Source organism: Panthera pardus, unplaced genomic scaffold (assembly GCF_024362965.1).
Source record: "Panthera pardus isolate Hobbes unplaced genomic scaffold, ASM2436296v1 HiC_scaffold_27, whole genome shotgun sequence".
Classification (NCBI taxonomy): domain Eukaryota; kingdom Metazoa; phylum Chordata; class Mammalia; order Carnivora; family Felidae; genus Panthera; species Panthera pardus.
Window position 1 is genome coordinate 62,606,574 of NW_026526843.1, and position 60,948 is coordinate 62,667,521.

Sequence of the window (60,948 nt, forward strand, 5' to 3'; positions counted from 1 at the left end):
TGATTCCAAAACCAAAGATCCCAATAAAAAGGAGAATTACAAGCCGATATTGCTTGAACATGGATGCAAAAATTCTCAACAAGATATTACCAAATCGGATTCAACAGTACATTAAAAGAATTATTCACCACGAACAAGTGGGATTTGTTCTGGGACTGTAAGAGTGGTTCAATATTCACAAATCAATCAACGTGACACATCACATTAGTAAAAGAAAAGATAAGAACCATATGATCTTCTCAATAGGTGCAGAAAAATTATTTGACAAAATACAGCATCCATTCTTGACAAAAACTCTCAGTTGAGTAGTTATTAATGAAACATACTTCAACATCATAAAGTCCATATATGAAAGACCCACAGCTAGTATCATCCTCAATGGGGAAAACGTGAGAGCTTTTCCTCTATGGTCAAGAACAAGACAAGGATATCCACTCTCACCATTACTATTTAACATAGTAGTGGAAGTCTTAGCCTCAGCAACCAACAACAAAAATAAATAAAAAGCATCCAAATAGGCAGAGAAGAAGTTAAACTTTCACTATTTGCTGATGACATGATGCTATATGTATAAAACCTGAAAGACTCCATGAAAAAAATTGCTAAAACTAATACATGAGTTCAGCAAAGTTGCAGGATATAAAGCCAATGTACAGAAATCTGTTGCATTTCTATACACCAATAATGAAACAGCAGAAAAATCAAAGAATCAATCCCATTTACACTTTTAGCAAAAACATTAGATAACTAGGAATAAACCTAACCACAGAAGTAAAAGATCTGCACTCTGAAAACTAAAGAACACTTATGAAAGAAATTGAAAAAACACAAAGAATCATTCCATGTTTGGAATATTCATAGGCTGGAAGAACAAATATTTTTAAAATGTCTACAGTATCCAAAGCAATCTATAGATTTAATAATATCCCTATCAAAATAACACCATTTTTCACCGAGCTAGAACAAACAATCCTAAGATTTGTATGAAACCACAACAGACCCCAAATAACCAATGCAATCATGAAAAAAGAAAGCAAAGTGGGGACATCATAATTCCAGACTTCAAATTATATTACAAAGCTGTAGTCATCGAGACAGTATGGTACTGGTACAAAAGCAGACACATAGATCAATGAAACAGAATAGAAAACCCAGAAATGAACCCACAATTATATGGTTAACTAATCTTCAACAAAGCAGGAAAGAATATCCAATGGTATAAAAACACTCTGTTCAACAAATGGTGTTCGGAAAACTGGAGAGAAACATGCAAAAGAATGAAATTGGATCACTTTCTTACACCATACCCAAAAAATAAATTGAAAATGGACGAAAGATCTAAATGTGAGAAAGGAAACCATCAAAACCCTAGAGGAGAAAACAGACAGCAATCTCTTTGACCTTGGCCTAAGCAACTTCTTACTATACACATCACCAGAAGCATGGGAAACAAAAGCAAAAATGAACTATTGGGACCTCATCAAGATCAAAAGCTTCTGCACAGCAAAGTAAACAAGCAACAAAGCTACAAGACAGAATACAAAATGGAGGAAGATATTTTCAAATGACATATCTTATAAAGGGTTAGTATCCAAAATATATAAAGAACTTATCAAACTCAACACCCAAAAAACAAATAATACAGTTAAGAAATGGGAAGAAGACATGAATCAACATTTTCCCAAAATTGACATACGGATAGCCAACAGACACATGAAAGATGCTCAATATCACTAATCATCAGGGAAATATAAATCTAAACTGTGAAGAAATACCACCTCATACCTGTCAGAATGGCTAAAATTAACAACACAGTAAACAACAGATGTTGGCCCATATTCAGAGAAAGGGGAACCATCTTACACTGTTGGTGTGAATGCAAACTGGTGCAGCCACTCTTGAAAACAGTATGGAGGTTCCTCAAAAAAGTTAAAAATATACTTTAATAAAATACTAAAATTTAAAAAGGGAAATAGTTTTTTAAATAAAACAGAAGTCAAGAAGTGCTCACTTCACTTATTCCTAATTTTCTTCAGGGGTTATCCTATTGGACTGACAAGTTCTGACTTAATTTCACATGTGCAGTAGACAAAACATGGCCCCAAGAAAAATGTAGTATGAAGAGATTTTTAGGTTTCTAGCCTCTTTCTTCTGTGTTTAAAATGTTCTTCTGACTTGCTGCCCTGAGAACCTATTAAGTACAACTAAACTATCTGATACACTCTTAAAAGTCTGAAAGGAGGCACAGTTATGCAACATGGAGTGCTTATTTATATATAATGCTACCAGCACTTCCTGCTTAAAACAGGAAGGAAGAGAAGGACTGACAGTTATAAAATAAAAATGAGTAAATTATGAGTCCTCTTTATCTCAGGAACAAAGAGACAGACTTTTACAGGTACCATCTTGACTAATCCTGATGACTCCTCATTTGTTTAAATGATATTGGACTCAAGGCAGCCTAGAGATTGAATAGTCATCATATTCAAAAACAAAAAGTAGAATCAGACCTATAAATACAGAAAACAAGCTGATGTTTACCAGAGGGAAGTGTTGTGAGGGGATGGGCAAAATGGGTGAAGGAGAGTGAGAGATACAGGTTTCCAGTTATGGAATGAAAAAGTCCCAGGAATAAAAGGCACATCATAAGGAATATGGACAGTGATATTATAATAACATTGTATGGTGACAGATGGTAGCTATGCTTGTGGTGAGCATAGCATAACATTGAGAATTTGAATCAGTCTGTTGTACTCTTGAAACTAATGCAACATTTGTATCAACTATATTCAAATAAAAAGAAAATTTTAAGAAAAATCTTAAAAATAAGTCAGTAATTTTTAATCTATTTATAAATTGAGTTTGACCTAAATATAGTTACCATCTGATTATGTTCTGTATGTGGAAATTTTATTGGCAGTAAGAATAAACAAATAATATATGTGCAAATTCCAAAGAGAAAAAAAGTGCTTCATTTAGAAATAAAGTGGACATTAGAACCATTTCAGAGCAGGGAGCATACCAATAATATCTTTATGCAAATGAGAAATTTCAATATTCTCTAACAAGAGCATTTCTCCATCAACATTAAGCTAATAACAAATAATGATCTCAGAATTTTACAGTGAATTCCTATTTTTTAAAGTGCTTTCATAAACTTCATTTGATCAACAGTGAAGAATTGGAAGATAACAATTCACATTTCATGCTAAGAGATGTAATAGGGGCGCCTGGATGGTTCAGTCGGATGAGCATCCAACTCTTGATTTTGGCTCAGGTCATGATCCCAGGGTTGTGGGAGTGAGCCTATGTCCAACTTTGTGCTGAGCATGGAGCCTGCTTGAGATTCTCTCTCTCTCCCTCTGCCCCTCTCCCTGGATCACATTCTCTCTCTCTCTCTCTCTCTCTCTCTCTCTCTCTAAAAAAGAATAAAAGAAAGAAAATAGATGTAACAAAAGTGATCAGTTTATGTGCCTGAACACCAGATAAACCTTTACTCCTCATCCTATTAAGTGTATTTTCCTGCTATAAGGAAAATGTTCAACCAACCAGTAACCACATATTTGTCTCCTTCCTTTCCCATATTTCTTCTCTATGGGTGAGAAATAAATTGCCATGTACAACTTCATGGAAGAAAAGGTAATCTCTAAACTAACAAAATGAACTTGAGGTTGATCCATAGAAGTATGTTCAAAATCAAAAATCATGAAATTAAACAAACGAATCCCTTTTTTCCATAACCATATCTATTATACTTCTAGGGATTCAGCTTAGTCCCATGAGACAAATACTATATTCTGTGTGGTTTTTTTTAGAACAGTAAACAAAATCTTCACTTTTGTTAGTTTGTTTTAGTCAAGTTCAAAGCTTCAAGCAGCCAATCTAGGTACCAGGTACTAGGTACTAGTTATTTAGTAGTGAGGAGCCTTCTGGGCTAAATTGTGATGCACGTATTTATTAGGATATAATCAATACCAAGTAAAGCACTTTGATCACCTGAAAGCAAAAGTAAAAAAAAAAAATTACCAAAAAGTGTAAATTGGAAAAACTGTGGAAATAGAAATGAAAACAAAAAGTAAAGATACTACATTGTATTCAAATTTGTGCCTAATATTTCCTGAGGGTTGGCTCACTTGTACAAATCACCAAATCACCAAACCAGCAAGGCTACAATGTGGGAAAGTTCTTAACACTCCAAACCAGAAGTCATTCTTCAGGACAGTGTCTAATTCCTGGTTGGTAATTTTAAAATATAATAACTCTGAGTGAGCAAAACCATAGTGTGAATTAAAATAAAGCTATATTTATTGGAAACATTATGCCAGGCACTATTGCATTTAAGCCTTGTAACAACCCCATGAGGTAGTGTAATTATTGGTTCTATTTTACAGACCAGGAATTTAAGGAGCTAAGAGGTTGAATAACTTACCCAAGATCACAAATAGTAAATGGTGGAACCAAGATTGAACCCAGATCTGTCTGTCTCCAGAGCTTACACTATTAACTACTAGTGCATACAATGTCTCAGAATATAGTTACTTCTGCTACCAACTACTCCATCTAAAGGAGGGGTTCTGAAAGGAAAAATGAAAAAGGGGAGTCATTGAAAACACTTCCATTGAAGCACTTTCCCTTCTTGGCCAGAGAATTGATTGGTCCCTGCCTAAATAAAGGAAATGTATCAAAGACAGCTTCTAAACACGTCCCTGGGACATTTCCCAAGATACTAGGAAATAACAATTACGTTGTTTGTATAGCTACTGACAGTTCACAAGCATTTTCACATGCATTAGCTCACTCTTATTTCTAGTGAAGTGACATAGTGGCAATTATTAACCCTTTACTGTTATTAATTACAAATGGGAGAACTGACCCTCAGAAAATTCAAGTGACTTTCTCTCTTCCAGGTCACACCAAACGTGATGTAGCCACAATGAAACCAGGTTTTGGGATTTCATTTTCAAGTCAAATGAATGTTTTCACTTTACCTTCAGAAATCTCAGGTAGCTAAGGCAGTTTTACAAATTGCACTTCAGTAGCCCATACACACAGAAAACACATACAAGTAGACCTGTCAGATATTGTCTCTGTGCAAACTTACCTCCAGGTATAAAAATAGCCTTTTGCAACTAGATCCTCAATGGCATCAATTCTCTGCTCTTGGATTATAACACCCTACAGGGTCCCAAATTATCTCAAAGTTACCTAAATTTCCCTCAAAAAAATTTGCATGAGAACTCATGCAATATTTTAGGTGAGAAGTAGCACTGTGTAGAAGAGAATGGAGAAATAGTTAATGAAATAATTATATCTGAATATTTCCCTATAGCTTATAAAGCATTTTTATGGCTCTCATTTTATTTAATTTTTAAATGTTACAAAATAGGGATTGTTGATATTTTTTTCTAATAAGAACACTTAGATTCCGCATCCATAGTGGATGACCTCTCCTATGAGAATCAGTTCTTGGTTCACTTCTCCTTAGTGAACTTGATTTTAAAGGCATCTAAGAGAGGACTCTCAGTGTGCACTACATTTAATAGTATTTCAGGCTTATGCTAGCAAGTATGGAGTAGCAAGAGCTTTGAGGAACTGTGGATTTCTTAAATACTCCTAAAATAACTCTTAGTAGTTGCCAGTCTCAACAGGAATTTATACTACTGTGATTTCATAGAAAATTTTGTTTCCCTGAAGAAACCTGAACTAACACACTTTTAAGTTGTTGTAGATAATCACTCCAATTAAGGAAAGACCTACTTCTCACTAAAGATTTTGTCTAATCACTCCATTACTGGTCATCTCCTGGATCAAAAGCTGAGGTGGTGTCAAGTCCAACCAGCCCTAGTTCCTAGGTTTGCAGTCTATTTGCAGGTTCCCTGACCACACACATCCAGCATACTCTCTCTTATTTCAGTGGCCAAACTGACCTACCAGTCCAGCCAGTTTCCCCACAAACACCCATCTCTGCTGAACTCAGGGGCATTAAATGTAAGGAAGTAAAGCTGGAGTTGATCATCATTACTACACTTTCCATTTGTATACCTTTTTTTTCACTCCACTTTTATGTATACTATCGCTTTTTGTCCTGTCAGGGAAGACAGATAAGAACTGTACAAATCCATGTAAAGGAGGGCCCTCATTCATTCTAACTAGATGCTTTCCTCCCGAAACCTCAAACCTACAAATAAAGTCACATACAATCAGTGTACCTCAGTTATGCCCATAGATCTACAATGAGATAGAAATAACTGCAGGGTGTGGAAATAAATCTGTTTACTCTTTTTTTTAATGTTTATTTATTTTTGAGGGAGAGAGAGACAGAGCATGAGTGGAGGAGTTCAGAGAGAGACCGACACACACAGAATCTGAAGCAGGCTCCAGGCTCTGAACTGTCAGCACAGAGCCTGACAGGGGACTCGAACCCAGGAGCCATGATATCATGACCTGAACTTAAGTCAGATGTTTAACTGACTGAGCCACCCAGATGCCCCAAATTGCTCATTTTAGATTGGGAATTCCAAAACCTGATTCTTTTTTCCAATTTTGGCAGTTAATTATATGACCTTGCACTTGTGATATTTCTTACTCCAATCTAGATATTTATTTTAAAATCTGTTCTATTTTTGGGGCGCCTGAGTGGCACAGTCGGTTGGGCATCCGACTTCAGCTCAGGTCATGATCTCACAGTTCATGAGTTTCAGCCCCGCATTGGACTCTGTGCTAGCAGCTCAGAGCATGGATGGATCCCATTCTCTCTCTCTCTGCCCCTCCCCTGCTCATGCTGTTTGTCTCTCTCTCAGAAATAAATAAAAATTAATTTTTTTAAGTTCTAACTTGTCAATTATTTTAATGAAAGCTGTAAAGTTTTACTTACAGTGCTTTTGGAAAATGTCATATACTGTTGGAAGCAACATTTTTTTTAATTTAGATTCAAATTAGTTAGCATATAGTGCAACAATGATTTCAGGAGTAGGTTCCTTAGTTCCCCTTACCCATTTAGCCCACCCCCCTCCCTCTGTTCTCCATATTTGTGAGTCTCTTATGTTTTGTTCCACTCCCTGTTTTTATATTATTTTTGTTTCCCTTCCCTTATGTTCATCTGTTTTGTCTCTTGAAGTCTTCATATGAGCAAAATCATATCACTCATATGAGGACTTCAAGAGATAAAAAAAAATTTTAATAAAATCTATTCTATTTTTTTATTTTAATTCAAGTACAGTTAACATACAGTGTTATGTTAGTTTCAAGTGTACAAGATAAATGTACTCTCACTCCCATTCACTTATTTCACCATTCCCCCAACCACCTCCCCTCTAGTAACCATCACTTTCTTCTCTACAGTGAAGAGTTTTTTGGTTTGTCTCTCTTTTTCTTTCTTTGTTCATTTGTTTCTTAAATTCCACATACGACTAAAATCATGTAGTATTTCTCTTTCTCTGACTGACTTCTTTCACTTAGAATTATACTGTCTAGCTCTATCCATGTTGTCACAAATGGCAAGATTTCACTCTTTTTTTCTGGCTAATTATATAGCACCTTCTTTATCCATTCATCTGCCAGTCGACAACATGGGTTGCTTCCATAATTTGGCTACTGTAAATAATATTGCAATAAATATAGGGGTGCAAGTATCCCTTTGAATTAGTGTTTTTGTACTTTTTGAGTAAATACCAAGTAGTGTGATTCCTGGATCATAGGATATTTCTATTTTTAACCTTTTGAGGAACTTCCATACTGTTTTCCACAGTGGTTACACCAGTTTACATTCTCTCACCAACAGTGCAAGAGGGTTCCCCTTTTTCCACATACTTGCCAACACTTGTTATTCCTTGTGTTGTTGATTTCAGCCATTTTGACAGGTGTGAGGTTATATCTCATTGTAGTTTTGATTTATATCTCCCTGATTATGAGTGATGTTGAGCATCTTTTCATATGTCTGTTGGCCATTCTGAATGTCTTCTTTGCAAAAATGTCTATTCATATCTTCTGCCCATTTTTAACTGGATTATTAATTTTTGAGTGTTGAGTTCGATAAGTTATACTTTGCATACTAACCCTTTATCAGATATGTCATTTGAAAATATCTTCTCCCATTCCATAGGTTGTCTCTTAGTTTTGTTGGTTGTTTCATTTGCTGTGCAGAAGCTTTTTATTTTGATGTAGTCCCAATAGTTGTTTTGTTTTTGTTTTTTGAGAGAGAAAGAGAGAGAGAGAGAGTATGTTTGAGCAGGGGAGGGGCAGAAGGAGAGGGAGAGAGAGAATATTAAGTAGGCTACACGTCCAGCAAGGAGCCTGATGTGAGGCTTGATCTCACGACCATGAGACGATGACCTGAGCCAAAATCAAAAGTTGGACACTCTACCAACTGAGCTAACCAGACACACCAGTTTATTTTTGTTTTTTTTTTTTCTCTTGTCTGAGGAGACATATCTAGAAAAATGTTGCTATAGCATATGTCAGAGAAGTTACTGCCTGTGTTCTAGGATTTTTATGGTTTCAGGTCTCCATTTTGAGTTTATTTTTGTATATGATGAAAGAAAGTGGTCCACTTTCATTCTTTTGCAGGTGGCTGGCCAGTTTTCCCAATACCATTTGCTGAAGAGATTTTTCTTTTACGTTGCATATTCTTGCCTCCTATGTCAGAGATTAATTGACCATATAATTGTGGGTTTATTTCTGGGCTTTCTGCCATATTCCATTGACTTATGTAGTTTTTTTTTTCATTCCAGTAGCATACTGTTTTGATTACTACAGCTTTCTAGTATAACTTGAAATCTGGAATTGTGATACATCCAGCCTTGTTTTTATTTTTCAAGATTGCTTTGGCTATTTTGGGTTTTTTGTGGTTCCATAAAAATTTTCAAGATTGTTTTTTCTAGTTCTGTGAAAATGCTGTTGGAATTTTGATAAGGATTGAGTTAAATCTGTATATTTCTTTAGGGTGCATGGGAATTTTATCAATATTTCTTCTTCCAATCCATGAATATGGAATATCTTTCCATTTGTTTATATCATCTTCAATTTCTTTCATCAATGTTTTAGTTTTCAGAGTACAGATCTTTCTTCCTAGGTATGTTATTATTTTGGGTGCAATTATAAATTTGGTTATTTTCTTAATTTCTCTTTCTGTTGCTGCATTATTAGGGTATAGAAACAAAACAGATTTCTGTAAATTGATTTAGTATCCTGCAACTTTACTGAATTCATTTATCACTTCTGGTAATTTTTTGGTGGAGTCTTTAAAGTTTTCTACATATAATATCATGTATCTGAAAATAGTGAAATTTTTTGCTTCTTCCTTACTAATTTGGATGCTTTTTATTTCTTTTTGTTGTATGATTGCTGTGGCTAGGATTTCCAATACTATGCTGAATAAGAGTGGTGAAAGTGGACATCCTTATCTTGTTCCTGACTTTATGGGAGAAGCTCCCAGTTTTTCACCATTGATCATCACTAAAATCTATTTTAAATCTGTGGTTTTCAATGCAGTTGCCATTATCCACATTACATGTGCCTATGAGCATCTGGAAGATGGCTAGTTTTCTTGAAGGATTTTATTTTATTTTATTTTATTTTATTTTATTTTATTTTATTATTCTACATTTTAGTTTAAATAATCACTTTGACTAGTGGCTACCACATTGGACAGCACAGAATAACATAAGGATGTTGACTTTAATGATCTGTACAATCTTTCCTAGGTTATCTATGCTATTCTGTACAAGTTTTATTCAAACTCATCTAAAATTCTGTTAGTGTACCCTGACCTCACCAGAAGTGAAAATCCGGGGTTGCTTTACACTCATGCAGTGGACCCTGAGTCAGGAAGAAAGTGTTGAAAGCCATATTTCCACAGCTTAGACTGATATATTTTTATTGTCTCTGAGTTTCCATGAATTGAAATAAAAGGATGAATCACAGCTATCTCGGTCTCTGTGAATGAATGTACATGTGTGTATATCACTGTGCTATGAGTATAGTAATACTCTTTATCTTCCTTTCCAAAGTGCCATTAGTGTTTATTGTGGAACAATTTCAGTTCTTGGAGGGAAAAAAATGACTCCTCTTGATTTTATGGTAAAATGAATACATCTTAAGAAAGTCTCTCTCTGGTTTCAGTTTCCTCATCTCTAATATGACAGAGTTGGACTAGATTTATTTAGTTGACAAAACAAACAAGGCAGAAAGCTAACAGCTGGTGACACATGATAAATTAGACCTGTGATCAACTAGACCCTCAGGGACTCAATTGAATAAAAAAGTGTAAGCAAAATGATTTTAAGGCTCCTTTTTCAGCTCTATAAGCTCATGTAATCTATGAATCCTGTAGCTCATAATTAATGAGTAAACATTCTATGACTGAAAATCCTTTAACCTTGTACCAAAGTCCTAGTTAATTAAGACAGTGTCTCCATCCAACTATATGTTATTCCCCCTCTTCTTCACCATTCCCTACTTGGTCCTCTCCAACTCAGTAATAAAATAAGAACTGAAATAATCTGGAAAAATGAGAAAGAGTAGAGAGAAGGCAGCAAAGAGGTATCAGTTTTGGCATTTCATCATTTCCTGGAATGGTAAAAAAATGTTAGTTATTATATCAAACATGATATAAATTGATGCAGCTATACAGGTTAAAGACCCAATTGTGGATGGATGGAGCACTGCCCTTCCCATCACTCAGGAAGCAGAGAAGCAGCTAAAGAAGGAAATAAGTAGGGGAGCACACATGAGCATCACATGGCATCCCCTCTCTGTCATAGCTATTGTGGTGACATCTTGAAGCTCAAATATGTTAAAACCTTTCTCTTTTCTTCATTACCTGAGTATAAACTACTTTTCCACCATAGCTCAAGATGACTGTAATAGTCCAGACTAGAGAGGAAGTGATAACTCATATTCTGCCTCCCTTATTAACTTTCCCCTAGGCCTCTGGGGATGCAAACTCAGCTGAAAAAATTCTAGTTATGTCACTTTAGCTAGTAAATGCCCCAGGGGAGGATTGAAGAGTCTGGTCTTGGATCCAAATGTTATCTCTCCCTTTAATTTGCTTGGACAGCTTTCTCTCTCATCCACTACCATAACTAAGAATTCTATGAAAGAAAAAGTAGATTTCAGAATTTTTAGTGCCCTTGCCTCAAGTTTCCTGTCATATAATTCAGGTACCTACATATGCAAAGTTTGAGTAAATGGCTTTGCATCTACAGCAAGTAGTAAACAGAGGGCTGTTGCTGGGCTCATGTTTTACTGAGTACCAAATTAATTATTAATTATTAGTTATGGGAACATGTTTAAAAAGTGTTAAAATGAACATACTTGTACCCATCCCCATATATACCACTCTAATGTAGCTCAATATAATTGATGTAAACAACTCACACCTTGTTGTTCTCATCCATTTTGTTTATAATATCAAGGTGCCACCCCAAGCTCCAATCAAGGCATAGCAGACTGCCATATCCCTATTCTCCAGAAGACAGACAGAGCATCCCATTGTTCCAACACTCCAGAGCCTAACCAAAATCTAAGAGTATCTACCTGCCTTCCAGATTCCTAATACAGGACTACTGATGGCAAGTCTAGTCATTCCAGGTCATTCTCAGCGTGATGGAAACAAAACTACCTTTAATCCAATGGAGGCAATGTCTGTCATGGAGATTTTTGGAAATCAGACTCAAACTAAGACAATTATTTTCCAGAACATAAGTCACCAAAAAGAAAAAGAATTTTTTAGAGTATGGATAGAGCCACAAATACAATTAAGGAAAGAGAGACAGACACAGAGAAAGAGACAGAGAAAGAGAGAGATACAAGGAGGGTGAGGGAGACAGAGAAAAAAAGAGAGAAAGGTGAAATTTATCTTGCCTAAAATCAAGTTTCACATAATGGCAGTTAGATTAGCATATCCTGGTAGTACTATCTTTCTCCGCCTACAAATACTCTAACCACCCTTAACTCGTAAAAATTAGAACTAAGCCTCACAGAGTACATGCCTTCCTGCTTCTCATCTCAGAGCAGCTACAAGATTTCCCGAGGATTCTGTTGCTAGAGCTAGGCATAAAATCTCATTTATATACACAACAACCTGCATGTCTCCAGTTTCTATTCCTCCTCCTTCCCTCTGCTTTCCCCTCCCCCACTTTGCACCAGAGAAGCCAAATTTAGGCGTGCTCTACAGTATGAGGACTAATCTGAAAGAGGAAGAAGAATCTGTATACATTGGCTAGCATATGTGCCCTGCCCTCTCTCTTCTTGAAAATCGCAACTCATCTTTTCAAAGAAGTCTGCCTAAAGAACAGGCACCCTGTGAATGGAGTTTGCTTTTAGAACCTTCTAGGGTATTCAAATTCATTGTGGAGCTCACTAAGAAAGTTAGCTCTCCAAGGGACGATTTACAGAAGACTTGGAGCTTGCGTCTGAGAATGAATGCAAAAGGACCCTAAACTGTCAGTCTTGAAGGTAGCAGGTAAGAATTGATGTTTCAATGCTGTGACTAAAATAGTTTGTAGTAAAATTCTTCTTTTGGCTTTTTGGCTTTTGGCTTTTTGGGATTTTAGCAAATTCCCAGGAGTTTGAGGGTAGCTAATCTGCCTTGCCTGTTTTAAATTAGGCTGCTACTATGAATTCTTTACACTTTACTTATTGGCCAGAGATTTGATAATCTAATCAGTCTGTCAACAAGTGTTGCTCAGTGCTTCCGTTGGGGCTCAATATGGCAAAATACAGAGGGGACACTACCCAAGTCTCCAGCACATTTGCAATTAAGTTAGAAATACATGAGTGAAGTCATATGATTTTTGTCTTTCTCTGACTAATTTCACTTAGCATAATACCCTCCAGTCCCATCCACGTAGTTGCAAATGGCAAGATTTAATTCTTTTTGATTGCCGAGGGAAGAGAAACAAAAATAATACAAAAACAGGGAGGGGGACAAAACAGAAGAGACTCATAAATATGGAGAACAAACTGAGGGTTACGGGAGGGGTTGTGGGAGGGGGATGGGATAAATGGGTAAGGGGCACTAAGGAATGTACTCCTGAAATCACTGTTGCACTATATGCTAACTAATTTGGATGTAAATTTTAAAAAATAAAAAATAAAATAAAATAAAACAAATAAATAAAGTACCTCATAATAATTTTTAAAAAGAAAAAGAAATATAAGGCATACTTTAGAATCTTATTTCAAGGGCTCAGAGGAGTTTCTCTAATCTGTAGTGGCAGTTTCTTTCATTATGGAAAAAAAAACTATAAAGGGTTATCCTGAGTATACATGCAAACTCTCAAGTTTGGCCAAGCAGACAAGTTTCCACATTCCTGATAAAAGTAAAACAAATAATGAAGAATGACCTAGCTTATTCACAAAGTAGTTTCACATTCATTATCCCACTTGAACCTCTCATCATCATGCATTTTAGATAGGGTAAGTGTTACTATCCCTGTTTTGCAAATAAGGAAATAGACTCAGAGGCATTAATAAATTTTCTAACAGATTCTAACTAGCAACTGCAAACAGAAAGCTCTCACAACTATAAATCAATATAAGGAAATTACATGATCTGTTTAGTAATTTAGACATATCTGACATACACCAGGTTTCCACAGAGCCAACACTGTATACATTTCAGTGAAAATTTTTGACCAGGAGCATAACTCTACTTAGCAGCAAAGAAGCTGTTTTCAAGGGTAAACAAATGAGTTGGTGAGTTCCACCCCTAGATAAAAAGAAAAAAATCCTTGAATTTAGTGGTTCTGCCTTTCAGTACTCTGATTGTTTTGAAGACTAGAGAGAGGCCACAACATATAATTATCAGCTGATTATTCTAAAATAAAATGTAAGTAAACCAGGACTTCAGACTATACTATGTTTCAAATACATTAGTGAAATTTGCTTCTAGATAATTTTAAGTTTTGGTATCTATTGCAATCACTCAAAAATATTTTCTGTTGTTGTTTTGCTATTAATTTCCCAATTAGAACTAAAGGTGGTCTCTGTTTATATATCAAATTAATGACCTCAGGTACTACATTTACATCCTTAATACAACCTTAATAAAAACTGTTTCCCTGGTCCCCAAAATATTTAAATGTCTGCACTAGCTAATCAGTTCCTATAAATGACAGTGAACCCGAACAGAATAGGTGAAAGAAAGTTTCCAGATTGAGTCCAATCTGAATCCAGCATTTTTGTGTCTTCCTAGCCCAAAATCATCAATTTCATTTTCTACTACTTTTTCTTTCTTACTCTTAATCAAACTTTTGATGTGTTTAGGAAGTATTTATTTGGGAAAAAGCAAGATTCTACCATGGTGCAGGAAATTATAAATTTGCCTTTGTGAATCACTGACTGATAATAAGGCATTAAAGGATGGCACTGATCTTAAGGGACATATCTAATATTGTGGATTTGATGCCATGAAAGGTAACTATCATAATCTCTTAAATAACATGGCTCTGCATTGATCTACTTTGATCCATTTTGTTATTTCTTATGTTCTTATTAAAATATCTAGAATCTATTGTAATCCAGTTAAACAAATGTCAATTAACCTCAATACAGTATGTGACACAAAGGTAAGATGAAGTTCCTGCTCTTGGGGACCTTACAATGCTGGTGGGGATATAAGACCTACAGAACATAAAAATATGAGACAGTAAACCAATGTTATATTTTTAATGGCAAAGGGGTTTGGAGAAGAAAGATAGCAGTGGGTTTGGCTGAATCGAGATGGCTTCATAGAGGAGATAAAATGAGATAGGCTTAAATGAACGTCTACAATATGGGACCATGCTAAACAAACCTCCTGTGCACATAGTAAGTGTTCAATGTATGTTGTTTGCATTCAATTCTAGTCATAGAAATGATGACAGAAATACATTGTATCAAAAGTGAATTTGGTACCTGTAGTGTACACCAAAGAACCTGATTTGGCTAGAGTAAAGGGACTGAGTTGAGGAGTAACAGTAAATAAATTTGGATAGAAATGTAAGCCCAGATTATTAGACTTTGAATTCCAGGCACTTTTTAATGGGAAATCATATCAGTGAGCTTTGAATAAATGAGTATATGACGGAAAAACATTTTTAGTTGATGAATCTAGCAGAGTTTCATAGGCTTAAGTACATTTGAGAAAACTGGAGATGGAGAAGCCACTTAAAGAGTAGAAATTAATTAGACTATAGGATAGGTGGATGCCAGTGGAAATGGAATGGAGAAACACTCAAGGAGACATTTAAGAGGAATAATAGATGGAAATTGGTGAGTGATTAGATATAGGCAGCATAAGAAAGTCAGAACTGTCCCTAAAATTTTGAACCTGTGGGATCTGGGAAGTGGTGCTACATTATACACAGCAATAGGTAATTTGGGGATGGAAATTGGGAATGTAAGATGTGATGAGTTCTGTTTTTAACCTGTCAAGTTTGAGGAGATGGCAAAAATTCCAAGAAGCAGCGTCTTATGGATAGTTGGAAATAATGACCCTGACTGTGAGTGATGGTTAAGTGGTGGAAGCCAAAATTAAATCTGGGGCATGTAACAACCAAGGCCATAAGATTGGCCCATCTTAGAGAAAGCAAATCTAAGAGATGACCAAAGACTGAAACTTGTGCAGTGCATACATTTTTGGTCAAGAGAAAGAAGAGAGTCCTGAGAAATAAAAGCCACAGAAATATAGTTCTCAAAATATACCAAGAGTCTTGACAAAAGGTGTCAGGTTATATATTCTTTTAAACTTCCTCTCCCCAAGTATAACTAGCATAGTGCCTTATACATACCATGAGCACCCAAAAAATATTGTTATTCTACTATAAACAAGCATGGAGATATTTCGTTTCAAGTTATCTTTCAAAGTGGACTCTGTCATAAACTCTGCAACCTAACAATGGTATCTTTAAACTACCTTGCTGCATGTATTTCAATGGGAAGGAAACTTGGCCTGGGTAACTGGAAGTTTATCCTAGATTTGCCTTTTAATCAGCTGTGTGTCCTCTAGCAAATTGTTGAACATCAGTATTTCTTGGTTACCTCACATATCCAATGTAATAATGAGCTTATAAAGATATTTTTCAGATCTGCTAAAATGATAAAGTGAAAGGGACTTGAAAATACAAACCATAATCCAAAAGGATTTTGTTTAAATTCCATTCTAGGAGAATAAGACACATAACAAGACTGCATGTGGACTGAGTAGGACCAGATACTTTCTGCTCCCAATACTGTACCTCCAAACAGGGACCTCATTCTAAGTAAGCATCAGCAACTGCGATCAGCAATTCTAAGTAAGCATCCTATTTTTAGGATGCCAGTAGGAGCCAACTCTCTGGTTACTTTTAATTCTACCATACCTATGCAGTCCTCAATGTGCATGCCAATTTGTTGATTTGCATTGAGGAAATACAACTGCTAAGAGGTCTGCTGTACTCATAGCAGGTGGTGGCACATTCTCTTCCTTACAGAAAAGGCAACAAAGTAAGCCATTTAACTTGATTTGATAAATCCAGACATCTCAGATCCATTAATTCATGTTACAGTACTGGTGTTAGTTATAATTACTTTTGCTTTCAACTGATAATTCTTCATAGGTTGGTAGAAAAGACCACTGTTTAAACAAGTTGTGCATAGCAAAACTCTTCTATCTTGCTTCCTCATTCCATCCCATTTTACTACATCCTATCATAACTTCTCTTTTCTTTGTGCCCCACCAGTTTTTCTTCTGGATTTAGGAGAGAAAACAGAAACAAAAATCTTTAAATATTTGGGGCAAGTTACTTAGAGAGGGGCTCTGGTAGAAATAGGGGGAAAGACACAAAACAGAAAAGTAAACATAGACCCCTGAGCACTTAAACACAGAGGTGGTTTTCCTTTTGATGACTAAAATGTCATTATCATATTTACAGTGTTTGTAGAATCAATACAACCCAGACATTTGAGATCCTACTTAAATGTAGCTAATGGAAAAAGAAAAAGAGCTGATATCTAGACCTAGAGTCCCCTAGAACATTCAGGCTTTCTTTTATTATTTTTTTAATTCCCCCCTTAAAAAGGATAGAAAAATCCAATTTGGTATCACATTTTAAGATCTCTAACATGTAAGAATCCTAAAATTTCTCATCTATTTGAGATTAACAGTCTGTTTTTACATATGGCTGTATTTGTGTTGTCATGGATTTAAAATAAGTGGAATTAAGCTAACAATAACAACGCTCAAACCTCTCTGACACACCTTATATAAATATTCCAAAGTTCATAGGAAATTCAGGCCTCAGAAAATATAAAAAGTTTCTTTTCATCATAAATTGGTTACCTATTGGTTTAATCTGAATTTAAATTATTTGAAGACCTTATTTGGGCCTTCTATAAAAAACAGTCTCCTAGAAAACAGTTATCCTGCTTCTAAGATTCAGGCATCTAAATTCCAAGAAGTTAGAGGCAGAATTCAGAGTCATCTGTGATCAATGGTTTCAGAACGTAGGGGGATTCCAAGTTGCTGGTAATTAGGTAAAGACTTAACAGGTATCCCTGGAAGAAAGTAGGCCCTCTAGTTAGTGCTTTATAAAAAGTCCAAAAGTATGTAAGCTGTCTGTAACATATCTCTATCACCCAGACTAAAGTTAGAACTGTCTTCACACTATGCACTCCCACCATACCCATGCACTCCTCAATATCTCTATTGCTATTTTGTGACTTGTGTATCCCTTCAGGTATGTTCCTGATCACTTTATTCTGATTATACAGGATAAAACATTTGTGTCACAGTACTATGTAAAGGGACACACTGTGTCTTTAGCTCTGAATACCACATTCCAAGTTCGTTTGGGGCTTAACACTGTCCTGGGTTTGGAATCCAGCTGTCTGACAACAGAGTGGCCCAGTGTTATTAATGTAATGTTCTCCACTTAATGGTAAATAAGCTATTGGAGGGAAAAACTTCTTAGAAATGTCAACAATGTAGTGACTCCCATGTAGTTTCTAATACCAGTGAGAATGCCGCTAAGCATTTCCATGGAAATGCCAACTTAAAAAGCTACTTATTGTGATAATAAAGCTATAGTGATGACAGGAGGGTCTTTCTGTTCCCCTCACCAAAATTATTTATTGCCATGGGGAAAGCCATTGAAATCATTAATACAAGCCTTGTTGTTTATAGATTAAAACCTTATGGAGGATGTGTAGCTTTGCTCCAATTAATGACCAATCACTCAATAAGCACTTATTGCACATTTTTTCTTTTTTTTAATTCTATTTTTTAGAGAGAGAAAACACACCAGTGGGGGAGGGGTAGAGAAAGAGGGAGATAGGATCCAAAACAGGCTCTGCACTAACAGCAGAAAGTCCAATGTAGGTCTTGAACTCAGGAACCACGTCATGACCTGAGCAGAAATCAGATGCTTATCCGACTGAGCCACCCAGGTGCCTCTATTGCACATTTTTTCTATTTGCAAAACATTGTGACAGGCTAGGTTTGGGGTTCACAGAGCTTAAGAATAAAAAGGCTGGACTTTTTTTCTCCCACCCTATGGGAGTTCACAATCTACCTATGGAGACAAGATTTATTCTCATTAAAAGATACAAGATAATAGAATAATGACTGCCATATTATTGGTAAAGACAATAAACATAATACAAGTTGAAAGAAGAGAGATATTAGTGTAGAATGGGGTGGTCAAAGTAGGTGTCAGGAAATAGAACCTGAGCTGAGCCTAGTATGAGTATGAAAAAGAGTCATAAAAATTTACATTTGTGTAGTGTTCTACAGTTAACAAAACATTTATATTTGCTGATTCTCCTATTTATTATGCATCATTCAACAAACACCTGCTGTATTAAAAGATTAACTAAACTTTGTCCCCATTTATTAAGTTGATTGGGAGAATCCCTTCATAATGTATATGTACACTTTAAATATATTACAATTTTATTTGTCTATTATACTTTAATAAAGCTGGGGAAAAATTGTACCTCACCTCCTTGAGCTTATCTTTATAGGGTGAACAGCACAACTAACTTTTATCATTTGGCAATAATAGGATCATAAAGAAAGCCAAAAGGGCACTGCGGCATTGGCCAAATAAAAGTAGGGCCCCACTGAGCTGTACTTTCATGAAAATTAAGCTTCCTGCATCTTGCCGCTGCTCAGCAGAAGTATCTGCCTTAGAAGACTGAACCCTATGTCCTAACCTCCCCCACTTCCTCTTCTGCCTTGGCCCTGCCCTCCTTACCCTATCCCTGTTGGCAGTCGTCCAACACATGCACACACCATCCGGTGCATGCTAGCATTTATTAGAAAGGTAAAGGAAGCCTTGAGTGAGGCATTATGCTTAATGTAATCATAAACTACCCCCAAATATTGATTTAATCTTTAAGTCTCTCCTGGAGGCTGAATTAAAAATACTCATAAACCCCCAAACCCCAAACCTTGTATAGCCAGACACATCCTTGGGTCTTGGGATTCTCATCAATCTCTCACCTATACCACTTCTGATTTCTCCTTCAGTCCCACTAAACTACTTTTGATTTTTTGGTTTTATGTTCTTTGCCCTCTGTTCCTTCCTAAATATGTGGATTCTTCTGCCCCACCCCCTTTGCTTTCTTCTCCAGTGATTTGTAGTGTTCATCCACAGGTCATGGTCCCCTACACTTTTTTTTTCAGGTTTCTTTTTTAATAGACTCTACCCTGCTAGCGAAGTCCATATTTTACTTCCACTTTATGCCATTATCTAGATTCCTGAACAATAGCATCTGTGTTTCCACACTAAAAACTTGCTCCTTCCTCCACCCCTAGACACCCATCCTGAGGAATTAAATACTGTATTACTCAAAAGCGCCTAATACTGCACAGTTATTCTTCCAAAGTTGCTCAATTAGGAGAGGAAGAGAGCAAAACTGAATAAAGCAGACTCACTGTCATTAATAGGCTCACTGTCTAAATGGATATGACAGATATGTAATCAAAAAGAGTGATTACAGCACTCTAATAAATATGGTAATAGTACCACAAACAAGGGAACATTTACAAAGAATAAAAACTTCAACTTAAATCTTGAAGTATAAGTATACAGTTTCAAAGTTCACCTCTTTGTCTAGTGAAAGAGGGTACATAGTTTGAGTATCTTCAATTAGAGAAGATATGTTGATATAAGGATCCTGATCTAAGTTGGTGAGAGAAGGTCAGGAGAACTGCAAGATAAGCCTCAACAGAACTTTGAATTTACACATGAGAAATGAGGTCAGTAAAGATCAACTCTGACTACCAGCTTCTGTGCCAGAGTGACTGGAAGATGTTTAATGTCAATGAAAAAAAAAAGTCCTTTGGAAGAGTTGATTTGGGAGGGAAGATAATATATTTGTATTTAAGCATGTATAAATTGAGGGGGAAAAACATAAGATTCAAGAAGAGCAATATTCTAGGCAGTTGAAAATGAAAGACTAAAGTTCAGGTGAATAGTTTGTGGCTGAGACAGAGATTTGAGTCATCCACATGAAAGTGATCATTTTAAAACATGAGAGTTAAGTTATCCAAGGGAAAGATAGAACCAAAGAGATAAACACCAAACATTAGCATTTCACAGATCTTAGATATGCTAACAACCTCAATTGGCTATCTGAAAAAAACTGTCATTGATGAAAGGAGACCAAAGGGAAGAGTGGGTATTGGGGTATCAGTGTGGTAGTAGCAGATTTGGACTGAAGGTTATAATCCCTGGGTTCTAGTCCCAGCCCTGTCATTATCAATACACTCTTGAGCAAGTCATCACTACTTCAGTCCCATTCATAGGTTTCATTTTTAAACATGTAAAAGTCCATTGGAACAGGATCTCTAAAATCACTTCGACTCACTCTGGCACCTGTTCTTTGAATAGCAAAAAGCACATTCTACTGACATAGCTCAGTAATATAATTTTCTTTTAAAAGAATGGTATAGAGGGGTGCCTGGGTGACTCAGTCCATTGAGCATCCAACTCTTGAACTCAGCTCAGGTCATGATCTCACGGTTTGTGAGATGGAGCCCCACATGGAGCTCTGTGCTGACAGCACAGAGCCTGCTTGGGATTCTCTCTCTCTCTCTCTCCCAAAATAAATAAACTTTAAAAAAATAATGGCATAGAATTTCATTAGCCATTCATTGTGTTCCTGCTGTGTATGCAAATTACTATGGTAACCACTCTAGAAGAAAACTGGGGAAGTATAAAAGGAAGTAAAGTGGGAAAAGAAAACATGAAGATATCCCTGTTTCCAAGGAACTTGAAATCTAGTTGAAATTACTGGCCTCACATTCAGCTTATGCACAGTAAGTCATAATTCTGCTGCCAGACTTGTGTATCATTTTTTATATTGTTTTGTTTAAATGTTTATTTGTTTATTTTGAAAGAGAGAGAGAGAGAGCAGGGGAAAGGTAGAGAGGGAGGGAGACAAAGAATCCAAAGCAAGCTCTGCACTGCATAGGGCTTGAACTCACAAACCATGAGATCATGACCTGAGCCCAAATCAAGCATCAGACACTTAGCCGAATGAGTCACCAAGGTGTCCCCAGACTTGTGTATCACTGTAGTTTGATGAGAAACAAGCAGCTTAAATTTATCTCTTATACAAAGTTGTACCTATTTTTTGCTTTGATAAAATGCTCTGGAAAAAAATCCCTGCTTCTGTTTCAAAAGTTACAACAAAGGAAAAATAAGAAGTAATATAATAAAAGAACTATACATCTAGGGTGACTCAGTAAAACAATTCTGAAATGAGTTGGTCTGATTCAACATATTTACTGAGCAACAAGTGTAATGTTCCTTACTAGGTTCTACAGAAACTATTTTATTATAAATTATATCTTATCTTTATCCTCAAAAATGTCTAAAAGTTAGTAGTGGACATTATGTAAATATACAAATTACTATAAGAAAAAATAAAAACAGGTAGAAATACAAAATTGAATTCTGTAGTTGAACCATTGGCCACTGTGGTCAACTGCTCTCCAAGGTTCTGTTGTCCTGAGAATACCCTGTACTTCCTGATTCTTCCTTCCACATTTAACCTTTCTACAAACTCTCTCTTCACTGTGCCCTCTACAACACCATTTTCATTATAAGTTCTCCTACATCCTAAATAGCTTCAAATAATTCTCCCACCGCTTCATTGCCTTATGTAAAACTTGGTGCTCCCCATCAAAAGTAAGCTGCTTATTTTTCTACATCTCATCTACTGTGAAACCTAGAGAGTCTGTTCAATGTCTCCTGGCTTCCTAGTGCCATTTTAAATCATTACTTTTCTACTATAATGCAAACAGCCATTCACTTCTGCCACCCTTTAATCTTCCTTATTAATATCACCATCTATTGACCTCCTAGTTATTTTTCCCTAATTCACTGAATAATTTAGCATTTGGCTTGTGGTTTTCCTCTTTACCCCAAATCCTGCTATCACCTTTGTAACTTCATATTCCATATAAACAACCAACCTAGGAAACTGATTTTAACTTATTTGACCTCCTTATTTAGAACAATACGCATTCACATTCTACCTTACCTACTCATTCCATGGCCATACTTGGAACCTCAATTTATTATCACACAACTGAAATCTAAAACTCCATTGTACCACACTCTCACCACAAACTCCTAGACTTTCAGTTTTCTCACACCCTTATTGCTACTACACCACTTCTTAAATCTCAGTGAATCTTCCAGTCCCTTGGCCCCTCCCTTTTCTCCCAATCTGTTAAAACTTCTTCATAGTTTCATTGTTAACCACCCTTTTGGTAGCATTCTCAATCAGTCTCCTTACCTATTGTTCTTCCGTAAGTTTTCTCTGTTACTCCCAATCTTATATCAATTTAACCATTTGTATTTTTTCTTTCCTACATGCAGGCTATTGAACACCACTGGGATAAATCACATAATTGTGTAGACTGGGGCCACTAAAAATCTACACTATCCAATTTCTCTTGGGCCTTCAGAGTCTTGGTCATAATTCTCTTCCATTTCCCAGAGCTACCATTCAAAAATTTACCAATTGTCAGAAGACCTGAACCCAAGTGAAGCCATCTTTTTCTCAACAGACACCATCATTTCTTATTTTACCAAGAAAATTAAACCTCAGGGATGACCAACCTCTATTTTTTTCTGCTCCACTTCCACTTTCATTTACATGTCAGTATTTTCTCTCACTCTTCACCCTCTAATAGCTCCCTAATCCCTAGAGGATAAACCCAAATTCTCTAGAATTTCAAACCCCATAGTCCAATGACATACAGATACATACACCCAAATATGCACAGCTGCACACACCTTTATCTTATATTTCATCCTTATCACATTGTTACTTTTCCCTACACATATCAGGTTATTTCTTATCTCCAAGCCTTTGTTCATTCTACTTTCTAACCCTGCCTAAAATGCTCTTCCCCACCTGCCCTACTCTTCTATATTTTATGAAGCCTTTACTAACATACATGAACAATTTGTATTTCCATTCTGTGTCCTTTATATTCTTCTATTGCTACAGCTGTGATGGTGCAGTGAATTAATTTGTTAACACATCTGTGTCTCCCTTTAGTGGAGTGTAAACTTTTGATGGGCAGGGCTTGTGTCTTATTTTCCAAAGGGTCTAGGATAGAATTGACATATAGTGAGCAGCTAATACATCCTTTTTGATATGACTAACATATCACAATGGTACAGAAGACAAGGAAATTTTTTAAGAAGGATATGATGTAAGAGATAGTCATAAAGATGATTAGAATTACATATGATAGCAATGAGGAAAAGGAACATATCAGATGACAAAATGGCCTGAGCAAAGGAAAAGAGACCAAATAAGGATGGAGCTTGTCGTAAGTTCACATTTATATAATATACATATAATAAATGATGAAGAATGACACTATAATGTTAAGATAGAATATTATTGTGGTCTTAAATGCTGCATCAAGCTTAACTTAAGTCACTGGAGACCTTTGAAAGGGAAGTGATATGATTAAAACTGTGCTTTAAGATGAATAATCTGGCATAAGTGATAAGGATAGACTGAATAGAAGAGAAGCAAGAAAGTTAAAATGAAAATTGTAACTTCTAATATTCATTAAAAATAGTCCCATATTATAACCAAAAAGAGGATCAAGAAATAGATCGATCCTTGGCTTATGTGCAGTTGTCTTCACAACAGTTTGTTCAACTGCCATGATTTGTACCAGTATTTGAATTTGTCTTATGTCAGTGTTTAGTGCTAGAGCTTGTATTATCTGTAACGTAACAGTGTTGTGTGGTAAAAATAGCAATGGACAGTGAGTCAAGCATCCTGACTCTGCCACTAATTCTGTGTGTTACTTTTGCAATCATTTTATCTTTCTGGGTCATAAAGAGAGTTGAATTAAATGCATTCTAAGTTTTGTTCTACTTCTAAAATTCTATAAAACTACATCATTGAATCCTAATCAGAGATTTTTATTTCCCTTTAGGGAAGCTTCAGTCAATGGAGTATTTCTGTTTAAGAATTGTTTTCAGTATCCTGACATGTACTTCCTTTTTTATTGACTTGTTTACAGTGACCTGGTTTCACCTAACATTTGTGTGGGAACATAACTATTACCCCTTCTCATATGACTCAATCTGTGATCACGTTTGGTCTCAAATCCTCAGGAAAGCCTGAACACTAGGACACTGCTAAGTTACGTTTTTTTTTCCTGCCATTTCTTATTGTAAAGAGTGCCCAGGTATCACAGGTAAAATTTTTCAAATAATTGGATATGTCTTAGAGAAACAAATCTGATATTATGCTAACAGATTTACAGTAACAAAAGGGACTCTAAGAAGCAACTTAGTATAAATTAGTGGGAAAAAATTTATATTTGCTTTTATAGGCAATTAGAAGATTCTGAGGAGGGGGTCCCTGGGTGGCTCAGTCAGTTAAGCGTCCAACTTCACCTCAGGTGATGATCTCACAGCTGGGAAGTTTGAGCCCATATTGGGCTTTTTGCTGACAGCTGAGAGCCTGAAACCTGCTTTGGACTCTCTGCCTCCCTCTCTCTCTGCCCCTTCCCCGCTGGCTATCTCTCTCTCTCTCTCTTTCCCTCTCTCTCTCTCTCTCTCTTTCTCAAAAATAAATAAACATTAAAAAAATTAAAAATGTATGATCAAGATGGTGTTCAGTGAGAACTACCTCCTCACTGCTGATTTATGAACAAGTTAAAGCTTGCTTTTCACATGTATACCTAGCTTGTTCGTCATTCCTTCCTTCCTTCCTTCCTTCCTTCCTTCCTTCCTTCCTTCCTTCCTTCTTTCCTAGTTCTACTTGCAACAAAACACTACATTTCCTGACTGGTATTTAAGAAACTACACAAACTTGGGGGTGGGGAGGAGCTAAGATGGCAGAGGAGTAGGAGGACCCTAGGCTTGCCTCCTCACTCCAACACAGGTAGATAAATATCAAACCATTGTGAATATGCAAGAAATTAATCTGAGGATGTACAGAACAAACTTCACAACTAGAGGGAGAGAAGAGGCCACATTGTGGAAGGTAGGAGGTGTGGATATGTGATTTGGAGGAGAAATGGAACACAGGTGTTGTGGTGGGGAGGCATCTCTGGCCACAGGGAGAGATGAGACAGAGACAGAGACAGAGAGAGGAATGCACAGGAGATCACACAAAGAAAACACTACCTCAAAGCCATTGGCTGGTAAAATTAGAGGGGCTGATTTTCCTGAGATTTACAACAAGTGAGGTTCAAAGACTAGAGTTTTAGAGGTCCATAACATGTCCAGTATGGAGCCTGGCAGGTGCTGCAGTGTTCCTGTGGAGAAAGGGTGCAGATAGCCCAGTAACAGATGGCATGGTCTGAGGATCTCCTGTGACACACTGGGAGAGATGGTTCCCCCTTCTTGGAGCACAGAAGGTAAAGATGTCATTGCCTCTCTGGGGACAAGAACCATCAGGAGCCCCCACTCCTCAGCATAGGTGCAGAGGTACCTGCTGAGGGCAGTTAACCTAGGCACTGACTCTTTGCTGTGCTTTACTACAAACTCCAGGCTCTTGCACTTTGATGCAACTGCCCTTCTGGGACAAACCTATATCAGTCCCAGTGCAGCAAGACCCTCCCTCAGACAAGCATGAATCCCCACAATGCCAAGTCCTTAAAGTTTGGGAGAGTCTTAAAACAGCCTGCCTGCCTGCCTGGAATAAAACACATGTGCAATGCACTACTAGGAAGGCACACATCTCAGACACAAACAGGATGAATGCAGGGATCTAAGGGATGCCAAGACACAAGAATGGAGATTATTTGTTCATCTTGGAGGGTTTCCTGGACAGTGGTGGGTGTAAAATCCCCTCTACAGAATGAGGGAAGGGTCTGGTGCCATTTCTGTCCTCCACCCTTCAGCATAAACTAACTTCTGTAAGCAGAACAGACAGCACCAACACTAGCGGCCAAAACCGCTTACAATAAGGTCTGCCCCCTGCACTCTGCAGGTGCTGTTTTTCTGGGCAAGTGTGCCTGAGAACCAGAGCAGCAGGCCCTTCACACAGAAGACCAGCACACACACACACCCACACACACACCATGTCTACTGATCATAGAGTGCCACAAGGCTTCAGCTCTAGTGGAAATCACATCAGATCTCTTTTAACAAGCAGACAAGAGCTCGTCTAGAAGAAACCGACCACACTCTGGCCAAGGTCCAAACACTCCCCACTGCAGTCAAGGAGAAACATTGCACAAGACAGACATGGGGAAAAGAGCAGCCAAAACACAGCAACAGAGTGCACACAGGAAACACCACAGATACTTACTTCTTGCAGTGCCAGGCCCTGGACAATATATGACCTCTTTTATATAAAGTCATTACTCTCAGGAGCAGGAAACATAACAGGTTTTCCCAAACCTAAACACAGAGGAAGACAGAGACCTAGACAAAATGCCAAGATGGAGGAATTCATCCCAAAAGAAAGAACAAAAAAGGTTCTCACCAGGGATCTAATCAAAACAGATATCAGTAATATGCCAGATCCAGAATTTAAAGCAACAACCACAAGGGTACCAGCTCAGCTTGAGAAAAATATAGAAGACACCAGGGAGTTTGTAACCATAAGATAAACGATCTAAAAACTAATCAGGCTGAAACAAAAATGTTATAACCAAGATGTAAAATCAACTGGTGTAATGACCACACGGATGAAAGAAGCCAAGAATGAATAAGTGATATAGAAGATAAAATTATGGAAAATAATGAAGCTGAAAAGACACAAAGAAAAATATTGGACCATTATTGTAGATGTAGGGAACTCAGTGACTCCATCAAATGTACTAACATTCATATCATAGGAGTCCCAGAAGAAGAAGAGATGGTAAAGGAGGCAGAAGGTTTATCTGAGGAAATAATAGCTGTAAATTTCCCTAATCTAGGGATAGAAACAGACATCCACATCCAGGAAGCACAGAGAACTCCCATAAAAATCAACAAAAGCAGGCCAACACCAAGACATATCATAGTTAATTGTGCAAAATATAGAGATAAATAAAAAAAATCCTAACAGCAGCAAGAAAAAATAAGTCCCTAACTTACAAGGGAAGATACATAAGGTCAGCAACAGATCTGTCTACAGAAACTTGGCAGGCCAGAAAGGAGTGGCATAATATATTCAACATGCTGAATGGGAAACATATGCAGACAAGAATACTCTATCCAACAAGGCTGTCATTCAGAATAGAAAAAGAGATAAAGAGTTTCCCAAACAAACAAAAACTACAGGGATTCATGACTACTAAACCAACCCTATAAGAAATATTAAACGGGACTCTTGAATAGGAAATTAAGACTAAAAGTTAAGAAGACTATAAAGGAAAAGAGAAAACCTCCAGAAACAACAAAAATAATCATAAAATAGCACTAAATTAATATCTATCAATATGACTGTAAATGGACTAAATGTTCTAATCAAAAAACATAAAGTGCCAAAATGGATAAAAACACAAGACCAAATCTATATGCTGCCTACAAGAGACTAATGTTAAACCTGTAGACACCTGCAGATTGAAATTTAAGGGATGGGGAAATATTTATCTTGCAAATGGATGTCAGAAGAAAGCTAGAGTAGCTATATTATAGAAGACAAACTAGATTTTAAACAAAAGATTTTAACAAGAGATGAAGAAGGTATTATATCCTAACAAAGGGGTCTATCCAACAAGATCTAATAATTGTAAATATTTATGCCCCCCAACCTGAGCACCCAAACATGTAAAACAATTACTAGCAAACATAAAGGAATTCAATGATAATAAAATAATAGTAGGGGACTTTAACAACCCACCTACTTACAGCAATAGACAGATAATCTAAACAGAAAATCAACAAGGAAATTAGGACTTTGAATGACACACTGGGCCAGATGAACTTAACAGATTTATTTGGAACATTTCATCATAAAGCAGCAGAATACATATTCTTTACAAGTGCTCGTGGGACATTCATCAGAAATGATAACATACTAGTCATGAATCAGGCCTCAATCAGTAAAAAACGATTGAGATTATACCATGCATATTTTCCAACCACAATGCTATGAAACTTGAAGTCAACCACAAGAAAAAGTTTGGAAAGACCATAAATACATGGAGGTTAAAGAACACCCTACTAAAGAATAAATAGGTCAATCATAAAGTTAAAGATGAAATTTAAAAAATACATGGAAACTATGAAAGTGAAACCACTAAAGTACAAAATTTTGGGATGCAGGAAAAGCAGTCATAAGAGGGAAGTATATAGCAATATACACCTACCTTAAGAAGCAAGAAAAATCTCAAATACACAAACTAACTTTACACCTAAAAGAGCTAGAAAAAAAATAACAAATGAAGCCTAAAGCAAGCAGAAAAGGGAAAATAATAAATATTAGCATAGAAGTAAATGATACAGAAACAAAAAAAATAGAACAGATCAATGATACCAGAAGCTGATTCTTTGAAAGAATTTTTAAAAAATGATAAACCTCTACCAAGACTTACCAAAAAGAAAAGAGAAAGGACCCAAATAAATAAAATCATTAATAAGAAATGAGGGATCACAACCAGCACCAGAGAAATACAAACAATTATGAGAATATTATGAAAAATTACATGGTAACAAATTGGGCAATCTGGAAGAAATGGAGCAATTCCTAGAAACATATAAACTACCAAAAGTGAAACAGAAAGAAATAGAAAACTAGAACAGACTGAGAACCAGCAAAAAAAATCCAATAACTAATCAAAAAATCTCCCAACAAACAAAAGTAAAGGGCCAGATGGCTTCCCAGGGGAATTCTACCAAACATTTGAACCTATTCGTACCCATTCTTCTCAAAGTGTGCAAAAAATAGAAATGGAAGGAAATCTTCCAAACACATTCTATGAGGCCAACATTACCTTGATTCTGAAACTAGACAAAGACCTTACTAATAATGAGTATTACAGGCCAATATCCCTGATGAACGTGGATGCAAAAATTCTCAGCAATATACTAGCAAATCGAATCCAACAGTACATTAAAGAATCATTCGCTGCTATCATGTGCGATTTAATCCTGGGCTGCAAGAATAGTTCAATATTTGCAAATCAATCAACATGCAGTACTACGTTTTTTTTTAAAGGTTAAGAACCCTATGCTACTCTCAATTGATTCAGACAGAAAAAGCATTTGACAAAGTAGAGCATCCATTCATGATAAAATCCCTCAATAAAGTAGAGATAGAGACAACATACCTCAACATCATACAGGCCATATATGAAAGACACACAGCTAATATCATCCTTAATGGGGGGAAAATGAGAGCTTTTCTACTGTGATCAGGAAGAAGACAGGGATGTCCACTCTCAACGTTGTTATTCAACATAGTACTGAAAGTCGTGGCCTCAGAAATCAGACAACAAAAAGAAATGAAAGACCCCCAAATTGGGAATGAAAAAGTCAAACTTTTACTATTTGCAGATGACATGATACTCTACGTAGAAAACCAGAAACACTCCACAAAAAAATTTGGCTAGAATTGATATATGAATTCAGGTAAGTCGCAGGATACAAAATCAATGTACAGAAATCTGTTGCATTTCTATACACCAAAAATGAAGCAGCAGAGAGAGAAATCAAGGAATCTATCCCATTTACAATTCCACCAAAAAAACTATAAGATACCTAGGAATAAACCTAACCAAAGAGGCAAAAGTTCTGTACCCTGAAAACTATAGAACACTTATGAAAGAAATTGAAGATAATGCAAAAAAAATGGAAAAATGCTACATGCTCATGGATTGGAAGAACAAATATTGTTGAAATGTCTATAACTACCCAAATCAATCTACATATTTAATGCAATCTGCACCAAAACACCACCAGAATTTTTCACAGAGCTAGAACAAGCAATCCTAAAATTTGTATGAAACCACAAAAAAACAAAAATGAATAGCCAAAACAATTTTAAAAAGGAAAAGCAAAGCTGGAGGCATCATAATTCTGGACATCAAGTTTGTAATACAAAGCCATATGTAGTCATTAAGACTGTATGGTACTGGCACAAAAACAGATCCATAGGTCAATGGAACAGAATGGAAAACCCAGAAGTGGACCCACAACTATATGGTCAACTAATCTTCAACAAAGCAGGAAAGAATACACAATGGATAAAGGCAGTTTCTCAACAAATGGGAAAACTGGAGACAAACATACAAAAAATGAAACTAGACCACTGTCTTACACCATACACAAACATAAATGCAAAATCGATGAAAGACCTAAAGGTGGAACAGGAAACTATCAAAATCCTAGAGAAAGACACGGGCAGAAACCTCTTTGACATCTGTCATAGCAACTTCTTACTAGATATGTCTCCTGAGACAAGGGAAACAAAAGCAAAAATGAGCTATTGGGACTTCATTAAAATAAAAAGCTTCTGTACAGTTAAGGAAACAATCAACAAAACTAAAAGGCAACCTTCAGAATGGGAAAAGATATTTGCAAGTGACATATCTGATAAAGGGTTAGTATCCAAAATCTATAAAGAACTTATCAAACTCAGCACCCGAAAAAACAAATAATCCAGTGAAGAAAGGCAAAAGACATGAATAGACACTTTTCCAAAGAAGACATCCAGACAGCCAACAGACACATGAAAAGATGCTCATTACTCATCATCAGGGAAATACAAATCAAAACTGCCATGAGATATCACTTCAGACCTGTCAGAATGGCTAAAATTAACACAGGAAAAAACAGATGTTGATGAGGACACAGAGAAAGGGGAACCCTCCTACACTGTTGGTGGGAATGAAAACTGGTGTAACCATTCTGGAGAACAGTATGGAGTTTCCTTAAAAAGTTAAAAATAGAACTATCCTATGACCCAGCAATTGCATACTAGGGTATTCACTCAAAAGATACAAAAATACTGATTCAAAATGACACATGCACTCCAATATTTATAGCAGCATTACCAACGATAGCCAAATTATCAAGAGCCAAATGTCCATCAACTGATGAACAGATAAAGAATATGGATACATATATTTCATAAAATGGAGTATTACCCAGCCATCAGAAAGAATGAAATACTGCCATTACCAATGACATGGATGGAGCTAGTGCATCATGCTATGTGAAATAAACAATAAGTTAAGTGAAATTCACTGAGTGAAATAAAACAAATACCATATTGATTCCACTCATATGTGGAATTTAAGAAATGAAAGAGATGAAAAAAAGGGGGGAAATAAGAGAGAGACTAACCATAAAACAGACTCTTAACTGTAGAGAACAAACAAGTTTGCTGGATGGAGGTTGATGGCAGGAAGGGTTAAATATGTGATGGTTATTAAGGAAGGTACTTGTTGTGATGAGCACTGAGTATTATATGCAAGTGATGAATCACTAAATTCCACTCCTGAAACTAATATTACACTATATGTCAAATAACTGGAATAAAAAGAAAACTTGAAACAATAACAACAAAAAGGAAACTACACAAACTTACTAGGCGTTCACCCTAGTTACAACTCCTAACTCATTTTTCAAAATTATTCAGAGTTTTAACCTGTAGCTACCAACTGGTTACATCTGCATAAAGTAATGATTCTGTTTCCTTGCCTGTTATTAAGGATATCAGTAAAGAGTTCTTGGCCAAGGCCCACACTGTGTAATATGGCTTCTTCCAGTCTCAGACCAATGCAGATCAGTTATCATTCTCAAGAATATTCCTGCCAATTCAATACCAATCAGTAACACCTTTGAGGACTTACCATGTCCCAAGCCTGGACTAAGATTGTTGACAACACAAAGATGAGAAAGACATGGTACCTGCCCCAAAAGCTTCAGGTGAGAAGAGCTAAGCCAGGTACATAAATATAAATAACAGAGGCTTAGAAAATACTTTTAATAAATTGATATAATATTAGGCATAAAGAAATAAGTTCTATAGTTATACCACATTTTTTGCTTTATTATTGAGTGTATTATGAAGAATAAAAGTAAATTTTAAAACAGGCTAATTGGCTCTTCTGTTTACAAAGTCAGCTTAACTTCTTTTTTAAAAATTTTTTAATGTTTATTCATTTTTGAGAGACAGAAAGAGACATAGTGCAAGTGGGGGAGAGGCAGAGAGAGAGGGAGACACAGAATCCAAAGCAAGCTTCAGGCTCTGAGCTGTCAGCACAGAGCCTGACATGGGGCTTGAACTCATGAACCATGAGATCATGACCTGAGCCAAAGTCAGATGCTCAACTAACTGAGCCACCCAGGCACCCCTTAATTTCTTCTTAATACAACTAGCACTCTTACTATATTTTCTTATTTATTTTTTAAGCTTTTATTTAAGTTCCAGTTAGTTAACATACAGTATAATATTAGTTTTAGGTGTACCATATAGTGATTCAACACCTCCATACATCACCCAATGATAACACAAGTGCACTTCTTAATCTCCAGAACATATTTAATGCATTCCCCACCCAAATCCCCTCTGGTAACCATCAGTTTGTTCTCAATAGTTAAGAGTCTATTTCTTGGTTTGCATTTCTCTCACTTTTTTTTTTACCTTTGCTCATTTGTTTCATTTCTTAAATTCCACATATGAGTACAATCATTTGTCATTTGCCCTTCTCTGACTGACTTATTTTGCTTAGCATAATACTTTCTAGCTCTATCCATATTGTTGCAAATGGCAAGATTTAATTCTCTTTTATGACTAATATTCCATTGAGTATATATGTTACATCTCTTTCATCCATTCATGAATCAGTGGACATTCGAGCTCTTTCCATAATTGTTTTTTGTTTCCATACTTTGGCTATTATAAATAATGCTGCTATAAACATTGGGGTGCATGTTTTCCTTTGAATTAGTATTTTTGCATCCTTTGAGTAAATACCTAGTAGTAAGATTGCTGGATCATAGGGTAGTTCTATTTTTTAATGTTTATTTTTAAGAGAGAGAGAGAGAGAGAGAAAACTGGGGAGGGGCATAGAGAAAGCAAGACACAGAATCTGAAGCAGGCTCCTGGCTCTGGACTGTCATCACAGAGCCTGACGAAGGGCTCGAACTCATGAACAGTGAGATCATGACCTGAGCTGACATCTGATGCTTAAGGGACTGAGCCACCCAGGGGCCCCTGGGCAGTTCTATTTTTAGCTTTTTGAGGAACCTCTGCACTGGTCTCCACAGTGACTGAACAAGTTTGCATTCCCACCAGCAGTGCAAGTGGGTTGCCCACTTTCCCCATCCTCACCAACACCTGTTGTTTCTTGCGTTCTTCATTTTAGGCATTCTGACAGAGATGATATTTCATTGTAATTCTGATTTGCATTTCCTTGATGGTAAGTGATATTGAGCATCTTTTCATGTGATGTCTATTCATGCCCACTGCCCACTTGTTAATTGGATTATTCATTCCTGGAGTGTTGTTTTATAAGTTCTTTATATATTTTGAATACTAACCCTTTATTGGATATGTCATTTGCAAATATCTTCTCCCATTCCTCAGGTTGCCTTTTAGTTTTGTTGATTTTTTTCCTTCGATGTGCAGAAGATTTTTATTTTGATGTAGTCTCAATAGTTTATTTTTTATTTTGTTTCCCTTGCCTCAGGAGACATATCTAGAAAGAAGTTGCTATGATCTATGTCAAAGAAGCTACTGCCTATGTTCTCTTCTAGGATTTTGATGGTTTCTTGTCTTGCGTTTAGGTCTTTCAGCAATTTTGCATTTGTTTTTGTGTATGATGCAAGAAAGTAGACCAGTTTCATTCTTTTGCATGTTGCTGTCCAGTTTTCCCAGCATTGTTTGTTAAAGAGACTTTTCTCACTAGATATTCTTTATTGCTTTGTGGAAGATTAATTGACCATATAGTTGCGGGTTCATTTCTGGGTTTTCTGTTCTGTTCCATTGGTCTATGTGTTTCTTTTTCTGTCAGCACCATGTGGTTTTGATCGCTACAGCTTTGTAGTATAAATTGAAGTTTGGAATTGCCATGCCTGTGGCTTTGATTTTCTTTTTCAAGGTTGCTTTTTTTTGGAGGTCTTTTGTGGTTCAATACGAATTTTGAAATTGTTTTTTCTAGTTCTGTGAAAAATGCTGTTGGCATTTTGACAACAATTGCATTAAATGTGTAGATTGCTTTGGGTAATATAGACATTTTAAAAATATTTGTACTTCCAATCCATTAGCATGGAATGTCTTCTGTTTCTTTGTGTTATCTCCATTTTCTTTCACCATTGTTCTACAGTTTTCAGAGTACAGTTCTTTAACTTCTTTGGTTAAGTATATTCCTAAGTGTCTTATGGTTTTGTGTGCAATTGTAAATTGGATCAATTACTTGATTTCTCTTGCTGCTTTGTTATTGCTGTATAGAAATGAAACATATTTCCATACATTTCTTTACTTAATTCATTTATCATATCTAGCAGCTTCTTTGGTTGAGTCTTTCATGTTTTCTATATAGAGTAACATGTCATCTGCAAATAAAGTTTTACTTCTTTGCCAATTTGGATGCCTTTTATTTCTTTCTTCTGTCTGATTGATTTAGCTAGGACTTCCAGTACTGTGTTGAATAAAAGTGATGAGACAGGACATCCCTGTCTTGTTCTTGACCTTAGAGGGAAAACTCTCAGTTTCTCCCCATTGAGGATGATATAAACTGGAAGTTTTTCCTATATGGCCTTTATTATACTGATGCATGTTCCCTCTAAACCTACTTTGTTGAGAGTTTTTTTTTTTTATCATGAATGGATGCTGTATTTTGTCCAATGCTTTCTCTGCATCCACTGAAGTGATCATATGATTCTTATTTCTTTTTCTAAGGTGATGTATCATGTTGATAGATATACAAATATTAAACAACACTTCCATCCCAGGGATAAATCCCACTTGATCATGTTGAATGACTTATTTAATGTAATATTGGATTCAGTTTACTAGTATTTTTTTGAGGCAGAATTAGTGTCTGTAGTTCTTTTTTTAGTGGTGTCTTTTTCTGGTTTTGGTATCAGGGTAATGCTGGACTCATAGAATGGATTTAGAAACTTTCTTTTCTTTTCCATCTTTTGGAATAGTTTGAGAAGAATAGATATTAACTCTTCTTTAAATGTTTGGTAGAATTAGCCTGTGAAGCTATCTGCTCCCTTCAGTTTTGTTTCTTGGGAGTTGATTATCGATTCAATTTCTATCCTTATCATTGGTCTCTCCAAGTTTTCTATTTTTTCCTATTTCAGTTTTGGTAGTTTTTATGCTTCTAGGAATTTATTCATTTCTTCCAGGTTGTCCAATTTATTGACATATAGTTTTTCATAATATTCTAATTATCTGTATTTCTGTGGTGCTCATTGTTATTTCTCCTAATTTCTGATTTTACTTATTTGAGTCCTTTCTTTTTTTCTTGATAAGTCTGGGTAGAGCTTTTTCAATTTTATTAATTTTTTCAAAAAATCAGCTCCTGGTTACATTGATCTGCTGTATTATTTTTGGGGGGTTTTTAGTTTGGGGTTTTTTTTAGTTTCTGTATCATTTATTTCTGCTCTAATCTTTATTTTTTCTTTCTTCTGCTGGTTTACGTTTTGTTTGTTGTTTTTTTCTAGCTCATTTATGTGTAAGTTTATATCGTTTATTTGAGATTTATCTTGCTTCTGTCAGTAAGCCTATATTCCTATAAACTTCCCTTGTAGAACTGCTTTTGTTGCATCTGAAATGTCTTGGATCAGGGGCACCTGGGTGGCTCAGTCGGTTAAACATCCAACTTCAGCTCAGGTCATGATTTCACAGCTTGTGAGTTCGAACCCTGTGTCAGGTTCTGTGCTGACAGCCTGGAGCCTGCTTCTGATTCATTCTCTCTCTCTCTCTCTCTCTCTCCCTCTCTCAAAAATAAACATTTAAAAAATTGAAGCGTTTTTGGATCATTGTGTTTCAATTTTCTTTTGTTTCTATTTAGGTTTTTTTTAATTTCTTCTTTGATTTCCTGGTTGATCTATTCATTGTTTAGTAGCATGTTATTTAATCTCCATGTATTTGTGGTCTTTCCACATCTTTTCTTGTGGTTGACTTCTAGCTTCATAGCATAGTTGTCAGAAAAGATGCATGATATGAGGTTAATATTTTTTAATTTGTTGAGGCTTGTTTTTGAGCTAATATGTGATATATTGTGGAAAATGTTTCATGTGCACTGGAGAAGAATGTGCATTCTGCTGTTCTATGATGGAATGTTCTGAATATAGCTGTTTAGTCCATCTGGTCCAGTGTTTCATTCAAAGAAATTGTTTTCTTGTTGATTTCCTGCTTAGATGAGCTGTCCATTGATGTAAGTTAGGGTGTTAATGTCCCTTACTATTATTATGTTATTATCAATTCCTTTATGTTTATTATTGTTTTATATATTTGGATGCTCACACATTGTGTGCATATTTATAATTGTTTTATCTTCTTGTTGGATTGTCCCCTTTATTATTATATAGTATCCTTCTTTGTCTCTTGTTACAGTCTTTGTTTTGAAGTTTATTTTTTCTGATTATGAGTATTGCTAGTCCAGCTTTCTTTTTGACATCCATTTGCATGATAGTTTCTCCATTTCCTCACTTTCAATCTGCAGGTGTCTTTAAGTCTAAAATGAGTCTTGGAGGCAGGATACAGATGGGTCTTGATTTTTTTTAATATTTGAGAGACAGAGAAAGACACAGTATAAACAGGGGAGGGGCAGAGAAAGAGCGATAACACAGAATCTGAAGAAAGCTCCAGGCTCTGAGCTGTCATCACAGAGCCCGATGTGGGGCTCGAACCCATGAACTGTGAGATCATGACCTGAGCCAAAGTCGGATGCTCAACCAACTGAGCCACCCAGGCGCCTCAGATGGGTCTTGATTTTTTATCCATTATGACACCCTATGTATTTTCATTGGAGTGTTTAGTCCATTTACATCAAAATTATTTTTTATATGTATTTATTGCCATTTCATTACTTTTTTTGTGCTTGTTCCTAGACATTTACTCTGATCTTTTCTTTCTCTCATGTTTTGCTGATTTTTAGTGATATATTTGGATTTCTTTCTCCTTATTCTTTGCATATTTATTAGTGGCTTTTGATGGTTAACCTTAGGTTTGCATATAACCTCTTCTGAAAATAGCAGTGTATATTAGGTTGATGGTTGTTCAAGTTTGAACTCATTCCTTTCTCCTCTCCTTGTCACATTTTTGATATATGTTATTATATTTTATATCCCTTTTTTTGTGTGTGAATTCTTTGACTTATTTTTTTTTAGAAATATTTATTTTTACTGCTTTTGTGTTTCCTGAATTTATATTGTTTCCTTTGGTCTCTTCTTTTTACTCAAAGAGTCCCCTTTAATATTTCTTGCAAGGCTGGTTTAGTGGTCACAAACTCTTTTAGGTTGTTTCGGAAACCGTTTATCTCTCTTTCTATTCTGAATGATAGCCTTGCTGGATAGAGTATTCTTGGCTGTGGATTTTTCCCATTCAGCACTTTGAATATGTCATGCCACTCCCATCTGGTTTGCCAAGTTTCTGTTGATAAATCTCCAGCTAGCCTTATGGAGCTTTCCTTGTAAGTTAAGGACTTATTTTGTCTTGCTCCTCTTACGATTTTTCTTTATTATTTTTCAAAGTTAATAACAATTATGCCTCAGTGTTGACTTGCTTTTGTCGATTTTGATGGGACCTTTTCAAAATGATGTTGTTTTCCCAGTTTATGGAAGTTTTCAGTTATTATTTCTTTTTTTTAATATGAAATTTGTTGTCAAATTGGTTTCCATACAACACCCAGTGCTCATCACAACAGGTGACCTCCTCAATACCCATCACCCACTTTCCCCTCCCTCCCACCCCCAATCAACCCTCAGTTTATTCTTAGTTTTTAAGAGTCTCTTATGGTTTGGCTCCCTCCCTCTCTAACTTTTTTTTCTTTCCTTCCCCTCTTCCATGGTCTTCTGTTAAGTTTCTCAGAATCCACATAAGAGTGAAAACATATGGTATCTGTCTTTCTCTGTATGACTTATTTCAGTTAGCATAACACTCTCCAGCGTGGATGGAACTGGAGAGTGTTATGCAAAGCTATTATTTCTTCACATAAATTTTCTGCCCTTTTTCTCTCTCTTCTTCTAGGACTCATATAATATGAATATTACTATGTTTGATGGAGTCACTGAGTTCCTTAAGTTTGTTTTTGTGCTATATAATTCTTCTTTCTCTCTTTTGTTCAGCTTTATGCTTTCCATTATTTTGTCTTCTAGGTCATTAATTTGTTTCTCAGATTCTTCTAGTCAGCTATTCATTCCATCAAGCATGTTTCTGATCTCGTTCACTGCACTCTTCATCTCTGATTCTTTTTTAACTTTCTTATCTCTGTGGTAAAGGCCTCCCATATGTCTTCCATTCTTTCCTCAAGCCCACTGAGTATCCTTATGATCACTGTTTAAGTTCTCCATCAGATATGTTACTTATATCTGTTTCACTTAGATCTCTGGCTGTGACCTTATCTTGTTCTTTCATTTGGGACAAATTCCTCTGTCTTCGTATTTTGTCTAAGTCTCTACTTTCTCTGTGTTAGAAAAGCCATTTATATCTCCTTCTCCTGAAAGCAATGGTCTTATGAAGAAGATATCATGTAATGCCCAGGTCGGCTTTCAGTAAGTGCCTCCATTGTGTATTGTGTGTGCTCTGCTGTTATATTCTGGCTCCTGTGTCCTTCATCCCAGTCATCTACAGAGGCTCTCCTTGCCTACTGTGGGCAATGTTTGGTCTCTGATCTGAATGTGATGAGTTTTAGCTAGGTGTGCTCTGGTCTGCTTGTGAAATGAGACCTGTCACAACCCCTACTGGAACTGAGGCCTTGTAAACTCTCTGGTTGGGAGACATGGCATGTGTAGGGATTTTACTGGTTTTCCAGTGGAAAATCCTGCCAGACTAAGGAAAGCATGACTGAGAAGGGAAGTTCCACCAGAGCCAAAGGATTGGAGCTTGGTATAAGCAAGTTAGGCAGCCAGTGTCTGTGCTGTACTGCTTCCTGTAGGTGGCTCTGTGTTTATGCTGAGGGGTAGGGAAAGGAAATGATGGCCAACCAGTTCCTTTCCCTGACAGGTGTGTCCATAAATGCTCTCAGTGATGTTCTCTGATAAGAGCAAATAATCTCCCCACTGTGTGCCCCAAGTGTTCTTCAAATGATTGCTTTCATGCTGTCCTCCTCCGGGGTTGTTTGCCTGTCTTCTCTATAGGAGCAGCTCAGTGCCTTCTGGGCTCTATCCCAGCCAATCCTGCTGACCTTTTAAACTCTAGATTTTAATCCCTGCTGGTTGCAAGAACTCACGAAATTCAGCCCCTCTTGTTTTCCACACCAATGGCTTTGGGGAAATGTTCTCCTTGTGAATTTCCTTGTGTTCTTATCGCTCTCTTGCCCTTCTCCAAGGACCATAGAACACTTTTTTTCCAAAGCACGTGAAATCCATTTGTCCGCTATACCATGTCTTGACACTTCCTGCTTTCTTAAGTGTACAGTCTTCTCTACCTTTCGTTGTGGAGTTTGTTCTGTCCAACTTTAGGTCAATTTCTGGAGTATTTTGGATGATGTGATAGTTATCTAGTTGTGTTTGTGGGACGAGGTAAGCCCAGGGTCCTACTCTGCTGCCATCTTCCTGCTCCTCTTTTAGTATTTACTACATACTGGTCTTGTATTTTTACCAATATCTTTATATTGTAAATGTATTCTCTAAGGTCACCACTGACCTCCTAATCCAATCACTATTTTATGAACTTCATTCTCTTTGTTCTTTTGGAAACATTTAAAATCAATGGCCATATTTTTCCTTAAGATTGTTCTTAAATCTAAATATTTTCTATTTGGATGTTTCTTTCAAATTGTAAACTTTAAAATAACTACAGTTTATAACCTAACTGTGAGTTTTGGGTATTTTAAACAACAGTAGTCCTCTTGCTTGTTCATGATGTAAACTGAAGAAATTTTCTGCTATCCCCTCACCACCATAACCAATATCTACCTTTCAAAAACATACATTTTTAAAGCCAACAAACTTATCTTAAAATCAACCATGTTCCTTTACCTCTAATTTTGAAATATTTCACTGGTTTCCTATATTTTGGAAAACAAAGTGGGCTCAGTGTAAATGTTCACATCATCTCCTTGTCCCTTATAGAAAGTATATTTCTCCCCTAATGCAGACTAACTTTTTTCCTTGGGCACTTAATAATCCAAATGTGTGAGTCATTTTTCCCACGTAAAAAGATTTGTAATTTGCTTTATTCCAACAAAATGCGATCAGTAGTATAAAGTCCCCAAATTCAGATTAATACAGCTGCTCTTATTTTTGTGTTTTCAAATTTTTTTCACAGTCTTTAGGGAGTAAATTTCAGAATTAAGTTCTCCTAAGATCATTTTAGAGTCCAAATGCCAGAACACAAACTCCCACCTGTCATTCTGTTGATTAAAGTTGGCTCTGGCATCTCCCCTAATTAGGGTTATTAGAGACATCACGTACACTTGACTACCTCTCAAGATGTTACCTATAAGTAAACAAAAATGTTTCTGATTTGTTTATATTGGATAAATAACAACTTCAAAATAGATGTTTCATTTCTCAAAAGATGATTCAAGTGGGGCAAGGCTGGAAGTGGACCTGGGGGGAAGGGGTTGGGTAAAAACAATGGATACTTGTAAATGATGACAAGATAACATTAAAGATAAATTAAACAATGGTATTATAACACATAGTCTCAGGAAAAAAAAATCACTTATCTGAAGAGCAAGGATATTAGCTTACTTTGGTGCATTCCTATACTACACACAAGACACAAGACTGTATCAACAATCAGAATTTTAAACTAGCATGTCAGAGTAACCTTGTCCCTGACGAAAGTTTTGTCAAGAGTCACTATTACAATAATTGAACTGTCATTTTCATTATACAGAATATCTTAGTTTGAGAAAACTGTACATCCAAAAAGATGCCACATATTATTTCAGGGTTCTCTTTCTGAGAACTCTAAGCAGTCTTTCATACTTACTAGTGGATTTTTCCTTTCTCCAGCTGGTAGTTCTTTGGCCTCTTCCATTATTTTCTTTCTCTGTAAGACAGAAGGTTGGGTAGGAGACTAAGGCTAGATTGTGGAGGGGGTTGCCTGAAATATAAGGTTGGCATTTTATTATAGTCATTGTAGGCTCTTGAGCAGCAAAAAGATTGGTGTATCCAAAGGTTAAAGAATGACCACTGTAAAAAAATAAATAAATGAATAAAAAGAATGACCAGTGTGGCAGTGGTGTGTAAGATGATTTTGAGAGAAAAGAGCTTGAAATTAATGGGGCATGAGAAACATCTCCAGGAATTACAAAAGTTCAGCATGGCTAAAATACAAAGTGCATGTAAAAAGTAGGTAATAATGTCATCTATGTATGAGGTAATGAGAGCCAGAAGTGAAGAAGTAACAGTAGGAATGAAGATAAATGAAGAGGGAAAGATTAAGACTTAGTATCAGACTATATAAAAGTTAGCTGGAACTGGAGCAAAATTGGGAAGGAGTCAGATTCCTCCTCCCTTCCCCCACCCCCAGCATCTATGGTGTTTTCCCTATCTGTAATTTTAACTTCACTGTTTTCAAGTCTCAGATTTCCAGTGCCTTTTTGCTATTTTCCTCTTGCCACTATCAGCTTTAACAAAACTCTTCCAGACTCTTTCCATCTAACGGCAATGACAGAGTCTGATAAATTTGGGGATTGAATGACCTAAAGACAATGTCATTTTAACAGAAATTAAGGCTTGTTATATACTCTGCAGGATAAATTTCACATATTAGCTAAGATATGAATGGATGTGTTGTTCATCCTGGCACCCTAATACCATATGATCAAGTAGGATGGGCATCTCATACAGGAGATGACAAAAAGGAAACAACAAAGATGACTTTAGGGGCTTCTCTGTTAGATCTGAAGAATGCTGTTCATACTACCAGAACAAGAAGAATGGTGTTCATAATACCAGAACAAGAGATGGTGTGACTTGTTATTGTAAAACAAAAAGGGTAAGCCTGGCTAGAAAGACTTCTGAGCCTTATAAAGTGGGACACCTTGGGGGAGGAGCCAAGATGGCAGAACAGCATGGAAGGTTTTTGTGTGTCTGGCGTCCATGAAATACAGTCAGACACATTGAAAACTGATTAGAGGATTAACACAGCAATCTGCACAACCTGAACCACAGAATTCAGCAGGTACGTGGCGTGGAGAGGTGAATTTGGGGAGTGAGAAGCCGCAAAAGGTAGGGAACCCCTTTTGTGGGTGGAGAGAGGATGGAGACTGGGGGGGGGGGGGAGCATACGGGAAAAGCACCCCTCCCCAAAAGCAGCTGGAGAGAAAGTGAAAAACTGGAAACAGCCGCAGGGACTAAACTAAAAAAGGAGAAAGGAGAAAGGAGAGGGTTTAAGTTCCATTAAGACTGTAAATAAGGGGAGTGCAGTCTGCAACTCCACAGCTCAATACCTGGAGGAGCTCTGGTGGGAAGGGTGAATCCCCAGGCACAGAGTGGGGTCCAGGAGGTTCTCGGGCCACACAGGAAAAAGCGGTTCCACTGCTGGAAGGACATTTGGTGGAGACTGTTGAAACCACCCGGTCCCAGCAGACCTCGGAAAATGGCCACATTCACTGGTGCTTGAACAAGGTCATTAAGGGTGAAGCCTGGTGCCAGATGTGTGTTGCGATTTTCTGTAATCCCTGAAACGCTGCTGCTACACTATCTTGAAAACTTTTTCTGGGGCAGGTTGGCACCTGGCCGCAGTCTCGGGGCACCAGCAGCAACAGGGTCCAGCAAGCAATCCTGGGTGCAGCCAACATTCGGCCATTGCTCAGTGAGACCCTCCTGCAGAGGGGCAGAATGGGTCAAAGCCGAAGTCCTTCAGAAGTAAGACGCCAGGGAAAACAGCTGCATCTGAGACAAAACTTGGGAGAGAGGTACTGCTTGGGACCTGGTCACGGAGAGTGAAAAGGCGGGGAGTGGACGAGAGCTGAAGACAGAGGACAGGTGCACAATTGCTGATCCAGAAGAGACTGGGTAGCTGGGTGGCGACATACCGCTCCCGCGCAGGCGCATAAGCACCTACAAGCACTGCAACAATCCACCACAGTAGGCTAGCAGCGCCATCTAAAGACTAAAGCGGAGCTGTTACACTGAGCCCCTCCCAACAGGGCCAACTTCACTCTTCAAGAACACAAGTCTCACTGCCGGCTTAGATTATGGACTACAAACTGCTACATAGACTGACTTCTAGGGGCAAATGAAATAATTTCAGTCCTACTTCAATCTGTTAGCAGGTTCATCTATTCAATTTTCTTTTTTCTTTTTTTTCTTTTTCTCTTTTACACTTCTTTTCTTTTTCTTGAATAGAGAAAGAAAAAATTCATTTTTATTTTCAATTTTTATTAAAAATATTTTTTTAATTTTTATTACTATACTTTTTAGTTTTGTGTAATTTTTTTTCAAATTCTATTTTACTTCCATCATTTTATTTTAGTCTACTTCAGTGTATTCAACTTTTCAAATTTTCAAGCAATTTCCTTTTTACTTTTTTCTTTCTCTTTTTTCTGCTTTTCATTTTGTTTCTTGAATGCAGAAAGAGAAAAACTTCATTTTACTTTCAATTTCTATTAAAAATATCTTTAATTTTTTACTATATTTTTTAGTTTTATGAAATTTTTTTCAAATTCTATTTTATTTTCATCATTTTTTGTAGTCTACTACAGTGTATTCACTTTTTTAAATTTTCAAATGATTTCCTTTCATTTTCTTTCTTTTTTAAATATTTTCTTTTTTTAATTTCTTTTCTTTTTCTTGAATACTGAAAAAGAAAAACTTCATATTTATTTTCATTTTTATTAAAAATATTCTTTAATTTTTTTCTATTGTATTGTTTACTTTTGTGTATATTTTTTCAAATTCTATTTTACCCCATCATCTCATTTTAGTCTACTTCAGTGTATTTGTTTTTTCAAATTCTCAAACAATTTCATTTTTTTTCTTTTTCACACTTTTTTTTCTCTAATCTGTCAAAGAACTTTCAACACCCAGACCAAAACACACCTAGGATCTAGCATCATTTATTCGATTTTATTCTGTGGATGTGTTTTTAATTTTTAATATTAACATTTTTTTAATTTTAATTTTTTCGTAATTTCAAATTATCTACCTCATTAATTCCTTTTCTCCATTCAAAATGACAAAAGGAAGGAATTCACTCCAAAAGAAAGAGCACAAAGAAACGACAGCCAGGGATTTAACTAACATAGACACAAGCAAGATGTCTGAACCATAATTTAGAATCACAATAATAAGAATACTAGCTGGAGTCAAAAATAGACTCTAGATTGCAGATTGTGAGCTGCAATCACAGATGGATGCAGCGGTGGCAAGGATTGATGAGGCAGAACAGAAAATCAGCAATATCCAGGACAAACTTATGCAGAATAATGAAGCAGAAAAAAAGAGGAAGATTAAGGCAAAAGAGAACGATTTAAGAATTAGAGAGATCAGTGACTCATTAAAAAAGAACAACATCAGAATCATAGGGGTCGCAGAGAGGAAGAGAGAGAAATAGGGGTAGAAGTGTTATGTAAGCAAATCATAGCAGAAAACTTTCCTAACCTAGGGAAAGACACAGACATCAAAATCCAGGAAGCAAAGAGGACCTCCATTACATTCAACAAAAACCGACCATCAACAAGGCATATCATAGTCAAATTCACAAAATACTCAGACAAGGAGAGAATCATGAAACCAGCAAGGGAAAAAAAGTCCCTAACCTACAAGAGAAGACGGACCAGGTTTGCAGCAGACCTATCCAGAGAAACATGGCAGGCCAGAAAGGAGTGGCAGGATATATTCAGTGTACTGAATTAGAAAAATATGCAGCCAAGAATTCTTTACCCAGCAAGGCTGTCATTCAAAATAGAAGGAAAGATAAAAGTTTCCCAGACAAACAAAAATTAAAGCCGTTTGTGACCACTAAACCAATAAATTTTAAGGGGGACTCTCTGAGGGAAGAAAAGATGAAGAAATATATATATATATATATATATATATATATATATATATACACACACACACATATATATATGGTATATATATATACCAAAAGCAACAAAGATTAGAAAGGTCCAGAGAACACCACCAGAAACTCCAACACTACAAGCATCATAATGGCAATAAAATTCATATCTTTCAGTACTCACTCTAAACATGAATGGACTCAATGTTCCAATCAAAAAACATAGGGTAACAGAATGGATAAGAAAAAAGATCCTTCTATATGCTGTTTACAAGAGACCCACTTTAGACTTAAAGACACCTTCAGATTGAAAATAAGGGGATAGAGAACCATCTATCATCCTAATGGTCAACAAGAAAGCTGGAGTAGCCATACTTATATCAGATAATCTAGACTTTAAAATAAAGACTGTATCAAGGGATGCAGAAGGACATTATATCATAATAAAAGGGTCTATCCACCAAGAAGACCTAACAATTATAAACATTTATGCACCAAATGTGGTACCACCCAAATATATAAATCAATTAATCACAAACATCAAGAAACTCATCTTTAGTAATACCATAATAGTAGGAGACTTCATCTCCCCATTCACAGCAATGGACAGATCATCCAGTCAAAAAATCAACAAGGGGGGCGCCTGGGTGGCGCAGTCGGTTAAGCGTCCGACTTCAGCCAGGTCACGATCTCGCGGTCCGTGAGTTCGAGCCCCGCGTCGGGCTCTGGGCTGATGGCTCGGAGCCTGGAGCCTGTTTCCGATTCTGTGTCTCCCTCTCTCTCTGCCCCTCCCCGTTCATGCTCTGTCTCTCTCTGTCCCAAAAATAAATAAAAAAACGTTGAAAAAAAAAAAATCAACAAGGAAAAAATGGCTTTGAATGACACACTGGACCAGATGGACTTAACAGATATATTCAGAACATTTCATCCTAAAGAAGCAGTATATATATTCTTCTCCAGTGCACATGGAACGTTCTCCAGAATAGACCATATACTGGGACACAAATCATCCCTAAGTAAGTACAAAAAGATTGAGATCATACCGTGTGTCTTTTCATACCACAATGCTATGAAACTCAAAATCAACCACGAGAAAAAATTTGGAAAGGTAACAAATACTTGGAGACTTAAGAACATCCTACTAAAGAATGAATGGGCTAACTAAGCAGTTAAAGAGTAAATTAAAAAGTATATGGAAGTCAATGAAAATGATAACACCAGAAGCCAAAATCTCTCAGATACAGCAAAGGTGGTCATAAGAGGAAAGTATATAGCAATCCAGGCCTTCCTAAAGAAAGAAGAAAGATCTCTGATACACAACCTAACCTTACACCTTAAGGAGCTGGAAAAAGAACAGCAAATAAAACCCAGAACCAGCAGAAGACAGGAAATAATAAAGATCAGAGCAGAAATTAATGCTATCGAAACCTAAAAAGCAGTAGAACAGATCAATGAAACCAGAAGCTGGTTCTTCGAAAGAATTAACAAAATTGATAAACCACTAGCCAGTTTGACCAAAAAGAAAAAGGAAAGGGCACGAATAAATAAAATCAAGAATGAAAAAGGAGATATCACAACCAACACAACAGAAATAAAAACAATAATAAGAGAATATTATAAGTAATTATATGCCAATAAAATGGGTAATCTGGAAGAAATGGAAGAATTCCTAGAAATATATACACTACCAAAACTGAAACAGGAGGAAATAGAAAATTTGTACAGACCCATAACCAATAAGGAAATCGAATTAGCAATCAAAAATCTGCCAAAAAACAAGAGTCCAGGGCCAGATGGCTTTCCAGAGGAATTCTAGCCAACATTTAAGAAAGAGTTAACACCTATTCTCTTGAAGCTGTTCCAAAAAATAGAAATGGAAGGAAAACTTCCAAACTCTTTCTATGAAGCTAGCATTACCTTGATTCCAAAACTAGACAGAGACCCCACTAAAAAGAAGTATAGAGCGGTTTCCCTGATGAACATGGATGCAAAAATCCTCAACAAGATATTAGCCCACCGGACCCAACAAAAAATTTTTAAAAAATATTCACCACGACCAAGTGGGATTTATACCTGGAATGCAAGGCTTGTTCAATATCCGCAAAACAATTAACATGATTCATCACATCAATAAAAGAAAGGACAAGAAATACATGATCCTCTCAATAGATGCAGAGAAAACATTGACAAAATACAGCATCCTTTCTTGATAAAAACCCTCAAGAAAGTAGGGATAGAAGGAGCATACCTCAAGATCATAAAGGCCATATATGAACAACCCAACGCTAATATCATCCTCAATGGGGAAAAACTGAGAGCTTTCCCCCTAAGGTCAGGAACAAGACAGGGATGTCCACTCTTGCCACTGTTATTCAACATACTATTGGAAGTCCTAGCCTCTACAATCAGACAACACAAAGAAATAAAAGGCATCCAAATCAGCCAGGAGGAGGTCAAACTGTCACTCTTCGCAGATGACATGATACTCTATATGGAAAACCCGAAAGATTCCACCAAAAACCTGCTAGAACTGATCCATGAATTCATCAAAGTTGCAGGATATAAAATCAATGCACAGAAATAGGTTGCATTCCTATACACCAACAATGAAGCGACAGAAAGAGAAATCAAGGAATAGATCCCATTTACAGTTGCACAAAACCCATAAAACACCTAGGAATAAATCTAACCAAAGAGGTGAAAAATCTATACACTGAAAACTATACAAAGCTTATGAAAGAAATTGAAGAAGACACAAAGAAATGGAAAAAGATTCCATGCTTCTGGATAGGAAGAACAAATATTGTTAAAATGTCGATACTACCCAAAGCAATCGTCATATTGAATGCAATCTCTATCAAAGTAACAGCAACATTCTTCACAGAACTAGAACAAATAATCCTAAAATTTATATGGAACCAGAAAAGGCCCCAAATAGCCAAAGCAATATTGAAGAAGAAAACCAAAGCAGGAGACATCACGATCCCAGACTTCAAGCTACACTACAAAGCTGTAATCATCAAGACAGTATGGTACTGGCACAAGAACAGACACTCAGAACAATGGAACAGAATAGAGAACCCAGAAATGGACCCACAAATGTATGGCCAACTAATCTTTGACAAAGCAGGAAAGAATAGCCAATGGAATAAAGACAGTCTCTTCAGCAAGTGGTGCTGGGAAAACTGGACAGCGACATGCAGAAGAATGAACCTGGACCACTTTCTTACACCATACACAAAAATAAACTCAAAATGGATGAAAGACCTCAATGTAATACAGGAAGCTATCAAAATCCTTGAGAAGAGAGCAGGCAAATACCTCTTTGATTTTGGCCGCAGCAACTTCTTTCTCAACACGTCTCTGGAGGCAAGGGAAACAGCGAAAATGAACTACTGGGACCTTATCAAAATAAAAAGCTTCTGCACAGCGAAGGAAACAATCAGCAAAACTAAAAGGCAACCGACAGAATGGGAGAAGATATTTGCAAATGACATATGAGATAAAGGGTTAGTATCCAAATTCTATAAAGAACTTATCAAACTCAACACCCAAAAAACAAAGAATCCAGTGAAGAAATGGGCAAAAGACATGAATAGACACTTGTCCAAAGAAGACATCCAGATGGCCAATCGACACATGAATAAATGTTCAACATCACTCATCATCGGGGAAATACAAATCAAAACCACAATGAGATACCACCTTACACCTGTCAGCATGGCTAACATTAACAACTCAGGCAACAACAGATGTTGGCAAGGATGTGGAGAAAGAGGGTCTCTTTTGCATTGTTGGCGGGAATGCAAGCTGGTGCAGCCACTCTGGAAAACAGTATGGAGTTTCCTCAAAAAACTAAAAATAAAACTACCCTACAACCCAGCAATTTCACTACTAGGCATTTATCTATGGAATACAGGTGTGCTGTTTCGAAGGGACACATGCACCCCCATGTTTATAGCAGCACTATCAACAATAGCCAAAGTATGAAAAGAGCCCAAATGTCCCTCGATGGATGAATGGATAAAGAAGATGTGGTATATATATACAATGAAGTATTACTTGGAAATCAAAAGAATGAAATCTTGCCATTTGCAACTATGTGGATGGAACTGGAGGGTATTATGCTAAGTGAAATTAGTCAGTCAGAGAAAGACAAAAATCATATGACTTCACTCATATGAGTACTTTCCGAGGCAAAACATATGAACATAAGGGAAGGGAAGCAAAAATAATATAAAAAGAGGGCGGTGGACAAAACAGAATAGACTTGTGAATATGGAGAACAGAGGGTTCCTGGAGGGGTTGTGGGAGGGGGGATAGGCTAAATGGGTAAGGGGCACTAAGGAATCTACTCCTTTCATCATTGTTGCACTATATGCTAACTAATTTGGATGTAAATTTTAAAAAATTAAAAATTAAAGAAACAAAAGAAAGTGGGACAGCTTTACATCATAAGATTAGCACTAGTTTAGAAAACACTAAAAATGCTTGTGTTGCCTTTAGAGGTTCTGACCAAGTTCATATCCTGAGAGCAGCTAATACATTCAAAGAAGAATTGAGTATATCTCTCAGACGTTAACCTAAAACTCAGGGAATATCTTAATAGTCTTAAATCAAGCTTTCAAACAACTTTTGTCCATATTTCTCTTCAGTAAAGCCATAGATCTCTCATCCTACTTGCTCTTTTTCCCTAGGATTAAAGTAAACCAAGGAAAAAAAGTACCCTGGCCTTCATAGTTTTATACAATGGGAAACTGAAAGGAAATTCAGAGATCATATAATATAAACCTATTGAATTGCAAATAAGTGAAAAGATCACAGGGTGGAAGTGATTTATTCAAGATCACACAATTAATCACCCACCATAGTCTGAGGATGGTCCAGGTCTTATGCCTATCAGTTCTACAAACTTTGTACCATGTTCATTGTCTTTCCCCATGCAAAGATTCTCTCTTATTTTGATAAGACATTAATGAAAGTATATAAAAATTAATTCAAATCACCCAATATTTAAAACACATTGAACTGTACATAGCATGAAATACAAAAAGAATAAGACTTGTTTTTTGTTATTTAATTCTAGTAGAACTGGAGTGGGAATTATGAAGAAGTTTAAATTGAAAAACCAGGAGATGACTATGACACAAAACAAGAAATGAAAATGATCAAGAACAGTAAAAACAAAATACTGCAGAACTTTAATGGAGAAAGATACTAAATTAGATTGAGAAGAACAGGAATGACTTTTTTTGATTAAAAATAAAAAAGAATCACTATTACTATCTTCATTTGATAGAAGACACAAGCCTAGGGACACTCGTAGATCATCAGCTCTACCCAGACCACGCTTAGAGAACACAAAGTGTATAAGTCATTCTTGTTTGTAGGTAGTTCTAATGCAGCAACAATAAAGACTATGGTACATGAATTGGGACCTTGTATTCTCAGATTATCTCTGTATTTCTTATTTCCCTCATTCACTGGAGCTTGACCATGTTACAGGTTCAATGGAAACTAAGGGCTGAAGGAAAGAAATTTACACACACACACACACACACACACACACACATGTTCATGGACTTCAAATGACCCAAATAAAAGATCTTAGCAACTCCTGAATTAAATAATTAAAATTAAAAAATCACATACTCATACTCTTACTTTTTTGTCTGATGCCTACCCACCCAATCACCCAGATAAGAATGGTAGAATCTAATTTTGGCAGAAGCTGCTGTCAGAGACAAGAATCCTCTAGGAAACTGAAAAAAAAAAAAGGTAAGGAGCCAAGTATTAAATGCCCACTATGTGCAAAGATCAGGATTTCTTAGGAAATAATAGAAGACACCTCAGAATCCCAAACTTGAGGAAACACTACCCTGTTGCCCGGACAATGTGACATTTACTTATTTGTACATGTAGTGTGAATTAAGTTATAATTGCACAGCTACCATGGAAATGGATAACTAGTACATTAGTCTGGTAATATTATACTTCTCACAGATAGGTCTTAGAAATTCATAAACTTTCTTTCTCTTTCCACACTAGGAAAAAATATGTTTTGTCTAAATACAAAATTGTGACAGAGCCAAAGTTAATTTTCTCTATAAATGAATGGGATTATATAATTTAAGGTTCAGAGAAGACTTTTTTCATTCGATATTCTGTCAGTATACCCTTATTGATTACAGAGACCTAGGACAAGCTAAGTAAAAAAAAAAGTTTACTGAATAAAAGCCAACGCAGTTTGACTAATTTGACTAATTCCCCACCTTCAGTCCATACTTCATCCAGACTGCTAGTAGTACATTACCTATGTCAACTCCTTACCTGGAGAAGGAGGGAAATTCATAAAGGGAAAAGAAGTTGGAGAAGATCTTAAAAATGATTATCTGAACACAGGGTGGATTCAAAAAGCAATATTATAGCTGTAGGTTGAGATTCCTACTTTTAAAATATATCTATATTTTATATTTCTGAATTTCCTTTATTTTCCTTGTGATTTCCTTTTTTTTCAGCAGAGTTCTTTACAAAGGCCCAGTGTGTTTATACTTGCTAAGAATAAACTGGAGGAAGGTGTTTATTTTGTTGGTACTTAGACCATAGATAAATTAAAAAGTGGCCAGTCTCCGTAGTCCTTGCAGACAGGGATGAAAATTGCCATAGGGAAATACAAATTTAGGGGGGAAGTGTCCAGGTTGCTAATGTTTCATGAAAACCCTTCTTTGTTCATTTCTTGGAGATTTGTTATACTTTGTTAGATTTTCTGATATAGCTTAATTGAAGAGAAGAAGCATATACTCATGAAAAGTTAACTGTACAAACTACAAAACAGTTGGTTTCTGCAGGTATATAATATATGCCAAATTAGTGATATAAACAATAACTACTATTATGAGATTTTTAGGGAGAAGAGTCCAAGGTCCTCTAATCTATTATTCCTTAAAGGAAAAATGTCCCTAAACCATTCCAGACAGATATATCTGAAATTTTTAATGTTCTAAGTCTTCTTTCTAGCAAACTATATCTTCAGATATGAACTTCCAAATTATTTCCCCTTTGAACTTAATACCAAATGGTTTAGAAAAGAAAATAGGGAAAATATCATGGTTTCATAGAGAGAGGAGTATTTTTATGATACTGTGTTCATCTTTAGATATGGAAGCTTTCTGCACACAGAAACAAATATCTGTGATCAGCCTTGGCCTGTATTCCAAGTTTCTTCCCTGGGGATGTAAAAATGAATGGAAGGAAAGAAGGAAGCATGGAATCCAATAACTAGCCCTAAATCTGTCCTAAAGCTGTGATGTCCCATGACACACTCTGGATCTGTACTTAAGGCCACTAAGCTCCCATGACCCTTCCAGAATACTTCTAATGTCATTAACTTCTTTTTCAATCTTATGATTTCAGCTTAGGCTTCATCTGAAATTGCATTATAAGAAGCACTGACCACTAACTAGGAACATTTGTGAAAGGCACTGCAGTGTCAGAAAGAGGTATGGCTCCATTTTCTAAATCAATCTTGTTTCTTCAACTTGCAAATTATCTTAACAAAGTAACTTTTTTTGTCATCTTCACCAAAAATTAATTTTATTTATGTTTATTGCTTGTTTATATTAACCAATTAATAGCCCATTTGCTTTGTTCTAAGATAGTTCTTATCATACTGTGTTGTAACCTCTCCATACTTCTGAGTCATCACTCCTCTCCATGAACAGATTATGAGCTGCTTGAAGGCATGGATGGGATCTTAGGTATCTATGTATCCTTACAGCATAGATCTCATTATTGGGGGATCATACATAGTAAGATCTATAAAAATGAATTAAATGCTGTTTAAGATAAGCAAAGCCATCATTTGTGAAATGAGTGCCTTAGACTAAGTGATCTCTACCCCTCTAGGATTCATTACTTGTTTGAAAGTTTTATAATTTTATTTTTATAACCTAATATAAGTCATGGATGTGACTTAATTATAAACAATTGAAACTAAATACAAACATTACTAGGAAAACTTAATTTGGTCTGTAAGGGCTGGAAAGTTTATTAATGGGACAAATGACCATCCGTTTTTCATTAATTTATTTATCAGTTTTATTTGGCATCTTTTATTCAAAGATCTGGGAATTTCAAATTTCTAATATTTAACAGAAAAATAAATGGGTATTCTGTGTCAAGATATGAATGTTTTTTTTTTAATTTTTTTTAACGTTTATTTATTTTTGAGACAGAGAGAGACAGAGCATGAATGGGGGAGGGTCAGAGAGAGGGAGACACAGAATCTGAAACAGGCTCCAGGCTCTGAGCGGTCAGCACAGAGCCCGACACGGGGCTCGAACTCACGGACCGCGAGATCATGACCTGAGCTGAAGTCGGTGGCTTAACCGACTGAGCCACCCAGGCGCCCCAAGATATGAATGTTTTTTAATCTTACAGTTAGCTTTATTATTTAGTGCTTTCCTTAATACTTTAGGAAGCAACTTTGCTTTAGGCTCTGAGGGTGGAAAAATTTTAAATGATATTGGAATGCAAAGATAACTCTAAGTGGTTTTAAATTATAAATAATACTTTAAGGGGCACCTGGGTGGCTCAGTCAGTTAAGTGTCCAACTCTCGGTTTTGACTTAGGTCAAGATCTCAAGGTTCATGGGTTTTGAGCCCTGCATCAAGCTCCACTCTGACAGTGTAGAGCCTACTTGGGATTCCCTCTCTCTCTGCCCATCCCCTGCTCATTCTCTCTCTTAAAATAAGTAAATAAACTTAAAAAAATACTTTAAGATAACAAACTTGTTCATCGTTCATGTATTCATTCAACCAAAATTTATTGAGCAATTATGGTCAAGGTACATATGTATTAGCCCTGTGTGACATGCTTTCTTATATATCAACAAGATAGTCTGTAAGGGAAGACAAATATATGTACAAATTGCTGATCTGAAAGATAAATTTAAAGTTCCCCAGAAGAGAATATGATAGAAATTACTGTGGAAGGAGGATAAGGAAATTCTTAGTCAAGGAGGGTGTAATTTGAGCTAAAGGGTGGGTAGATTTTGCATACACATAGATGAAACAAAAAGCATTTAGGGAAAAAGAAATACCATGAAAAAAGATAGCAGATGGGAAAACATGTAACACATGTCCCTAGCATAATAAAATAGTTGTTTCATTGAAGTACAGTGTGTGCAGGGGTGCCTGGGTGTCTCAGTCGGTTAAGTATCCAACTCTTGATATTGGCTCAGGCCATGATCTCTCTGTTTGTGAGATCAAGCCCCGCATAGGGCTCTGGGCTAACATCACAGAGCCTGCTTGAGATTTTTTCTCTCCCTCTCTCTGCCCCTCCCCTGCTCATGCTCTATCTCAAAATAAATAAATAAACATTTTTTAAAAAAGAAATATAGGATGTGTAAAAGAGAAAAGTGAAAGAGAAGCTATGAAAATTCAGTTGCAACTAGAGTGTTAGAGATCCTTAAATATCAGGCCAAGAAGTTTGGATTTTATTCTGAAGGCACTCAGTGACCATTGAAGGTTTTAGAACAGAGTATGACATAGTTGAAAGCTCCAATATAGGGAAATTATTCTGGAAATTATGTAGTGAGTAAAGGTGGTGGTAGGAAAGACAGATGGCAATTATCTAATATCTTTCAAGTGTAGTTCTTAAAACAAAAATCTCAACAGCACCATCTAGTGCCTCAGCATAACACTGCCCAGTTTGTGGAAAACCTAGTAATAGAGCTAACAAAAAAAGACTAGATTAAGCTTAGGTGGTTTCCCTTTTTCCCATAATTGCACCTGAGTTCAGGGAGCCAATGGTGAAAGAGGTGGGTAGCTGGAAAAAAACCTGAGAAATAAATCAGAAGTTGGGAATAGTCACCTTGTTTTTTTCTTTGATCTTAGATATCCACCCTCATTGTTTTTGTCATATACCAACAGTTCTTGGTGAAAAATAATGAAATTTTTTAATCAAAGAAAAAATGGAACTGGCCAAGTCGTTAGCAGTAGTAAACCCGGGAAGTTATATCCCACCTACAACCACTACCATAGCTGTCTGTTTCTGTATTTATAATTCAGAGACAAGATCAGTCCCTTCTATTGGTGGGGCTTCTTTATATTCAGTCAGTCTTTCCACCTTACAAACCCCAACCAACTCTTTCTTACTAGGGAGCAGAAACCGTGTAAAAGTCCAAGAAATAAGACTTCAGTAAAAAATTATCCACTATATTATACATTGATGAGGTGCTCCCACTTTCTTAAAGAATAAAAGAATCTGGAGGAACACTAGAAATCATTACTTCTACATTGTCTCATCCCTAGCTCTATCTAATCAGAGCTTGTTTACTGCCCTAATTGACTGTCTTGATATAACTTAACTAAATTAGACCAAGTAACAACCCCTTGGTATAAAGAGAAATGATCATGTATTGTTGAATAGTATGACTTTGAGAGTGAGTCTAGGAAGAGAACAAGGATAAACAGTTACAACAATACACTTACCCAGAAAGTATATTTCAACTAATTATGCTACATCTTTCCTCAGAGCCTTAACTTATGGTGCAGATTTTAGAAACGTGTTTTACCTCTGGAACTTTTTTCTCTAATTAAAGCAACTGGATGAGCATCAACCAGCAGATGTTACCTAGGAAGCTTTCTTGAAGAAAACAAGCATTTTCACCAAGATCGTATTCTCCAAGTGAATTCAATGCTCTTCCAATAGGTAGATGATGATAGATATATAACTATAGGTAGATAGAAGATAGATGAAATTTATATTTATGAAACTACTATCTTTAAAGATTTTATCTAATAGAGAAACAAACTCAATTAAAAGGAAGATTTACAGAATAGTACTAGAGTAATATGAATTAAAGAAAAGCAGAGATGTTTTAGCTAGGTCTTGAAGATTAAGAGTAAGTCCATTAGGCAAGCTTGGATGGAAAAAAGAGGGGAAAAAGAGTTTTCTCTGAGCCTGTAGGTCCCAAACCCTTCTCTTGGAGGCAAGATGCAGCTGAATATCTCTTCATTTCCCCAGCACCTGTGCTTCCTACCATGGTCAAAAAGTATATATAATGACACTACAAAGTGAAATCTTAGTACTTCCTGTAATTTATTGTCTGGTAAAAAATGGCAAGAAATATATATATATATATATATATATATATATATATATATGTATGTATGTATTTTAGGCACCAAGCAGACATTCCTAGAGAAATATGGATGGAGTTGGAAATCTGACAGTTTCTTCTGGCAGTAATAACACGTGCAATGATACCATTGATGACTTCCGCAATCAAGTGTATTCCACCCTGTACTCTATGATCTCCGTTGTGGGCTTCTTTGGCAATAGCTTTGTGCTCTATGTCCTCATAAAAACATATCATGAGAAGTCAGCTTTCCAAGTATACATGATTAATTTAGCAGTAGCAGATCTACTGTGCGTGTGTACACTGCCTCTCCGTGTGGTCTATTATGTTCACAAAGGCATTTGGCTCTTTGGTGACTTTTTGTGCCGCCTCAGCACCTATGCCTTGTATGTCAACCTCTATTGTAGTATCTTCTTTATGACAGCCATGAGTTTTTTCCGGTGCATTGCAATTGTTTTCCCAGTCCAGAACATTAATTTGGTTAAACAGAAGAAAGCCAAATTTGTGTGTGTTGGCATTTGGATTTTTGTAATTTTGACCAGTTCTCCATTTTTAATGTCCACATCTTACAAAGATGAGAAAAACAATACCAAGTGCTTTGAGCCTCCACAGGACAATCAGGCTAAAAATCATGTTTTGGTCTTGCATTATGTGTCATTGTTTGTCGGATTTATTATTCCTTTTGTTATTATAATTGTCTGTTACACAATGATCATTTTAACCTTACTGAAAAATTCAATGAACAAAAATCTGTCAAGCCGTAAAAAAGCTATAGGAATGATCATAGTTGTGACAGCTGCCTTTCTGATCAGCTTCATGCCATATCATATTCAACGCACCATCCACCTTCATTTTTTACACAATGAAACTAAACCCTGTGATTCTGTTCTTAGAATGCAAAAGTCAGTAGTCATAACCTTGTCTCTGGCTGCATCAAATTGTTGCTTTGACCCTCTCCTATATTTCTTTTCAGGGGGGAACTTTAGGAGAAGGCTGTCTACAATTAGAAAGCATTCTTTGTCCAGTGTGACTTATGTACCCAAGAAAAAAGCCTCTTTGCCAGAGAAAGAAGAAATATGTAAAGAATAATTTAAGCCTATTTCTAATGCAAATCAATGAAAAGCGTTTCCCAAACAAGTATTATCTCAAACTATTTGTAATAAAAATAAGAATTTCCATTAATAATTTACAAATACTTAAATGAATGTGTGCCTATAAATATTTATATCTCATTTATGAATCCACACTGTTAGGGGTCGTAAAGATATTTTAAGTGTTAAAAATTCGGTCCACAACTATGAACTAAATTATAAGTGGTTTGATCATTCACCAAAAGGTGAAGAATATTTTTGTCTTGGCATTGTAAAAAAATGGATCTGAGATCAAAGTTTTTCTCCTCAAATAAAAACTTTACAAAGGATAAGAAATAGCTTTTTAAGATACAAAATTAGCAATTAGTCCCCAGTCATCCTAACATATCCCTTTGCAGACATGTCATCAGATGAGAACTGGAATAACCAAGGACCTACATAAAATGTCCCATCACCCTCTTTCTTTGTAATATTGACTGACTAGGCAAAGTAGGGCCATTTTTTCTCCAAAATAGAATATGCAAGTGATAGAACAGTAATATCCAACCAAATAGTCCTAAAGGCCCCATGCAATGTGCAATCTGGAAACTGAAGAATATAAGCCTGGTCAAAAACCAGTTTGTGTCCAGTTTTCTTCTGCTCCTAACCCCAGGCTCTCAAAAGAGAATAGTGGAGTTTTTGTGGCTTATTGACATTATTATAGGTAATTCTCTCCCTATATGACATACAATCCTTCCTTAAGAAACTAGACAACTGGCACCCCCATATATGAACAAAAGTAATTTAAAATTTATCTAAAGAAGAGAGAAGGGATTCTACTTTTCTTCTACATGCTTATTACTGGTATCAAAACTAGCTCCAATAGGTTTCTGAATAAAAATTTGAATGTTGATATTACAAATTGTTTTAAGAAGTACTTATATTTATACAACTATGTCAGAGATTTTGCTCTATGATATACATTTATGAGTAGAAGTTATGTTTTATTATTATTTTATACTTTTTACTTCTTTATTGGCATATTGACAGGAGTATCAAGGATATATTTACAGTGGGTTTTATATTACAGTGGAATCTTTGTTCTTAAGACACAACTTGATTATAGCTGAAATATAATATTCATGGCAAGGTTTTGCTGAAGTGTGGTCTGTTCCTTTATTCTGTGTTTCAAAAGGCACATTACCTCAGAGGAAATAAATGATAATGGTGAAGAAAAAAAGAAAGTTATGAAAGGAGAAGTTCTATCTGAATCTTCCATGTGTATGTTATTTCTATTTCACTTCTAATGTTGCAGCCCTTTAGGAAAACACTCAAAACAGAAAGAAAGAGGACTTCTAAGGCATAGTAATAACTGGTGCCCACTTATTTTTATTTTTAACATACCTGAGATTTAGCAGTATCTACACTTTTATCCTATACCATTTTTCCTTGGTTGAGACAAAGATCAAACATACTATTTATCAAAAAAATCAGTCCTCATTTATCATGTACTAAGCTTTCTGTTATTCAGTAAGTATAGTGTGGTAGAAGAGCACTAAATTGGAAGCTAGAACACCTGGTTGCTAATATTGTCTCTATTACTTACAAGTGGTGTAACTTTAAGCAAGCGACATGAGTTCTGATATTCAGCTTCCTCATTTATAAAATAAGAATAATAATACTTCTGCCTTATTACAGGGCATTTTTGAAACTCAAATGTGATCATAACATACATACAGATGTTATACAGATGTTAAAGCTTTACTTTTAAATAATTTTAAAGTATATAGATGGTTTTGTTAAAAATAATGATTCATATTTATTACATGGATTCTAAATTTTGAAAGAATTAGAACAAAATATAGTCATAGTGAAATTCTAATGCACATAAAAGAAACTTGTGTCTTATGCCCACCTCTAGGTGTTTTCCTATGTTTTCACTTCCACTAGCAGTCCCACTTTCTCCCACACAGAAACATACCATAATTCAATCACCTACAATCTAACCATGATTTGTTATTCTTTAATGTCATTTATTTTTGTATCTTATATGAAACTGTTTAGTACTTAATTATTTTCCTTTTTTTTCATATGTGTATGTATTTTCTCCCAAAGTGGAATCCTCATTTTATGGGATTATAAATTCCTTGAGGTTGAAAAATATGCCTTTTAACCATGGTACCTAATAATTATTGAGCTTTTATTCTGTTTTAAGTGCTTTATCTATATCAACTCATTTAATGCTTACAATTGCCCTGTGATATATATAACATTCTTATCCCTGTTTTGCTGACTTAAGAACCAAGGCACAAAGAAATTAAGTAAATGTCCATTGTCAGGCAGCTAGTAAGGATCAGAACTAAGATTCAAATCTAGGTAGTCTGACTCCAGAGCTCAATTCCTTAATTTTCTATGCTATCCTGCTGGACCATGTTCTATCTTCAAAATAAAGAGTAGAAGCAAGGGTTTTTTTCAATGATTTATTTGTTTATTTTACAAAATACATTTAAATAACCTACAGTCTTAAATTGTTTACATGAACACATGAACCATGAACTAAAGCCTATGATTTTATTTGGAAACAAAATCTTAAGAATATTGTATACTATCCTAGAATATTGACATTAGAAGGACTCTAATGTTTATAATTTCTAATGACTATATAATACCCTGTGGCATTACCATGACACAGTCTTCACATACATTTGGTCTCTAACAGTTTTTTGAAATCCCATCAGCTATTCAAGTTCATTTTCATTATACACTTGACTTTTTTTTATTTTGTTCAGCTAATATAGGTCTGTATCTCAAAAAATGATTTCAAATGTTAAAGCAATGTTTTGTATTTTGTTCTCCAGAATAAACATAAATGGCTTTGTATACTCATCTCAGACTCTAAACTTTGGGATTTTGGGTTCTCAAAATCACCTGGCTTTCACTCTAAAGATTTTTCGTTTTTAATTGACTTTTAAATGGCCTTTTGAGATAATTAAATATATACCTCAATATCTAACTTTTACTAATCCTTTAGTAACTCCAACAGTGAAATTTTTTTAGGAACTTGAAAGATGAGATTAGATTTTAGAGCAATGTAAATTTGTTGGCCCTTTTTAGTAAGTACTGTCCTGGAGGTAGGAAAAGAAGCTCACTTATTCTATTCATCTTCATGTGTACATCCTGGGTTAGATTGCC

General features: G+C 36.1%; 1 protein-coding gene across 3 annotated transcripts; it reads left to right on the plus strand.

The window, feature by feature from the left end:
- Positions 1–11,964: 11,964 nt before the first annotated feature.
- CYSLTR1 (cysteinyl leukotriene receptor 1) lies at positions 11,965–60,642 on the plus strand. 3 transcript variants are annotated; one of them, XM_019438448.2, is made up of 4 exons: positions 11,965–12,463; positions 14,269–14,418; positions 52,957–53,042; positions 56,729–60,642. In XM_019438448.2, exon 4 carries the CDS (start codon positions 56,756–56,758, stop codon positions 57,773–57,775), a length of 1,020 nt encoding a protein of 339 aa, XP_019293993.1. In that variant the 5' UTR covers positions 11,965–12,463; positions 14,269–14,418; positions 52,957–53,042; positions 56,729–56,755; the 3' UTR covers positions 57,776–60,642. The 3 variants fall into 3 exon arrangements, with proteins under 3 accessions (XP_019293993.1, XP_019293994.1, XP_019293995.1); XM_019438449.2 differs by lacking the exon at positions 14,269–14,418; XM_019438450.2 differs by lacking the exons at positions 11,965–12,463; positions 14,269–14,418 and adding an exon at positions 33,476–33,823.
- The last annotated feature ends 306 nt before the right edge of the window (positions 60,643–60,948 follow it).

Coding starts and splice junctions, on each gene's coding strand:
- CYSLTR1 (XM_019438448.2), top strand. CDS start 56,756: ATGGATGGAGTTGGAAATCTGACAGTTTCTTCTGGCAGTAATAACACG.